This window comes from Lithobates pipiens, unplaced genomic scaffold (genome assembly GCF_037356315.1).
Source record: "Lithobates pipiens isolate NorthernLeopardFrog02 unplaced genomic scaffold, aLitPip1_a1.2 Scaffold_18, whole genome shotgun sequence".
Taxonomy (NCBI): Eukaryota; Metazoa; Chordata; class Amphibia; order Anura; family Ranidae; genus Lithobates; species Lithobates pipiens.
In genome coordinates, this window is record NW_027507758.1 from 5,321,001 (window position 1) to 5,393,089 (window position 72,089).

A 72,089-nucleotide genomic window follows, 5' to 3' on the forward strand; every position below is an offset into this window, starting at 1 on the left:
GACAGGAAGTACTGTGAGCCCAAGGTCCATGATGGCCCACCCTCAGGAGACATGTCAATGACAGCCTAGGCTCTCAGGAAGTGGGACGAATTACCCTAGTCTTTACCTTGAAAGACTGAGGACATCTAGTGGTGAAGTGGGAGTACTGTAAACCCAAGGTGCAAGATGGCCCACCCTCAGGAGGCTTGCTGATGACGGCCTAGGCTCACCGGAAGTAAGTTGATGAATCTGGTCTGTAACTTCGAAGACTGAGTATATCTAGCAACAGAGAGGAAGTACTGTGAGCCCAAGGTGTAAGATGGCCCACCCTCAGGAGACATGTCAATGACAGCCTAGGCTCTCAGGAAGTGGGTTGGATGAGCCTGGTCTTTACCTTGAAAGACTGAGAACATCTAGTGGTGAAGAAGGGAGTACTGTAAACCCAAGGTCCAAGATGGTCCACCCTCAGGAGGCTTGTTGATGACGGCCTAGGCTCACAGGAAGTAAGTTGATTGAATCTGGTCTTTAACTTCGAAGACTGAGGATATCTAGCAACAGACAGGAAGTACTGTGAGCCCAAGGTGCATGATGGCCCACCCTCAGGAGACATGTCAATGACAGCCTAGGCTCTAAGGAAGTGGGGCGAATGACCCTAGTCTTTACCTTGGAAGACTGAGGACATCTAGTGGTGAGGAGGGAGTACTGTAAACCCAAGGGGCAAGATGGCCCACCCTCAGGAGGCTTGTTGATGACAGCCTAGGCTCACAGGAAGTAAGTTGATGAATCTGGTCTGTAACTTCGAAGACTGAGGATATCTAGCAACAGAGAGGAAGTACTGTGAGCCCAAGGTGCATGATGGCAGACCCTCAGGAGGCTTGTTGATGACAGCCTAGTCTCGCAGGAAGTGGGTTGGATGACCCTGGTCTTTACCTTGAAAGACTGAGGACATCTAGTGGTGAAGAAGGGAGTACTGTAAACCCAAGGGGCAAGATGGTCCACCCTCAGGAGGCTCATTGATGACAGACTAGGCTTGTAGAAGGTGGGTTGGATGACCCTGGTCTTTACCTTGAAAGACTGAGGACATCTAGTGGTGAGGAGGGAGTACTGTAAACCCAAGGTGCAAGATGGTCCACCCTCAGGAGGCTTGTTGATGACAGCCTAGGCTCACAGGAAGTAAGTTGATTGAATCTGGTCTGTAACTTCGAAGACTGAGGATATCTAGCAACAGACAGGAAGTACTGTGAGCCCAAGGTCCATGATGGCCCACCCTCAGGAGACATGTCAATGACAGCCTAGGCTCTCAGGAAGTGGGGCGAATGACCCTAGTCTTTACCTTGAAAGACTGAGGACATCTAGTGGTGAAGTGGGAGTACTGTAAACCCAAGGTGCAAGATGGCCCACCCTCAGGAGGCTTGTTGATGACGGCCTAGGCTCACCGGAAGTAAGTTGATGAATCTGGTCTGTAACTTCGAAGACTGAGTATATCTAGCAACAGAGAGGAAGTACTGTGAGCCCAAGGTGTAAGATGGCCCACCCTCAGGAGACATGTCAATGACAGCCTAGGCTCTCAGGAAGTGGGTTGGATGAGCCTGGTCTTTACCTTGAAAGACTGAGAACATCTAGTGGTGAAGAAGGGAGTACTGTAAACCCAAGGTCCAAGATGGTCCACCCTCAGGAGGCTTGTTGATGACGGCCTAGGCTCACAGGAAGTAAGTTGATTGAATCTGGTCTTTAACTTCGAAGACTGAGGATATCTAGCAACAGACAGGAAGTACTGTGAGCCCAAGGTGCATGATGGCCCACCCTCAGGAGACATGTCAATGACAGCCTAGGCTCTAAGGAAGTGGGGCGAATGACCCTAGTCTTTACCTTGGAAGACTGAGGACATCTAGTGGTGAGGAGGGAGTACTGTAAACCCAAGGGGCAAGATGGCCCACCCTCAGGAGGCTTGTTGATGACAACCTAGGCTCACAGGAAGTAAGTTGATGAATCTGGTCTGTAACTTCGAAGACTGAGGATATCTAGCAACAGAGAGGAAGTACTGTGAGCCCAAGGTGCATGATGGCAGACCCTCAGGAGGCTTGTTGATGACAGCCTAGTCTCGCAGGAAGTGGGTTGGATGACCCTGGTCTTTACCTTGAAAGACTGAGGACATCTAGTGGTGAAGAAGGGAGTACTGTAAACCCAAGGAGCAAGATGGTCCACCCTCAGGAGGCTTGTTGATGACAGCCTAGGCTCGCCGGAAGTGGGTTGGATGACCCTGGTCTTTACCTTGAAAGACTGAGGACATCTAGTGGTGAGGAGGGAGTACTGTAAACCCAAGGTGCAAGATGGTCCACCCTCAGGAGGCTTGTTGATGACAGCCTAGGCTCACAGGAAGTAAGTTGATTGAATCTGGTCTGTAACTTCGAAGACTGAGGATATCTAGCAACAGACAGGAAGTACTGTGAGCCCAAGGTCCATGATGGCCCACCCTCAGGAGACATGTCAATGACAGCCTAGGCTCTCAGGAAGTGGGGCGAATGACCCTAGTCTTTACCTTGAAAGACTGAGGACATCTAGTGGTGAAGTGGGAGTACTGTAAACCCAAGGTGCAAGATGGCCCACCCTCAGGAGGCTTGTTGATGACGGCCTAGGCTCACCGGAAGTAAGTTGATGAATCTGGTCTGTAACTTCGAAGACTGAGTATATCTAGCAACAGAGAGGAAGTACTGTGAGCCCAAGGTGTAAGATGGCCCACCCTCAGGAGACATGTCAATGACAGCCTAGGCTCTAAGGAAGTGGGGCGAATGACCCTAGTCTTTACCTTGGAAGACTGAGGACATCTAGTGGTGAGGAGGGAGTACTGTAAACCCAAGGGGCAAGATGGCCCACCCTCAGGAGGCTTGTTGATGACAACCTAGGCTCACAGGAAGTAAGTTGATGAATCTGGTCTGTAACTTCGAAGACTGAGGATATCTAGCAACAGAGAGGAAGTACTGTGAGCCCAAGGTGCAAGATGGTCCACCCTCAGGAGGCTTGTTGATGACAGCCTAGTCTCGCAGGAAGTGGGTTGGATGACCCTGGTCTTTACCTTGAAAGACTGAGGACATCTAGTGGTGAAGAAGGGAGTACTGTAAACCCAAGGAGCAAGATGGTCCACCCTCAGGAGGCTTGTTGATGACAGCCTAGGCTCGCCGGAAGTGGGTTGGATGACCCTGGTCTTTACCTTGAAAGACTGAGGACATCTAGTGGTGAAGAAGGAGTACTGTAAACCCAAGGTGCAAGATGGTCCACCCTCAGGAGGCTTGTTGAGGACGGTCTAGGCTCGCAGGAAGTAAGTTGATTGAATCTGGTCTTTAACTTCGAAGACTGAGGATATCTAGCAACAGAGAGGAAGTACTGTGAGCCCAAGGTGCATGATGACCCACCCTCAGGAGACTTGCCAATGACAGCCTAGGCTCTCAGGAAGTGGGTTGGATGACTCTGGTCTTTAATTTTAACATGCAGCCAGTGGTGGGGGAAAGGGGGTCCCCAAACATCCGAGGCGAGGATGCCAAAGTCCCCCCCCCATCCCCCCACACACACCTCTCATACCAAGCTCTGTAATTCCACAAAATTTAACACAAATAAAAAACAGTATTAAAAAAAGGAAATAAGCTCAGTGAAGGGAATGAAGGAGTTAAAAAAAAAAAAAAAAGAAGCGCCAACTAATATTTTAGCTGCAGATTTTAGGGTAACAAAAAATAAATTAGAGTTCACTTCAAAAGTATTCTGCAATTTGCCCCTTTTATGATTTTATGAAGGTAATTTCTACTACAATATATATATATATTTTTTTTTTTAACATTTTGGTGATAAAAAAAACCAACAAATACAAACTGAAACCATTAACATTAAAAAAAAAAAACGTAAAAAATAAAGGGAAGAATGGGTTAAAATGTCATTTAAAAAAATATAAAAAATATAATTTCATAAATTTAATTTTAGTTTGACAGCTCGGTCTACTATGCTGAGGGTGAGGCCAAGGCAGGAGTATCCTCTGCAGTCCTAACAAGGTTTCATTCCTTCTCTACCATTTCTTAAATTGTATGTAAAATCTTTAAGGCACGTGCTTCAAACGCAATGCCCGCGAGCCAAATCCAGCCTGCTAGGCCATCTCATGTGACCCTCACACCTCTCCTGCACCCCCCTCATCTGCACCTCCCACCTTGTCTCAATGCTACCCCCCCCCATCTCAGTAGCAGAAAGGAGGACAGAACTCCTGTGCCAGATCCTGGGCTTCTCCTGTGCATTCTTGGTGAGGCTCAACCCTAGCCTCCCCCCCATCTCAGCAGCAGAGAGGAGGACAGAACTCCTGTGCCAGATCCTGCACTTCTCCTGTTCATTTGTGGGGAGGCTCAGCCCTACCCCCTATCTCAGCAACAGAGAGGAGGACAGAACTCCTCCTACAGATCCTGCATTTCTCTATGCAGCCACAGCACCCCCCCTAATCTCCCTCCATAAAAAATACCTGTCACATGCCTATTGCTCTCACAAAGGATGTTTACATTCCTTGTGACAGTAATAAAAAATAAAAATAAAGCAACAGTGTAAAAATAAAAATAAAATAAATAATAATAATAAAAAAAAAATTAAAGTGCCCCCATCTCCCCCATACTAGCGCGCAAAGACAAATGCGTCCATCGTTCCCCCACGCATGCAAACAGCGATCGTCCCACACATGTGAGCTATCACCGCAAACATCAGATTACGGGCAGTAATTCTAGCACTAGACCTCCTCTGTACATCTAAAGTGGTAACCTGTAAAGGCTTTTAAAGCGTCGCCTATGGACAGTAAAATTTACGTAGTTTGGCGCCGTTACGCAATTTTAAAGCGTGACAAGTTTGGTATCTATTTACTAGGCGTGATATCATCTTTGCTATTTTATAATTGTGTTTTTTATTTTTTTTTTGCCATAAAATTTTAAAAACTTAATTTTTTCCCAAAAAGAACGTTTGGAAAAATCACTGCGAAAATACTGTGTGACATAAAAATTTGCAAAACCCACCAATTTATTCACTAGGGCCTCTGCTTTAAAAAAACAAAACAAAAAAAAACAAATTATATATATATATATATATATATATATATATATATATATATATATATATATATATATATATATATAATGTTTTGGGGGTTCTAGGTCATTTTCTAGCAAAAAAAAAGATATATAAAGAATATTTTCGCATGGAAACAAAAAGTGGCAGAAAAATGTCGGGTTTTCGTCATTGCTCCTACTTATTCCCTTTCAATATCAGCTTCAGCTACTGAGATCCATAAAAACTGGCTTTTTTTTTTTTTCAAAGGAGCTAAGGCCTTATCCACACACATGTGCTCTGCAATTACATTCATTTTTCCACCCTCAGCATGATATCACCTTTGATATTTTACAAAAAAAAAAATTGGGTCATGTATTGTGTTTTTTTTGGGGTTTTTTTTTTGCAATAAAGTTTTGAAAATAATTTTTTTCCCAAAAATTACATTTGGAAAAACCACTGGAAAAAATACAGTGTGACATACAAAAATTGCAAAACCCACCAATTTATTCTCTGCTTTAAAAAAAAAAAAAAAAAAAATATATATATATATATATATATATATATATAAATAAATATAAATATATATATAGATATATAAATATATATATATATATATTTATTTAATTTATTTATATATATATATATATATATATATATATATATATTTTTTTTTTTATGTATATATATATATATATATATATAAATAAATAAAAAAAATTATATATATATATATATATATATATATATATATATAAATAAATAAAAAAAATTATATATATATATATTTTTTTTTAATTAATTTATATATATATATATATATATATATATATATATATATATATATATATATATATATATATATATATATATATATATATAATATATATTTTTTTAATTAATTAATTTATATATATATATATATATATATATATATATATATATATATATATATATATATATATATAATGTTTGGGGGTTCTAAGTAATTTATAAAAAAAAACATAGGTAGAAGGGTCTTTTTAAAAAAAAAATAAGCGTGAAAGAAAACAAGCATGCAGGAATTGAATGTCAACCGAAAGTCAGAAAAAAATAATAACTAGGTCCTATTTTATTTAAAGCGGTAGTAAACCCGCAATTTTTTTTTTTTTTTTTTAAACCTGCAAAGCAAAAGGCATAATGAGCTAGTATGCACCGCATACTAGCTCATTATGAAATACTTACCTTAGAACGAGGCCCCGACATCTCGCCCGATCCACGCCGAGGAAGCCGACATGCTCCCTCGGCGTCTCTTCCGGGTATCGCGGCTCCGGCGCTGTGAGTGGCCGGAGCCGCGATATCGTCACTACCGCGCATGCGCGCGGGAGATTTAAATCCGGCCGGACGAGCGCTGCCGGATTTTCACGGAGAGAACCCCCTTGTGCGCATGCGCCGCTGCAGTCAGCGGCGCATACCGAGGGGAATATCTCCTAAACCGTACAGGTTTAGGAGATATTTTTTTTACCTACAGGTAAGCCTTATTATAGGCTTTCCTGTAGGTAAAAGTTAAAAAAGTGGGTATACAACCACTTTAAAAATAAAAAAATAATAAAAAAAATAACACAAACAGCAGAAAGGTATTTTTTTTTTTTTGCAAGCACAGTAGGAAAAAAAATAGCTGTGAGAGAAAACAAGCATGCAGGAATTAAATGTCAACGAAAAGTCAGAATTTTCTATTTGTTTCAGGTCAGTGACTCAAAAAGTCATGTCACACAACAACATGGCTTCCTAATGCTCGTTTCATCCTTAACACCTTCATAATCTACTTGACAACCTCACCTTCCTCTTCCGATCTTCTCTTGATCTTCCAACAACCCATTCCCAAACTCTTCTTTTCAGCTTCCTCACACCGATATTCACTTGAATCTACCGACATGATATCTGGCTATATTGATTTCACTTCAAATTTACCAATTACCGATCACCAAAGTGGAAACTTTGATTTCACCTCCCTGAGATGCTACAGCAGAGAGGTCTGGGATTTGAGGCCTAAGAGGCTGAGTAAGGGAACTGACCCACCATGGAAGAACCTCGGCTTAAATGAGGAGAAGCTAAGAAGAAGCTTGGTCTTCAAATGAAGCATAGTGACCTCTCCCCAAGATGTCACCAGTTGGCCCACCAAGTACTTTGCAGTGAAGAACCCGATTCGCAGGGTGCCAGGTTGGTGATCGGTAATTGGTAAATTTGCTAAGAAATCAATGCCAAATACCTTGTAGGTAGATTCAAGTGTATATCGGTGTGAAGAAGCTCAAAAGAAGAGTTTGGGAATGGGTTGTTGGAAGATCAAGAGAAGATCGGAAGAGGAAGGTGAGGTTGTCAAGTAGAAACGAGCATTGTGAAGCCATGTTGTTGTGTCACATGACTTTTTGAAGCACCTCACTCCTTCTGGAGTCTGCCAGGTTCCATGGGTGTCCTGTGCTCTCACCCTCTCTTCCAGGGGTTTGAGCAGAGCAAATAATCTCCATATAAGGTCATCATGTGTTTTGGGCTCACAGTACTTCTTCCGCTCCACTAGATGTCCTCAGTCTTCTAAGTTGAAGACCAGAGTCATCCAAGCGGCTTCCTGTGAGCCTAGCCTGTCATCGACACGCCTCCTGAGGGTGGGTCACCATGCCCCTGGAGCATGAGGAAGCCATGTTGTTGTGTGGCACTGACCTGGAACAAATAGAAAATTCTGACTTTTCGTTGACATTTAATTCCTGCATGCTTGTTTTCGCTCACAGCTATTTTTTTCCTACTGTGCTTGCAAAAAAAAATAAAAAATACCCTTCTACTGTTTGTTTTATTTATTTATTTATTTTTAAATAAAATAGGACCTAGTTAGTTTTTTTTTTTCCTGACTTTTAGTTGACATTCAATTCCTGCACGCTTGTTTTCTCTCATACCTATTTTTTTCCTACTGTGCTTGCAATTTTTTTTTTAAAAGACCCTTCTACTTTTTCATTATTTTTTTTAATTTATTTTTTTAGTTTTATATAAAATAGAACCTAGTTTGTTCCTGACTTTTGGTTGACATTTAATTCCTGCATGATTTTTTTCTGTCACAGCTATTTTTTTTCTACTGTGCTTGCAAAAAAAAAATACCCTTTTACTTTTATTTATTATTTTTTTTTTGTTTTAAATAAAATAGGACCTAGTTAGTTTTTTTTTCTGACTTTTGGTTGACATTTAATTCCTGCATGATTTTTTTTCTCACAGCTATTTTTTTCTACTTACCCTTCTACTGTTTGTTTTTTTTTTTTGTATATTTTTTTTAGTTTTAAATAAAATAGGACCTAGTTAGTTTTTTTTTCTGACTTTCGGTTTACATTTAATTCCTGCATGATTTTTTTTCTCACAGCTATTTTTTTCTACTTACCCTTCTACTGTTTGTTTTTTTTTTTGTATTTTTTTTTTAGTTTTAAATAAAATAGGACCTAGTTAGTTTTTTTTTCTGACTTTTGGTTGACATTTAATTCCTGCATGATTTTTTTTCTCACAGCTATTTTTTTCTACTTACCCTTCTACTGTTTGTTTTTTTTTTTTTTTTTTTTTAGTTTTAAATAAAATAGGACCTAGTTAGTTTTTTTTTTTCTGACTTTCGGTTGACATTTAATTCCTGCATGCTTGTTTTCTCTCACACCTATTTTTTTTCCTACTGTACTTGCAAAAAAATATAAAATATCCTTCTGCTGTTTGTTTTATTTATTTATTTTTAAATAAAGTAGGACCTAGTTCGTTTTTTTTTTCTGACTTTTGGTTGACATTCAATTCCTGCATGCTTGTTTTCTCTCACACCTATTTTTTTCCTACTGTGCTTGCAATTTATTTTATTTTTTTAAAAAGACCCTTCTACTTTTTCATAATTTTTTTTTATTTTTTTTTTAGTTTTAAATAAAATAGGACCTAGTTTTTTCCTGACATTTGGTTGACATTTAATTTCTGCATGATGGTTTTCTCTCATAGCTATTTTTCTTCTACTGTGTTTGCAAAAAAAATAAAAAATAAATACCCTTCTACTGTTATTTTATTTTATTTTTTATTTTTAAATAAAATAGGACCTAGTTCGAGTTTTTTTTATTTATTTTATTTTTTTTGATTGACATTTAATTCCTGCATGCTTGTTTTCTCTCACCGCTATTTTTTGCTATTGTGCTTGCAAAAAAAATACCCTTCTACTGGTTTTTTTTTTTTTTAGTTTTTTTTTTTTTAGTTTTATAGAAAATAGGACCTAGTTAGTTTTTTCCTGTCTACGACCCACTGGGTGATTTCTCTTAATTTTCATTTATTTTTTTTATTTTTTTTTAATTTTGTCGAATTACAGAGCTTGGTATGAGAGGTGTGTGTGGGGGTGATGAGGGCGATGGGGGTGATGGGGGGGCTTTGACATCCTCGCCTCGGATGTTTGGGGACCCCCTTTTCCTGGCACTGGTTGCATATCTGTTTCCATACCAAAGGAAAAAACACAGAACCTTGGCTTGTTAGGCATCGGAGCTCTTCCACTGATTATACAAAAGGTTCTTATGATTGAAGTGGACTTGTGTTGTGTGGAAGTGGAGTCACCTACCTGAGAGACGCGCTCCCTGGGGGGGTGGGGGGGGGGAGCTCTAGAAGTGAGCGCCCCGGTGAAGAGGGTCGTGTTGTGGAACAGAAGATGCTCGGAGGTGTCAGCACATCAAGAGTGACAATTATGAGATGCCGGGAGGGGGATGGGGCGCACTCAGGAAATAAAGATTGAAAGAGCAACTTATACTCATAAACTACAACCTGACGAGTGTACTCATTTCATTCGCCCCGCAGAGCCGCCATCGCAGCCAACCGACCGGCTTAGAGAAGAAATCCAGGCATGGCTATGTTATACATACAGAGCATCCGGAAAGTATTTACAACTCTTCACTTTTTCCACATTTTGTTATGTTACAGCCGTATTCCAAAATAGATTCAATTCATTATTTTCCTCAAAATTCTACAAACATCTCCCCCATAATGACAACGTGAGAGAAGATTGTTTGATACCTTTGTAAGTTTATTAAAAATGGAAAAAACAAAACCTCCCATATACATAAGTATCACAGGCTTCTCCCATGTACATAAGTGTCACAGGCTCCTCCCATGTACATAAGTGTCACAGGCTCCTCCCATGTACATAAGTATCACAGGCTCCTCCCACGTACATAAGTATCACAGGCTCCTCCCATGTACACAAGTATCACAGGCTCCTCCCATGTACACAAGTATCACAGGCTCCTCCCATGTACAGACTCCTCCCATGTACATAAGTATCACAGGCTCCTCCCATGTACATAAGTATCACAGGCTCCTCCCATGTACATAAGTATCACAGGCTCCTCCCATGTACATAAGTGTCACAGGCTCCTCCCATGTACACAAGTATCACAGGATCCTCCCATGTACACAAGTATCACAGGCTCCTCCCATGTACATAAGTATCACAGGCTCCTCCCATGTACATAAGTATCACAGGCTCCTCCCATGTACATAAGTGTCACAGGCTCCTCCCATGTACACAAGTATCACAGGCTCCTCCCATGTACAGACTCCTCCCATGTACATAAGTATCACAGGCTCCTGCAATGTACATAAGTGTCACAGGCTCCTCCCATGTACATAAGTGTCACAGGCTCCTCCCATGTACATAAGTATCACAGGCTCCTCCCACGTACATAAGTATCACAGGCTCCTCCCATGTACACAAGTATCACAGGCTCCTCCCATGTACACAAGTATCACAGGCTCCTCCCATGTACAGACTCCTCCCATGTACATAAGTATCACAGGCTCCTCCCATGTACATAAGTATCACAGGCTCCTCCCATGTACATAAGTATCACAGGCTCCTCCCATGTACATAAGTGTCACAGGCTCCTCCCATGTACACAAGTATCACAGGATCCTCCCATGTACACAAGTATCACAGGCTCCTCCCATGTACATAAGTATCACAGGCTCCTCCCATGTACATAAGTATCACAGGCTCCTCCCATGTACATAAGTGTCACAGGCTCCTCCCATGTACACAAGTATCACAGGCTCCTCCCATGTACAGACTCCTCCCATGTACATAAGTATCACAGGCTCCTGCAATGTACATAAGTGTCACAGGCTCCTCCCATGTACATAAGTGTCACAGGCTCCTCCCATGTACATAAGTATCACAGGCTCCTCCCACGTACATAAGTATCACAGGCTCCTCCCATGTACACAAGTATCACAGGCTCCTCCCATGTACACAAGTATCACAGGCTCCTCCCATGTACAGACTCCTCCCATGTACATAAGTATCACAGGCTCCTCCCATGTACATAAGTATCACAGGCTCCTCCCATGTACATAAGTGTCACAGGCTCCTCCCATGTACACAAGTATCACAGGCTCCTGCCATGTACACAAGTATCACAGGCTCCTCCCATGTACATAAGTATCACAGGCTCCTCCCATGTACATAAGTGTCACAGGCTCCTCCCATGTACACAAGTATCACAGGCTCCTCCCATGTACACAAGTATCACAGGCTCCTCCCATGTACAGACTCCTCCCATGTACATAAGTATCACAGGCTCCTGCAATGTACATAAGTGTCACAGGCTCCTCCCATGTACATAAGTATCACAGGCCCCTCCCATGTACATAAGTATCACTGTTTCCTCCCACAGGCTCCTCCCATGTACATAAGTATCATAGACTCCTCCCATGTACATAAGTATCACAGGCTCCTCCCATGTACATAAGTATCACAGGCCTCTCCCATGTACATAAGTATCACAGGCCCCTCCCATGTACATAAGTATCACAGGCCCCTCCCATGTACATAAGTATCATAGACTCCTCCCATGTACATAAGTATCACAGGCTCCTCCCATGTACATAAGTATCATAGACTCCTCCCATGTACATAAGTATCACAGGCTCCTCCCATGTACATAAGTATCATAGACTCCTCCCATGTACATAAGTATCACAGGCTCCTCCCATGTACATAAGTATCACAGGCTCCTCCCATGTACATAAGTATTGCAGGCTCCTCCCATGTATATAAGTATCACAGGCTCCTCCCATGTACATAAGTATCACAGGCTCCTCCCATGTACATAAGTGTTGCAGGCTCCTCCCATGTATATAAGTATCACAGATTCCTCCCATGTATATAAGTATCACAGGCTCCTCCAGTGTACATATCACAGACTCTTCCCATGTACACAGGTATCACAGTGCATTCACAACATGTTATGTTACATGTTACACCCTGAATATGAGTGTAACATGTAACATGTTATAAAAGGTGAACTTATCCTTTAAGTAGACACTTCTACTACACCAGTACTAAACCCCTACTGCACCACTACTACTCCTCCACGGCACCACTACTACTCCTCCACGGCACCACTACTACACCCCTATTGTAACTCTACTACTACTCCACTGCACCACTACTACACCATTAGTACACCTCTATTGCACCACTACTACACATCTATTACACCACTACTACTACTCCACTGCACCACTACTATATCACTACTATACCCCTATTGCACCACTACTGCAACACTGCTACTCCTCTACTGCTCCACTACTACACTGCTACTACACCACCAGGGTGAGGGTGGGGTGCGGAGAGGGTGAGGGGCAACACACTATTGGCAATAGTGATTGGGTGGCTATACAGCCACGCGGATCATTATCACGCATTTTACCAACCATTAAATTAGATTATTAAAGCGCTTCTCACCTCAACACTTCATACTCCTGATATGTGTCGGCTGTCCCACGTACTGGTATGACGAAGTCTTCTGTTCTCTTTGTATTGCTTCCTCTGTGTGAAATCCCTGGTGTTCCTACCAGTCCCATTGCTTTCTTATTAAAAACTGACCACACTAAGCAGGAGAGCAGGTCAGTTCTCTAGATATGCTGGGAACTTATTGTAATCTCCTCCAAGGATCAGACTTGTTCTGACATGCCCCCCCCCCCCCCCACACACACACACCCTGCTGCAAAGCCATTCACTGGGAAGATCAGTGTGCTGCTGCTCCTAGACGCCCCAGCTTCTATGCAGCTGAGAACGGAGGGAATGTGATCACTTCTAAAAAAAAAGGGGGAAATAAATGTATTTATAATGTTTCTTTTATCGATCTATACACAAATGTTTTGCCTTTGATTTAATTTTTGAACTGGATGGGTTCGTTTACAACAGGCATGTCCAAAGTCCGGCCCGCGGGCCAATTGCGGCCCGCGGTTCGGTTTTGAAAGGCCCGCCTGGTCTTTCTCAATTTAGTGTGTCAGGGGAGCAGGGCTGTCAGATCAGCCGATCCCCGGCACTGTGAGAAGCTCCTTGAGCTTCAAAAGTGAAAGTAAAGTGCAGAGGAGTGTGCTGTGCTCTCTGCTTCCCCCTACAGTGCAGTACCCGGCTGAATGAGGAAGCTGCAAAGGTACTGTACTACAAGCTACATTAGTGTTAAAAAGGCCTTTATTCATGTGTGTGTGTGTGTGTGTGTGTATGTATGCACACATGTGTCTGTATGTGTGTGTGTGTGTACATGTATCTGTATATGTGTGTGTGTGCACATGTGTCTGTATGTGTGTGTGTACATGTATCTGTATATGTGTGTGTACATGTATCTGTATATGTGTGTGTACATGTATCTGTATATGTGTGTGTACATGTATCTGTATATGTGTGTGTACATGTATCTGTATATGTGTGTGTGTGTGCACATGTGTCTGTATGTGTGTGTGTGTGTGCACATATGTCTGTGTGTGTGTGCACATGTGTCTGTATGTGTGTGTGTGTGCACATGTGTCTGTATGTGTGTGTGTGCACATGTGTCTGTATGTGTGTGTGTGCACATGTGTCTGTATGTGTGTGTGTGCACATGTGTCTGTATGTGTGTGTGTGCACATGTGTCTGTATGTGTGTGTGTGTGCACATGTGTCTGTATGTGTGTGTGTGTGTGTACATGTATCTGTATATGTGTGTGTGCACATGTGTCTGTATGTGTGTGTGTGTGTGCACATGTGTCTGTATGTGTATGTATGCACATGTGTCTGTATGTGTGTGTGTGCACATGTGTCTGTATGTGTGTGTGTGCACATGTGTCTGTATGTGTGTGTGTGTGTGTACATGTATCTGTATATGTGTGTGTGCACACATGTGTCTGTATGTGTGTGTATGTATGCACATGTGTCTGTATGTGTGTGTGTGTGTGCACATGTGTCTGTATGTGTATGTATGCACATGTGTCTGTATGTGTGTGTGTGCACATGTGTCTGTATGTGTGTGTGTGCACATGTGTCTGTATGTGTGTGTGTGTGTGTACATGTATCTGTATATGTGTGTGTGTGCACATGTGTCTGTATGTGTGTGTGTGTGTGCACATGTGTCTGTATGTGTGTGTGTGTGTGCACATGTGTCTGTATCTGTGTGTGTGCACACATGTGTCTGTATGTGTGCGTGTGTGTACATGTATCTGTATATGTGTGTGTGTGCACATGTGTCTGTATGTGTGTGTGTGTGCACATGTGTCTGTATATGTGTGTGTGTGTGCACATGTGTCTGTATGTGTGTGTGTGTGTGCACATGTGTCTGTATATGTGTGTGTGTGCACATGTGTCTGTATGTGTGTGTGTGTGTACATGTATCTGTATATGTGTGTGTGTGCACATGTGTCTGTATGTGTGTGTGTGTGCACATGTGTCTGTATATGTGTGTGTGTGCACATGTGTCTGTATGTGTGTGTGTGTGTGCACATGTGTCTGTATGTGTGTGTGTGTGTACATGTGTCTGTATATGTGTGTGTGTGCACATGTGTCTGTATGTGTGTGTGTGCACATGTGTCTGTATGTGTGTGTGTGTGTACATGTGTCTGTATATGTGTGTGTGTGCACATGTGTCTGTATGTGTGTGTGTGCACATGTGTCTGTATGTGTGTGTGTGTGCACATGTGTCTGTATGTGTGTGTGTGTGCACATGTGTCTGTATGTGTGTGTGTGTGCACATGTGTCTGTATGTGTGTGTGTGTGCACATGTGTCTGTATGTGTGTGTGCACATGTGTCTGTATTATTATTATTATTATTCAGGATTTATATAGCGCCAACAGTTTGCGCAGTGCTTTACAATATGAGGGCAGACAGTGCAGTTACAATACAAATCAATACAGGAGGGATCAGAGGGCCCGGCTCCTAAGAGCTTACAATCTAGAAGGGAGGGTCAAGTTGAAACAAAAGGTAATAACTGTGGGGGATGAGCTGATGGAGAAAATGAAAATACAGTTGTTAGGTGGGGGAGGGGTCGGCTTCTCTGAAGAGAAGTGTTTTCAGGGATCGTCTAAAATCTAATAAAGTAGGAGATAAGCGGACAGATTGGGGTAGGGAGTTCCATAGGATTGGGGAGGCTTTGGAAAAGTCCTGGAGGCGAGTATGGGAGGAGGTGATGAGGGAGCTAGAGAGCAGGAGGTCTTGAGAGGAACGAAGAGGACGAGTAGGTTGGTATTTAGAGACTAAGCCAGTGATGTAGCTGGGGGCAGAGTTGTGGATGGCTTTGTATGTAATTGTTAGTATGTGTGTGTGTGCACATGTGTATGTATGTGTGTGTGTGCACATGTGTCTGGATGTATGTGTGTGTGTGTGCACATGTGTCTGTATGTGTGTGTGTGCACATGTGTCTGTATGTATGTCTGTACGTGTGTGCATTTATGTCTGTATGTATGTCTGTACGTGTGTGCATTTATGTCTGTATGTATGTGTGTGTGCACATGTGTCTGTATGTATGTCTGTACGTGTGTGCATTTATGTCTGTATGTATGTGTGTGTGCACATGTGTCTGTATGTATGTCTGTGTGTGTGCATGTATGTGTATGCGTGTGTCTGTATGTATGTGTGTGTGCACATGTGTCTGTATATCTGTATGTGTGTGCATGTATGTCTGTATCTGTGTGTGCACATGTGTCTGTATGTATGTCTGTATGTGTGCATGTATGTGTATGTCTGTATGTATGTGTGTGTGCACATGTGTCTGTATATCTGTATGTGTGTGCATGTATGTCTGTATATCTGTAGGTTTGTGCATGTATGTCTGTATCTGTGTGTGCACATGTGTCTGTATGTATGTTTGTGTGTGTGCATGTATGTGTATGTGTGTGTCTGTATGTATGTGTATGTGTATGCATGTGTCTGTATGTATGTCTGTATGTGTGTGTGTGTACGTATGTGTGTGTGCACATGTGCATGTATGTCTGTATGTATGTGTATGTGTATGCATGTGTCTGTATGTATGTCTGTATGTGTGTGTATGTACGTATGTGTGTGTGCACATGTGTATGTATGTCTGTGTGTGTGTACGTATGTGTGTGTGCACATGTGTATGTATGTCTGTATGTGTGTGTGTGTACGTATGTGTGTGTGCACATGTGTATGTATGTCTGTATGTGTGTGCGGCGTGCATTTGTCTGCAAGTGTGTGCATGTGTCTGTGTGTATGTTACTTTTAATCCGGACCCCCCTCCCCCCATTCTTGTACCATCAAAACTGCTTTTGTAGGGCTTGTGTGTGATATTAGCCAGGACTGCTGCTCCTCTGAAAAGCAATCCATGCACAGATCTCTTTTCAGAGGCATTTGAATGGCGGTAAAGATGCATTATGTTGCCTCCTCACCACCTGTTTTAAGCCCGTAAATGCAACATCTGTGTGGCTGCGTACTGTGTGTAGGGCAGCCCGTTCATTTCAATGGACTTCCCTACTCACAAATGCAGGGAAAGAAGTTCCCGAGCTTTTTTTTTTTTAAATTGCACTGCACCAAAAGCACCCTACATTTTCCAATGTGTGGGGTACCATTAAGAATTAACGGTGCCCCCTAAAGTGCAGAGCATTCGTCTGTGTGTTGGGAACAAGCGTGACAAAGGCGAGAGAATTCTTGTTGGGCCGTGTATTGGCGCTCGGATGGACACACTTACACGGAATTTTCAATGGTTCAAAGAATGTCAGGCAAAATGGTCGGCCCTCGCGCATGTTCACTTCATCAAATCTGGCCCTCTTTGAAAAAAAGTTTGGACACCCCTGGTTTACAAGGTGATCGTTTACAATCACTTCAAGTTCCTCTATGATAATGTCCGGATCTTCGCTTTGCTAGAATGACTTTGCAGAAAATCTGCAATGCCCCCATACACACGGGTCGGACCTTCCGACCACAAAGTCCGTCGGATTTTTTCCTAACGGATTTTGTCCCGAAACTGGTGTTGCATACACACGATCGGACAAAGTTGTCAGAAAATCGGATCGTTCGGGAAAGAGGTGACGTTCGTTGCGTACGACGGGACTACGTAGAGGTCAGTAGCCAATAGCTTTCATCTCGTCATTTGTTCTGAGCGTGCGCGGCACTTTGTCTGTCGGAAATTCTCTACAAATGATGGAAAAAAACTCAGATCGGATTTTGTTTTTTTTTCGGAAAATTTCTCGATCCTGCTCTCAAACTTTTTCCATCGGGATTTCCGACGGAAAAAAGTCCGATAGAGCTCACGCGCGATCGGATTTTCCGACAACATAATATGATCGTAAGTTTTTCCGTCGGAAAGTCCGACCCCGTGTGTGTACATTATCTTTGTCCTCTGTATTCCTGGAAGGACTTGTTGAGGAAAAGAACGGCAGTCGGTCTCTCCGTGTTCTCCAGTCGGGGATTTTTGGGAAGTCAAGCGGATAAGGAGTTCCATGACAACAGAAATGAATGTCTCTTGTTACGAAGGATCTAGGTTTTTGATGAAGGGGGCGCAGAGGCGTCTCTCTAATTAGGCAAATAAGGCGGTCGCCTAAGGCCTCGCACTCACAGGGGCCTCCTGACAGCCTAATTGAAGAGCCGCCTCTGCTGACAACAATGCCGCTGCGGCATTAAGCTCAGACCGGCAACGGTTTAACATTGCCTGTGAGATAGAGAGCACTGACACCAGCACCGAGATAGAGAGCACTGACACCAGCACCAAGAGCACTGACACCAGCATCAAGAGCACTGACACCAGCACTTTAAAGCTCTTAATATATGTAATTTGTACAGTTCATTTTTTTATCGCTTGAATTATTTTTCCCATTATGGGCATGAGTGGGGCCTCATGTCTAGGTTTTGCCTAAGGCCTCAAAAAGCCTAGAGCCGCCTCTGAGGGGGCGGATCCTTGGAGACTGCGGCCATTTTGTTTTAGGGATCTCTTCCGATCGCTCTTCTTTCTAATCTTTAACTTTGTAACTCTTCAAATTTCTAAATAAACTATCAAATCTTTCACAGTCAGCAGAGGTAGGTAGTACTTACCTTTTCCAAGTCTTCTGGCCGGTCATGTGATCCTCCTCTTCTCTCTGTGGCGGGTCCTCTGCAGAGGGCATCACCCAGGACCGCTCTGGACCATCTGCCTGCCTCATTGCACTGTGTATGGTGCCCTAAGCTTACAGTATCTCCTCAGCCCTGCGGGTGGAATGATGCTCGGCAGTGGGGATGCGTCCATTCAGGGCGCACGGGCGCCGCCCCCTCTCTCCAGCCACAAACCTCTGTGTACTATGGATAGATTCATGACACTGTAGACTGCAGTGCCCATCAGTGCAGCATATCAATGCAGCCCCATCAATGCAGCATATCAGTGCCCATCAGTGCAGCATAACAATGCCCATCAGTGCAGCATATCAGTGCCCATCAGTGCAGCATATAAGTGCCCATCGGTGCAGCTCCATCAGTGCAGCATATCATTTCCCATTGGTGCAGCCCCATCAAGGCAGCATATTAGTGCTCATTGGTGCAGCTAAATCAGTGCAGCATATCAGTGCCCATCAGTGCAACCTCATCAGTGCAGCATATCCGTGCCCATCGGTGCAGCCCCATCAGTGCAGCATATCAGTGCCCATCAGTGCAACCCCATCAGTGCAGAATATCAGTGCCCATCAGTGCAACCCCATCATTTCCCATCAGTGCATCCTCATCAGTGCAGCATACCAGTGCCCATCGGTGCAGCCCCATCAAGGCAGCATATTAGTGCTCATTGGTGCAGCTAAGTCAGTGCAGCATATTAGTGCCCATCAGTGCAGCCTCATCAGTGCAGCATATCAGTGCCCATCAGTGCAACCCCATCAGTGCAGAATATCAGTGCCCATCAGTGCAACCTCATCAGTGCAGCATATCATTTCCCATTGGTGTAACCCCATCAGGGCAGCATATTAGTGCCCATTAGTGCAGCTAAATCAGTGCAGCATATCAGTGCCCATCAGTGCAACCTCACCAGTGCCCATCGGTGCAGCCTCATCAGTGCAGCATATCAGTGCCCATCAGTGCAACCCCAACAGTGCACAATATCAGTGCCCATCAGTGCAACTCCATCAGTGCCCATCAGTGCAACCTCATCAGTGCCCATCAATGCAACCCCATCAGTGCAGCATACCAGTGCCCATCAGTGCAGCCCCATCAGTGCAGCATATAAGTGCCCATCAGTGCAACCCCATCAGTGCAGCATACCAGTGCCCATCAGTGCAGCATATCAGTGCCCATCAGTGCAACCTCATCAGTGCAGCATACCAGTGCCCATCAGTGCAACCTCATCAGTGCAGCATACCAGTGCCCATCAGTGCAGCATATCAGTGCAACCTCATCAGTGCAGCATACCAGTGCCCATCAGTGCAGCATACCAGTGCCCATCAGTGCAGCATATCAGTGCCCATCAGTGCAACTTCATCAGTGCAGCATACCAATGCCCATCAGTGCAGCATACCAGTGCCCATCAGTGCAGCATACCAGTGCCCATCAGTGCAGCATATCAGTGCCCATCAGTGCAACCTCATCAGTGCAGCATACCAGTGCCCATCAGTGCAGTATAACAGTGTCTATCGGTGCAGCATATCAGTGTCCATTGGTGCAGCTCCATCAGTGCAGCATATCAGTGTCCATCTGCAGAATACCAGTGCCCATCAGTGCAACCTCATTTGTGCAGCATATCATCGCCCATAAGTGCCGCCTATCAATGCCCATCAGTGTCACCTATCAATGCCCATCAGTGTCACCTATCAATGCCCATCAGTGTCACCTATCAATGCCTATCAGTGTCACCTATTATTGCCCATCAGCAAAGAAGAAAATTTCTTATTTGCAAAATAGGTTGTTTGTTTTTTTTTAAAAAAAATTCAGTCTATTTTTGTTTGTTTACCAAAAAAATAAAACCCCATTAAATGGCACCAAAATAAATCTCTATTTGTGGGAAGAAAATGATAAGAATGTCCTGTGTGCACAGAGTTACACGACCGAGTAATTGTCATTCAAAGTGTGACAGCGCTGACAGCTGAAATCTTCCCTGGGCAGGAAGGGGGAGGGGAGTGCCCGGCGTTGAAGGGGTTAAAGGTGCTTTCTTTCTGTGTTTGTAGAATGATTCTGTCGTGCGAAAATCGTGGCAAAATCGCAAAGGCCCTTTGAGGTGCCAGTTAGACGATTTGGAATTTGGCGCTAATTCTGCGAGCAATCCCGCACTTGCCAAGCGTGAACGGGGCCCCCCAGATCTCCCGAGGAACACGGATCCTCCTTATATGTCTGCAACCTGAGGGGCAGGCTGAGGCACTGTGAAAGGCCTGCTGACTGTGCCGGCCATGGAGTATACAGATCTATGGAGCAGACTTTACCACGCTCACACAGCTGCAGTGTTTGCTGGATGACCTTATTCATTTGTGAATCTTTTCTTTTTGCTTTTTATTGTCCTTTTGTGTTTATTATTCTTGTTTATTATTGATTTGCGCTGATTTTCTCATTACGTCGGGATATAACATTTCATCTTCCTTTACAAACGTTTACTGTTCCTCGCCAGACGGGCGCCGGCGGCGAGGGGGAGATTCATATTCTTCGCCGTCTCTCCAGCTGTGTTGGTTCAGGGCAAACAAGGGCCAATCACACCATGCAGGATCAGCACCTGCCGCTCACGCCGCGTGCAAACTTCCCAAACGCCGTCAATTTTACCGCCCCCCCCAGCCGCGGGATACCAGCAAAATATATTTAGAGCAGGTAATAGAGACGCGGGAGATCGCGCGGCGCGCGGGCTGCAGATGGTGAGGCTTAATTACCGAAGTCTTCCCGCCGCATTAATAGATAATTACAGACCCGGAAAAACAATGGCGCACGTGATAAACCGCCGTTGGATGGGGGGGGGGGCGCCTCCACGTGCGGATATTTGTTCCTATCCAGCAGTGAGTGAGGCTGCACTGACACGCGAGCGGAGCGTCTTTGAGCGCTTTTCAGGCGTTTTTGACGTGTTTTTAGCACGTTTGTATGCAGCGTTTTTGGGCTTTGGCTTTTTATTTTTATTTTTTTATTAGCCAATAGAGAAAACTATTATCTGTTGCATCATTTGTTGCTAGGTATTTAAATTTTTTTTAGCTTTTCCATTTCTTCTTTTATTATTATTCATTCCTTTGTTTTTTTTTTCGTTAGGGTAAGGGATTCGAGTTCAGTTTAGGTTAGCTTTAGGAGTTGGGATTACAGTTATATATTATTTTATTTTTTATTTATTATTATTATTATTATTATTATTATTATTATTAATAATATATCAATAATAATATGAATAATAATGAATAATAATAAATGTATAAATAAATGTCAAATAAATACACAAATAAATAAAAATCATAAATAAAAAAAATATATTACTAAGTAACAATAAATAAATAATTAACCCTTACCCCTTAAGAAATAAATTATTAATAAATAACTAAACACCCCAACCTTAACACAAAAAATATTATTATTATTATTACTAATGTATTTTTTTGTTCGAGTTTGGGTGTTATTTTATTATTATTATTAATATTATTATTATTATTATTATTAATAATATATCAATAATAATAATAATAATATGAATAATAATAAATGTATAAATAAATGTCAAATAAATACACAAATAAATAAAAATCATAAATAAAAAAACATAAAAAAAAAAAATATATTACTAAGTAACAATAAATAAATAATTAACCCTTACCCCTTAAGAAATAAATTATTAATAAATAACTAAACACCCCAACCTTAACACAAAAAATATTATTATTATTATTACTAATGTATTTTTTTGTTCAAGTTTGGGTGTTATTTTATTATTATTATTAATATTATTATTATTATTAATAATATATCAATAATAATAATAATAATAATATGAATAATAATAAATGTATAAATAAATGTCAAATAAATACACAAATAAATAAAAATCATAAATAAAAAAACATAAAAAAAAAAATATATTACTAAGTAACAATAAATAAATAATTAACCCTTACCCCTTAAGAAATAAATTATTAATAAATAACTAAACACCCCAACCTTAACACAAAAAATATTATTATTATTATTACTAATGTATTTTTTTGTTCGAGTTTGGGTGTTATTTTATTATTATTATTAATATTATTATTATTATTATTATTATTATTAATAATATATCAATAATAATAATAATAATAATATGAATAATAATAAATGTATAAATAAATGTCAAATAAATACACAAATAAATAAAAATCATAAATAAAAAAACATAAAAAAATATATATATTACTAAGTAACAATAAATAAATAATTAACCCTTACCCCTTAAGAAATAAATTATTAATAAATAACTAAACACCCCAACCTTAACACAAAAAATATTATTATTATTATTACTAATGTATTTTTTTGTTCGAGTTTGGGTGTTATTTTATTATTATTATTAATATTATTATTATTATTATTAATAATATATCAATAATAATAATAATAATAATATGAATAATAATAAATGTATAAATAAATGTCAAATAAATACACAAATAAATAAAAATCATAAATAAAAAAACATAAAAAAAATAAATATATTACTAAGTAACAATAAATAAATAATTAACCCTTACCCCTTAAGAAATAAATGATTAATAAATAACTAAACACCCCAACCTTAACACAAAAAATATTATTATTAATATTACTAATGTATTTTTTTGTTCGAGTTTGGGTGTTATTTTATTATTATTATTATTATTATTATTAATATTAATAACCATAATATTAATGACAGATTTAATATTTTTTATGGTTAATTATTATTTATTAACCACTTGCCACCTGCCATATAGCAGAATGACGGCAGCAAAGTGGTTTCAATAACCAGAGTGGGCGTCATATGACGTCCTCAGGATATTAAGCCGCTGCGCTCCCCCCGGGGGCCACGCATCGCGGCGATCGGTGGTGCGGACTACGATCTCGGTAAAGAGTCTCCGACTGATTTTGAGCCACTGTGCTCCCCCGGGGCGCGCATCGCAGCGATCGTTGTTGCGGGGTGTCAGTCTGACACCCCACAACTATGATCTCGGTAAAGAGTCTCCGACGGAGACCCTTTACCACGTGATCAGCCATGTCCAATCACGGCTGATCAGAGTGTAAATAGGAAGAGTCGGTGATCGGCTTTTCCTCACTCGCGTCTGTCAGACGCAAATAGAGGAGAGTCGATCGGCTGCTCCTCTGACAGGGGTGGTCTGTCCTGATCGATTATCAGCACAGCCCCCCCTGAGGATGCCCATACTGGACCACCAGGGACGCCACCAGACCACCAGGGATGTCCAGCACCAGGTATGCCACCCTAGACCACCAGGGATGCCAGTCAATGCCCACAATGGTTGCCAATTAGTGCCCACAATGGGCATCACTGTTTGGCACTGATTGGCATCCATCAGTACAATACTTTACACTACAATGCCGCCTATCAGTGCCCATCCATGCTGCCTATCAGTGTCCATCCATGCCCATCCTTGCCGCCTATCCATGCTCATCCATGCTGCCTATCCATACCCATCCGCGCCGCCTATCCATGCCCATCCATGCCCATCCATGCCACCTATCCATGCCCATCCGTGCTGCCTATGAGTGCCTATTTGTGACACTTATCACTGCCCACCCGTGTTACATATCAGTGCCACCTGTCAGTGCCCATCGGTGCCGCCTATCAGTGCCCATCAATGCCACCTCATCAGTGCCACCTCATCGGTGCCCATCAGTGCTGCCTTATCAGTGCCCGTCAGTGTAGCCTCATCAGTGCCCATCAGTGAAGGAGAAATCTTACTTATTTACAAACTGAAACCAAAAAAAAACATATTTTTTTCAAAATTTTCTGTCTTTTTTTATTTGTTTAGCAGAAAATAAAAAATCCCAGAGATGATCAAATACCACCAAAAGAAAGCTCTGCTTGTGGGAACAAAAATATAAAAAATTAGTTTGGGTGCAGTGTAGCACGACCGCGCAATTGTCATTCAAAGTGTGAGAGCGCTGAAAGCTGAAAATTGGTCTGGGCAGGAAGGTGTATCAGTGCCCCCCCCCCCCCCCCCCTCGGTATTGAAGTGGTTAATGTATTATTACATATTATTCATTTATTTCACTTAATTATGATGATGATTTGTATTCCCACAGAAATGAATGGAAACAATTTGGCATCTTTTTTTATTAGCCAATAGAGAAAACTAATATCTGTTACTTCATTTGTTGCTAAGTATTTCAGCTTTTTTAGCTTTTCCATTTCTTCTTTTATTATTATTAATTTCTTATAATGTTTTCTCCTTAGGGGGAGGGGTTCGAGTTCAGTTTAGGTTAGGGTTAGGTTTAGGAGTTGGGGTTAGGGTTATTTATTTATTATTTTATTTATTTTTAAATTGAATTTATTATTATTATTATTATTATTAACCACTTCCCGACCAGCGCACGACGATGTACGTCGACAGAATGGCACGGGCAGGCATATTGGCATACAGGTACGTCCAATATTCGATGCCGCCCTGCCATCGGTAGCGCACCGCCGGCGGCGCGCTCCCGCGCTGGTCGGGACCCCCGTGAGTCCGGTCGCGGGACCCGCGGACTTGATCGCCGCGGGCATCCCCGCGATCGTCTCACGGAGCGGCCGAATGGAGGAAATGCTGTGTAAACAACATTTTTCCATTCTGCCTAGCAACTAGTGACGCTAATCTCTGCTCCATGTGATTGGAGCAGAGATCAGTGTACACTAAATGAAAGCCCAACCCCCCCACAGTTAGTAACACACCCCTAGGAACACTTAACCCCTACACTGCCACCCACTGGTTAACCCTTTCACTGCCAGTGTCATTTACACAGGAATCACGGCATTTATATAGCAGTGATTACTGTATAAGTGACAATGGTCCCAAAAATGTGTCAAAAATGTCCGATGGGTCCCCCACAATGTCGCAGTCACAATAAAAATCGCAGATCGCCGTCATTACTAGTAAAAAAAAAAAAAAATTATTAATAAAAATGCTATAAAACTATCCCTATTTTGTAAACGCTATAACTTTTGCGCAAACCAATCAATAATCGCTTATTGCGATTTTTTTTTACCAAAAATATGTAGAAGAATATGTATCGGCCTAAACTGAGGGAAAAAAATGTTTTTTTATATATTTTTGGGGGTTATTTATTATAACAAAAAGTAAAAAATAATGCGTTTTTTTCAAAATTGTCGCTCTATTTTTGTTTATAGCGCAAAAAATAAAAACCGCAGGGGTGATCAAATTCCACCAAAAGAAAGCTCTATTTGTGGGAAAAAAAGGACGTCAATTTTGTTTGGGAGCCACGTCGCACAACCGCGCAATTGTCAGTTAAAGCGACACAGTGCCGAATCGCAAAAAGTGGTCTGGTCTTTGACCAGCAAATTGGTCCGGTCTGAAAGTGGTTAATATATGAATAATAATAATAATAATATGAATAATAATACATGTATAAATAAATGTAAAATAAATACACAAATAAATAAAAATCATAAATAAAAAATAAATGAATAATAAAAAAAAAAGAATACTAAGTAACAATAAATAAACAATTAACCCTTAACTTCAACCCTTACCCCTTAAGAAATTAAATATTAATTATTAACTAAACACCCTAACCCTAAGACAAAAAAAAATTATATTACTAATAATGTATTTCTTTGTTCAAGTTTGGGTGTTATTTTTTTATTATTATTAATATTATTATTATTATTATTATTATTATTATTATTATTAATAATTATAATGATGTAGTTGATCATTTTCAAGGTTAATTATTATTTATTAATGTATTATTACATGCTATTCATTTATTTCACTTAATTATGATGATGATTTGTATTCCCACAGAAATGAATTGAAACAATTTGGCGTCTTTTTTTATTAGCCAATAGAGAAAACTAATATCTGTTACTTCATTTGTTGCTAAGTATTTCAGCTTTTTTAGCTTTTCCATTTCTTCTTTTATTATTATTCATTTCTTATAATGTTTTTTCATTAGGGTGAGGGGTTTAAGTTCAGTTTAGGTTAGGGTTAGGTTTAGGAGTTGGGGTTAGGGTTATTTATTTATTATTTTATTTATTTTTAAATTTAATTTATTATTATTATTATTAGTATTAATATATGACTAATAATAATAATATGAATAATAATACATGTATAAATAAATGTAAAATAAATACACAAATAAATAAAAATCATAAATAAAAAATAAATGAATTAAAAAAAAAAAGAATACTAAGTAACAATAAATAAACAATTAACCCTTAACTTCAACCCTTACCCCTTAAGAAATAAAATATTAATTATTAACTAAACACCCTAACCCTAAGACAAAAAAATTAATATTATTACTAATGTATTTCTTTGTTCAAGTTTGGGTGTTATTTTTTTTATTATTATTATTAATATTAATAATAATTATAATGACGTAGTTGATCATTTTCAAGGTTAATTATTATTTATTAATGTATTATTACATGCTATTCATTTATTTTACTTATTTATGATGATGATTTGTATTCCCATAGAAATGAATGGAAACGCACCATTCGCATGTTTTTGATTGTTTCTGCATGCGTTTTTATACAATTCTCCTCCAGTGTGTGTTTTATTAATATTAAATAGTATTAATTTATTATTTTATTATTATTTTACTTATTAATGGTGATTTTAAGTTGTGTATTTATTTTACATGTATTCAATCATATATTATTACTATTTTATTTTTTGCTTTATTTTAATTCTTTTCATTTGACTAGAAAATGGCGCAAAAAATGCGTGAAGAAATGCGTGAATGGAACATTTCCATTTTCTATGGGAATACAAACGCGCCAAAATCTGCCCGATACAGGCGACATTTGAGCTTCCAGCAGATAATCGCTCGGGGGCAGATGTCGCTTCACAATACATAAAAGACACAATTCTGCTCATGATTTACCCTGTGCGTTTTTTTTTTTTTGTGCATTTTGCAGTCCATATCACATCCTCCAGTTTTTTGTGCCCCACGTTTGTGTGGGTACGGCAGCCAAGTCAATCGAATGGTCTGCTGTGCCTGTGTCTTCCGCAGGAAAAAAGTTCCTGCACCCACAAACGCGCAGCCTTTTTTTTTTTTACATGCTTTGGGAGGCCATTCAAAATGAATGGCCGCTCCGTGCGTTTTCTCACAGCAGCGTATTTTGCGGGGTACAGGAAACGCTGTGATTCCTGCAGCCAAACGCACAGGTGTGAACCAGGCCTCAGATTGCGTTTTACGTGTAAAATAGACTTCAATGGACCCACAAGTGTTGTGCGTTTTGATACTTTTTTTGGGCTAATAGGAAACTATGATAGTTTATGGAGTGCGACTTTACACTCTCTGGCACTCAAAGTAGTGCAGGAACTTTTTGTGCCCAAAGGCATATGTTAGGCAAATGTTAGAGTTAGCGTTAGAGTTAGGGTTAGAGTTAGGGTTAGATTCAGGGTTAGGGTAAGAGTTAGAGTTAAGGTTAGAGTTAGAGTTAGGGTTAGCATTAGGGTTAGCGTTAGAGTTAGTGTTAAGGATGATGTTAGAGTTAGGGTTAAGGTTCGGGTTAGAGTTATGGTTAGGGTTAGAATTAAGGTTAGAGTTAGAGTTAGGGTTAGCTTTAGAGTTAGGGTTAGAGTTAGGGTTAGGGATAGAGTTAGGGTTAGGGATAGGCTAAGGGTTAGGGTTAAAATTAGAATTAGAGTTAGGGTTAGAGTTAGGGTTAGGGATAGGGTTAGAGTTAGAGTTAGGGTTAGAGTTAGGGTTAAGTTTAGGGTTAGAACTATAGTCAGGGTTAGAATTAGGGTAAGAGTTAGGGTTAAGGTTTGGGTTAGAGTTATGGTTAGGGTTAGAATTAGGGTTAGAGTTAGGGTTAGCTTTAGAGTTACTGTAGGGTTAGGGTTAGAGTTAGGCTTAGAGTTAGGGTCAGAGGAAGGGTTAGGGTTAGAGTCAGGGTTAGAGTTAGGGTTATGGTTAGAGTTAGAATTAGGGTTAGGGTAAGAGTTAGGGTTAGAATTAGAGTTAGGGTTAGAGTTAAGGTTAGAGTAAGAGTTAGGGTTAATGTTAGAGTAAGAATTAGGGTTTGAGTTAGAGTTAGAGTTAAGGTTAGAGTTAGGGTTAAGATTAGGGTTAGATTTATGGTTAGAGTTAGGGTTAGAGTTAGGGTTAGCATTAGGGTTAGAGTTAGTGTAAGGGTTAGGGTTAGGGATAGGGTTAAGGTTGGTGTTAGAGTTAGGCTTAGCATTATGGATAGAGTTAGGGTTAGGGTTAGAATTAAAGTTAGGGTTAGAGTTAGGGTTAGCACTATTGTTAGAGTTAGGGTTAGGGTTAAACTGGAGCGGTGCGCTGGCAGTACGTCAGGAAAAGTCATGCCAGCAGCTTCTTTGGATCGGTGAAGGAGCGGTGTATTTACCGCTCCTCCACCGCTGCTCCCCATTGAAATCAATGGGGCAGCGCTGCATTACTGCTAGCAAAACGGCGCTATTGTGGCATATTGCGGACGGTTTTAAACCTTTCTTGACCTCTATCGGGGTTAAAAGCACCTCGCTAGCGGCCGAGATGCGCTGCAAATCCGACGGTAAAACTCCAGGGGAATACAGCTGAGACTGTGGGGGCTCCTGGGGAGAGTGCGGGGGCTTCTGAGGAGAGTGCGGGGGAGACTGCAGGGCTCCTGGGGAGAGTAGGGGGGGCTCCTGAGGAAAGTGTGAAGGCTCCTGGGGAGAATGCGGGGGATCTTGATGAGAGTGCGGAGGCTCCTGGGGAGAGTGCGGGGGCTCCTGAGGAGAGTGTGGGGGCTCCTGAAGAGAGTGCGAGGGCTCCTAGGGAGAGTGCGGGGGCTCCTGAGGAGAGTGCGGAGGGCTCATGAGGAGAGTGCGGAGGGCTCATGAGGAGAGTGTGCGGGGGCTCCTGGGGAGAGTGCGAGGGCTTCTGAGGCGAGTGCGGCTCTCCTGGGGAGAGTGCGGGGGCTGCTGAGGATAGTGCGGGGGCTCCTGGGGAGAGTGTGAGGGCTCCCGGGGAGAGTGTGGGGGCTCCCGGGGAGAGTGTGGGGGCTCCCGAGGAGAGAGCGGGGGCTCCCGAGGAGAGAGCGGGGGCTCCTGAGGAGAGAGTTGGGGCTCCTGAGGAGAGTGCAGGAGCTCCTGAGGATAGTGCGGGGGCTCCTGAGGAAAGTGCGAAGGCTCCTGGGGAGAGTGTAGGGGCTCTTGAGGAGAGTGCGGGGGGCTTCTGAGAAAAGTGTGAAGGCTCCTGGGGAGAATGCGGGGGATCTTGATGAGAGTGCGGAGGCTCCTGAGGAGAGTGTGCGGGGGCTCCTGAGGAGAGTGCGGGGGCTCCTGAGGAGAGTGTGCGGGGGCTCCTGAGGAGAGTGCGGCTCTCCTGGGGAGAGTGCGGGGGCTGCTGAGGATAGTGCGGGGGCTGCTGAGGATAGTGCGAGGGTTCCTGGGGAGAGTGCGGGGGCTCCTGAGGAGAGTGTGGGGGCTCCTGAAGAGAGTGCGGGGGCTCCTGAGGAGAGATTGTGCGGGGGCTCCTGGGGAGAGTGCGGCTCTCCTGGGGAGAGTGTGGGGGCTGCTGAGGATAGTGCGGGGGCTCCTGGGGAGAGTGCGAGGGCTCCTGGGGAGAGTGCGGGGGCTCCTGAGGAGAGTGTGGGGGCTCCTGAAGAGAGTGCGGGGGCTCCGGGGGAGAGTGCGTGGGCTCCTGAGGAGAGAGCGGGGGCTCCTGAGGAGAGTGCAGGGGCTCCTGAGGAGAGTGCGGGGCTCCCGGGAGAGTGCGGGGCTTCCGGGAGAGTGTGGGGCTCCTGGGGAGAGTGTAGGGGCTCCTGAGGAGAGTGTAGGGGCTCCTGAGGAGAGTGCGGGGGCTCCTGAGGAGAGTGCGGGGGCTCCCGCGGAGAGTGTGGGGGCTCCTGAGGAGAGTGCGGGGCTCCTGGGGAGCTCCCGGGGAGAGTGTGGGAGCTCCTGAGGAGAGAGTGGGAGCTCCTGAGGAGAGAATGTGGCTCCTTTGGAGAGTGCGGGGGCTCCTTTGGATAGAGCGGGGGCTCCTGAGGAGAGAGTGGGGGCTCCTGAGGGGAGTGCAGGAGCTCCTGAGGAGAGTGCGGGGGGCTCCTGAGGAAAGTGTGAAGGCTCCTGGGGAGAGTGTAGGGGCTCTTGAGGAGAGTGCGGGGGCTCCTGGGGAGAGGGCGGGGGCTACTGAGGAGAGAGCGGGGGCTCCTGAGGAGAGTGCGGGGGCTCCTGGGGAGAGTGCGGGGGCTCCTGGGGAGAGTGCAGGGGCTCCTGGGGAGAGTGCGGGGGCTCCTGGGGAGAGTGCGGGGGCTCCTGGGGAGAGTGCGGGGGCTCCCGGGGAGAGTGCGGGGGCTCCTGGGGAGAGTGCGGGGGCTCCTGGGGAGAGTGCGGGGGCTCCTGGGGAGAATGCGGGGGCTTCTGAGGAGAGTGCGGGGGCTCCCGGGGAGAGTGCGGGGGCTCCTGGGGAGAGTGCGGGGGCTCCTGAGGAGAGTGTGAGGGCTCCCAAGGAGAGTGTGGGGGCTCCCTGGGAGAGTGTGGGGGCTCCCTGGGAGAGTGTGGGGGCTCCTGGGGAGAGTGTGGGGGCTCCCTGGGAGAGTGTGGGGGCTCCTGAGGAGAGTGCGGGGCTCCTGGGGAGCTCCCGGGGAGAGTGTGGGGGCTCCTGAGGAGAGAGTGGGAGCTCCTGAGGAGAGAATGTGGCTCCTTTGGAGAGTGCGGGGGCTTCTTTGAACAGAGCGGGGGCTCCTGAGGAGAGAGTGGGGGCTCCTGAGGGGAGTGCAGGAGCTCCTGATGAGAGTGCGGGGGGGGCTCCTGAGGAAAGTGTGAAGGCTCCTGGGGAGAGTGCGGGGGCTCCTGGGGAGAGTGCGGGGGCTCCTGGGGAGAGTGCGGGGGCTCCTGGGGAGAGTGCGGGGGCTACTGAGGAGAGTGCGGGGGCTCCCGGGGAGAATGCGGAGGTTCCTGGGGAGAGTGCGGGGCTTCTGCGGAGAGTGCGGGGGCTTCTGCGGAGAGTGCGGGGGCTTCTGCGGAGAGTGCGGGGGCTCGCGGGGAGAGTGCGGGGGCTCCCGGGGAGAGTGCGGGGGCTCCTGGGGAGAGTGCGGGGGCCTCCTGAGGAGAGTGTGGGGGCTCCTGGGGAGAGTGCGGGGGCATATGTGTAGGGCTGTCCCCACAGTGCATGCTAGGCCCCAATCAGGCTTCGGGGCCCAGCAGTATAGACGGTTCTGCAGCAACATCCCAGGCCTCAGCCTCAGGCAAGAGAGTTAGCACATGGCCTTCCCAAATATGTATACCCTCCCCCATCATGCACCAGTGGCCTGAACCTCCCACTGGGATGGCTGGGGGAAATATGAATATTCATAAGGCGGTCTGGCAGGGAACCCTCATACTATAGCCAGTGGCACCTACTGACAACTCAACTGAGCTTAGGGAGAAACAAAGTGCCAAACTCTATGTAGCACTCCCCCCGAAGGAGATGCTGTAATTTAGCCAATTCTTTCCCAAAACTAGTGCAGAGGTAGCCAGGCACACCGCAACAGTTCATTCACTCTTGGCTCAGTAATAAGCTTAGGACAGGGGTATCCAAAACTTCTAAGCACCGGGCCAGTTTATTGTCCTTCGGGTTTTGGGTGGGCTGAAGTGTGGTCAGTGGAAGCAAGCAATGCGCCATCATTGGTTGTAATGGGAGGAATTGTGCCCCTTGTTGATATCAGTGGGAGAAATAGTGCCCCATTGGTGCTGTCAGAGAGAGGAATGGTGTCCCATCATTGGTGTCAGTTGGAGGAGTTGTGCCCCAAGGGCCATATAAAGGCAAGCAAAGGGCTACGTCCAGCCCAGAGGCCGCAGTTTGGAGACCACTGGTCTAGGGGAGGTCATTTTAGGATTTTTCTTGCTTGGATGGGGTGTAGAGCAATATGGGATACTCTAGATTTACTGAATATTCACAGGAGGACACTCCATTTGACTAAGTCTTGCAGGAACAAATACAAATACCCAGAACTGAGTTTTTGTAAAAGCTATCCCAGTCAGGTTTACCACTGGCTCTTCTGCCCCAAAGGAATCAGCACAAAGTCACTAGGGCCCTGAGCTCAGGCCAGTACTTACAATGTCACAGGGTCACCGGATGTCTCCTTCCAGTATCCACCGGACACAATGCCTCCGGACAGTCAGACTCCTGCTAACTTCCACCAGGCACTATTCTGTGAACTCTACAGACCAGGTCCTGAGATGAAGGTTCCATGGCTGAGCTTCAGAAAAAGGTGTCTTAGAAGCAGACCCTCCAGCTATGCCACAGCTGGAACCTTGATGCACATGCAGCAAACTTCAGCTTTTTGTCCAGAGAGGCAGAACCCATTAGGCTGGGGAATCCTACAGGATAACACCCAGGACTAGAACAGGCGTCAGACTATTTATGTGCTTTTTAGCCAAAGATAGAGAGTGAAGAACAAAGGGAGCGCAACCATCTAAATGTAGGCTGTGTGATAAAGGATATGCCATAAAAGTAATAAGCTTACTGCATCTGGTGCTGAAAAGTCATATCAATGGTTGTCTCCCTCCAGGGACGATGTCACATGTGACGAAACACGTAGGGCGGAGCACGTTCGCAATCCCGAAAGTGCGAGTATTTGGTATAGTGCCAGAGAGGCGATTACTGTAAAGCACTATAAACTTCTATTTGGATGTAATTGTGATGTAAATATTTTAATAAACAAGCCAAAGGATTTTATGCTATTGGAAGCATTCTGTCTTCTATTTTTCTATACACTATCAATAAGAGGATATTTGGCAGAGAATCATTGTGAGATTACTGGTCCCCTGAAACTGAGGGTTTGAAGCCACCTTCAGATAATCAGTTATTGGATGTTTGTCCTGAGCTTTTTTGAGCTGTCTAGAGATAGAGGGTCATATTGGGTGGGTAAGCGTGCAATCTCTCCATTTTTGGTGACGGTTTACACAAGGAGGTTCTTCATTTGGTGGTGGAACTTCACGTGTTCTATGTACACTGAAGGGGATAATCTTTCTTCTTTTCTTGAAGATTCTTTATGGACTCACAATTCATAATTATTTTTTATTATTTTTTTCTTTATATGTTTCCCATTCAAGGTTCTTACTTTAACGCAGCTCTGTATTTGATGAAACACCAATGGTGTGGCAGTGTCTTCATGATGTTGTTTGACCCTGCAGAGTTTGACAGGCAAGCAGCTAGGCTGTGTGAAGAGATCGGCAGGCAAGCGGCTGGTTCTTCAGAGATCGCCAGGGAAGCAGCTGGGAAGCGATGCTGGAACGGTCAGGCTGTACAACGTGGAGTGCCAGCTGTCTTGTGCAGTGGTTTTCGGTAGTCATTCTTTGACCCTTATGTAGTGACGTCACTATAACAACCCTCAAAGTACCTACTACTGTACAGTCTGACAGTTCTGGCATCGCTTCCCAGCTGCTTCCCTGATAAACTCTGCAGAACCAGCCACCTAACTGCCGATCTCTGCACACAGCCTAGCTGCTTGCCTGCTGAACCCTGCATGGTCAAACAACATCCTGAAGACACTGGCACACCATTGATACGCCTTTTCAACACCAGATGCATCAAGTTTATTTCTTTTATGGTAGACACTTTATCATAAGGCCTACATTTCAGTGGCGGCTGGTAAAGCTTTAGGATGGGGGAGGCGCCAGATCCTGCCCTTCCTGTTTGACCCATCCCACTTCTAATAAGCCCCACCCCTTATATAATCCACCTCCTTCATTCCCTGTATTCCACTTGCTTAGTGTTAGGAGTATACAGCTCAGCATCACTGGACATAGTATACAGCCCCAGAATCGCAGGACAGAGTATACAGCTCAGTATTACAGATAGAGTATATAGGTCAGCATTACAGATTTACAGATAGGGTATATAGGTCAGCATTACACATTGGGTATATAGGTCAGCATTACAGATTTACAGATAGGGTATATAGCTCAGCATTACAGGTAGGTTATATAGCTCAGCATTACAGATAGGTTATATAGCTCAGCATTAAAGCTGGGGTATATAGGTCAGCATTACAGTTAGGGTATATAGGTCAGCATTACAGTTAGGGTATATAGGTCAGCATTACAGATTTACAGATAGGGTATATAGGTCAGCATTACACATTGGGTATATAGGTCATCATTACAGATAGGGTATGTAGCTCAGCATTGCAGGTAGGTTATATAGCTCAGCATTACAGATAGGGTATATAGCTCAGCATTACAGATAGGTTATATAGCTCAGCATTAAAGCTAGGGTATATAGGTCAGCATTACAGTTAGGGTATATAAGTCAGCATTACAGATTTACAGATAGGGTATATAGGACTTACAGCACTGCTCATTATTCCCCCCCCTGGAGCAGGGATCCCAGCACAGACAGCGCCCCCACGGGCTGTGGTGTCCTCTCCTCCTGTGTCTCCTCCAGTGTGGGCAGCAGGCAGCAGCCACAGCGGAGGTGTCCTCTCCTCCTGCTTCCTCCTCTCTGTGTCTCCTCTTCCGCCAAAGCCCTGGGTACCCAATAGGATCGCCTGTGCTTTGGCCAATCAGGAAACAGGTCTCAGGACTCCTAATTGGCGGAGAGGCACTGTAGTGTGAAAATAGTGAAAATACATTTGCTATGGACACACAATTGGGTGGGATCAGGGCGCACTCTCTGCGCCCCGAGCCCACCCTTTTTTTTTAAGCCAATTAGAGCCTCTGGCTCTAATCACATGCTTCAAAAAAAAACACCCGCGCCCACTCCTGCCAAAGAAATCCATGCACCCAGCATCCTGGATGGGGCCGGGCGCATGGATAGGGGGCGGCAGCAGGGATATGGAGGAGCGGCGCCCTTGCACCCACAATGCACCCACAATGCACACCCACAGGCCGCCACTGCTACATTTAGATGGTTGCTCCCTTTGTTCTCCACTCTCTATCTGTGCATTAGGTTACTCAGGTCTTAAAGGAGCAGCACCATCTTTACCCCTCTCTGACACTTATCCATCCCCCCGCATCCAGGAGCCACAGGCAACGCCGTATTCCATTTGTTTTCCTTTGCTTTTCAGCCACCAGCTTGGTTACACCTCCCCAGGGATTGGCTGCAGCACAATAAATATTCAGGCTGCTTATTTGCCTTACTCAACCTTCTATGTTCCAGAAATCTCGAGAAGGCAGGGGAGAGCAATCAAATCTGCAGCCTGTGAAACCTAGAACAGCCAAAAGAAATCAACAACTTCTCCACTGCTTGCAGAGGAGCCACAGAGACTTAAATTTGCTTTGCAGGCTAGCAACCTATATAGGAGGGCGCTACACCTACACCTAATAGAGGGCATCGTGTTTTTGCTTGCGGCAAGGAGGGGGCAAAGGTGAGGTGTACGGTACATAAACTGTTTTGCCTTTCCCGCATTCCATCTAGAAGCCCTAAACAAAGGCTCTTAGCCTTGGCCCGGAGTTCTACTTTACACTAAATCCAGGTAGCGATCGTCAAAGCTCCGGTATTCATCTGCAATTCTAATGAAGAATTCTCAGCCATATCTGCCAAGGATTCTTCCATTCTACCATTGTTGCTATTTTTTTTTTTCAAACAAAGGTGATCCCTTATCGACCCGGCTCCTCTTTGTGCTCGGCGCGCTCCTTGGAGACTCTCGCCAACCGGCGGGAACTCTTTTGTTCCAGTTTCCACTCGGAGTGCTTAAGCAGGTATGCTAAGAACAGATTAAGCCGGAGAAATATATTTTAGGAGTTCAGCTCAGCTCAGCGCTCCTTTATAACAAAGTTCAGGGAGATAAAACAACGGAGGAATTTAGCCGCGTGCCAGAATCCCGTCCCTTGTCCTCTGCCTGGAAGCCGGAGAGAAAAGAGAAGATTGTGTGTGATAATAACAATACGTAATTCGTGACCCCCCCCTGGGGGTGGGGATGGGGGGGCGCCACGAGGAAAGAAAAAATTTCATAGAAAATATAATACTCAGTACTTCTGTGCGACCTGCGACCCGGGTGATACGTCCAACAAAAACCCCTCCAGAAGAGAAGTCCAGAGTCATGCTTAATCCCTTAATATACGGGTTTTCACATTTCTGATGTGGCCAGCTAAATCCTTTGGGGAAATGAAGAATGTATTTGTTACCTTGTATTTTTTTTTGTATATATATATACAGTGCCTTGCGAAAGTATTCGGCCCCCTTGAACTTTTCAACCTTTTGCCACATTTCAGGCTTCAAACATAAAGATATAAAATTTTATTTTTTTGCAAAGAATCACCAACAAGTGGGACACAATTGTGAAGTGGAACGAAATCTATTGGATTTTTTAAACTTTTTTAGCAAATAAAAAACTGAAAAGTGGTGCGTGCAAAATTATTCAGCCCCTTTACTTTCAGTGCAGCAAACTCACTCCAGAAGTTCAGCGAGGATCTCTGAATGATCCAATGTTGTCCTAAATGACTGATGGTGATAAATAGAATCCACCTGTGTGTAATCAAGTCTCTGTATAAATGCACCTGCTCTGTGATAGTCTCAGGGTTCTGTTGAAAGCGCAGAGAGCATCATGAAGACCAAGGAACACACCAGGCAGGTCCGTAATACTGTTGTGGAGAAGTTTAAAGCCGGATTTGGATACAAAAAGATTTCCCAAGCTTTAAACATCCCAAGGAGCACTGTGCAAGTGATCATTTTGAAATGGAAGGAGTATCAGACCACTGCAAATCTACCAAGACCTGGCCGTCCCTCTAAACTTTCAGCTCAGACAAGGAGAAGACTGATCAGAGATGCAGCCAAGAGGCCCATGATCACTCTGGATGAACTGCAGAGAACTACAGCTGAGGTGGGAGAGTCTGTCCATAGGACAACAATCAGTCGTACACTGCACAAATCTGGCCTATCTGGCAAGAAGAAAGCTATAAAAGATATCCATAAAAAGTCTTGTCTAAAGTTTGCCACAAGCCACCTGGGAGACACAGCAAACATGTGGAAGAAGGTGCTCTGGTCACATGAAACCAAAATCCAACTTTTTGCCCACAATGCAAAACAATATGTTTGGCGTAAAAGCAACACAGCTCATCACCCTCAACACACCATCCCCACTGTCACACATGGTGGTGGCAGCATCATGGTTTGGGCCTGCTTTTCTTCAGCAGGGACAGGGAAGATGGTTAAAATTGAGGGGAAGATGGATGCAGCCAAATACAGGACCATTCTGGATGAAAACCTGTAGTCTGCAAAAGACCTGAAACTGGGACGGAGATTTATCTTCCAACAAGACAATGATCACAAACATACAGCAAAATCTACAAAGGAATGGTTCACAAATAAACGTATCCAGGTGTTAGAATGGCCAAGTCAAAGTCCAGACCTGAATCCAATCGAGAATCTGTGGAAAGAGCTGAAAACTGCTGTTCACAAACGCTCTACATCCTACCTCACTGAGCTCCAGCTGTTTTGCAAGGAAGAATGGGCAAGAGTTTCAGTCTCTCGATGTGCAAAACTGATAGAGACACCCCAAGCGACTTGCAGCTGTAATCGCAGCAAAAGGTGGCTCTACAAAGTATTAACGCAAGGGGGCCGAATCATTTTGCACGCCCCACTTTTCATTTTTTTATTAGTTAAAAAAGTTTCAAAAATCCAATAGATTTCGTTCCACTTCACAATTGTGTCCCACTTGTTGGTGATTCTTCACAAAAAATAAAAATGTTATATCTTTATGTTTGAAGCCTGAAATGTGGCAAAAGGTTGAAAAGTTCAAGGGGGCCGAATACTTTCGCAAGGCACTGTATATATATATATATATATGTATATATATATATATATATATATATATATATATATATATATATATATATACACATATATACATATATACATACATCATTTCAGATGGAGATAAAATAAACCTTTTTTTTTGGCACTGAAATAAAAAAGAGAAGAAACCCTTGCGTGACAGACATAGACACCCAGACTAGGTTTAGCTAAACTCTCTCAATCAACATTGGCGATTTTTAATCCTTACGCTGCTACCATTAGTAAATAGTAGGGGTGCAACGGATCAAAAAACGTATGGATCGGATCGTTCGTCGGATCAGAGTCACGGATCGCATCATTTTTGGATCAGCAAATAATAATTGAATTTGCAAAAACCTGTGAAAATTCCACCACCATATAGTCCCCACTGTAATATCCACAATCTCCCCCACTGTAATATTGACTGAGCATGGCTGGGTACGGCTGGGTATCGCTGAGTATGGCTGGGTATTACAGAGTATTGCAGAGTATGGCTGGGTATGGCAGAGTATTGGCAGGGTATGGCAGAGTATTGGCATGTTATTGCAGAGTATTGGCAGGGTATTGCAGAGTATTGGTAGAGTATTGCAGAGTATTGGCATGTTATTGCAGAGTATTGGCAGGGTATGGCAGAGTATTGGCAGGGTATGGCAGAGTATTGGCAGTGTATTGCAGAGTATTGGCAGTGTATTGCAGAGTATTGGCAGGGTATTTCAGAGTATTGGCAGGGTATTTCAGAGTATTGGCAGGGTATGGCAGAGTATTGGCAGGGTATGGCAGAGTATTGCCAGAGTATTGCAAAGTATTGGCAGGGTATGGCAGAGTATTGGCAGGTTATGGCAGAGTATTGGCAGAGTATTGGCAGGGTATGGAAGAGTATTGGTAGAGTATTGGCAGGGTATGGCAGAGTATTGCAGAGTATTGGCAGGGTATGGCAGAGTATTGGCAGGGTATGGCAGAATATTGGCAGAGTATTGGCAGGGTATGGAAGAGTATTGGCAGAGTATTGGCAGGGTATGGCAGAGTATTGCCAGAGTATTTCAGAGTATTGGCAGGGTATTGCAGAGTATTGGCAGAGTATTGCAGAGTATTTTAGAGTATTGCAGAGAATATTAAAGTGGTTCACCATGTCTGCCCATTTTTATTTTTATTTATTTATTTGTTTTGATTATTTGTTTGTTTATTTGTTTATTTTTTTGTTATTTTTTAAAGTTCTTTGCGTGCTTCCTGGTTTCTTTTAATAATACAAATATTAAAGTGGTTCACCATGTCTGCCCATTTTGTTTTTATTTGTTTTGATTACTTATTTGTTTGTTTATTTATTTTGTTTATTTATCTATTTGTTTTTTGTTCCTTCTTTTTTTATTTTTATTTTTTTAAGTTCTTCACGTGCTCCCTGGTTTCCTTCAATAAAAAATATATATAGTGTGGCACCGTGTCTGCCCATTTTTTTTTATTATTTATTTATTTAGTTTGATTATTTGTTTGTTTATTTATTTGTTTTGTTTGTTTATTTTTTGTTTTTTTTATTTTATTTTTTTAAAGTTCTTCGCGTGCTTCCTGGTTTCTTTCAATAATACAAATATTAAAGTGGTTCACCATGTCTACCCATTTTTAAATTTTTTCATTTTTTTATTTATTTGTTTTGATTATTTATTTGTGATATAGGCTTGATGGACTAAATCACAGATTCCTTCGAAATGCTCACATTTTCTGTTGGAGATGATATACTGGAAGTAGGGATACATGATACCGTTTTTTAAATACTCACTGATACCAACTACTGATACCTACCCAGGGGCGGATCCAAGGGGGGGCAATGGGGCAATTGCCCCCTCCCCCCCTAAAATACTACACTGATATGTCACTTACTCTGCCTCTGCTTGAGTCTCTCACATCAGCGGCGCCAAGAGACTTGTCTATTGTTATTGTGGCTATGCTGGCTGACCAGGAACCCGGAGGAGGTGGGTGGAGCCACTTCCCTACACTCGTTGCTAACGCCTGGGCCGCCTGGCATTAGAGCCACGTGGGACTCGAGTCTCAGAGCCCATGTGACAGGAGCCTCAAACAGGGGAACAGTTGTTGCTGCAGTTTAGAGTTTAGACTAGTTAAAATGTCCAGCGTCCACTGTCAGTGACAGAGCGCCAGCATTCTTCCTTCTCCGCCCCAACTTTTGGCAATCAGACAATCCGCAATGTGTGGCAGGTGATGTGGCAAGTGACAATCCGCAACGTGTGGAAGGTGATGTGGCAAGTGACAATCCGCAACATGTGGCAGGTGATGTGGCAAGTGGACAATCTGCAACGTGTGGCAGGTGATGTGGCGAGTGGACAATCCACAACGTGTGGTGAGTGTTGTGGCAAGTGGACAATCCACAACCTGTGGCAAGTGACAATCTGCAACATGTGGCAAGTGGACAATCCGCAATGTGTGGCAGGTGACATGTCGAGTGGAAAATCCACAACACGTGGCAGGTGACTTGGCAAGTGGACAATCCGCAACATGTGGCAGGTGGACAATCTGCAACTTGTGGCAGGTGACATGGCAAGTGACAATCCACAACATGTGATAAGTGGACAATCCGCAACGTGTGGCAGGTAATAAATGGATGTGCCTAAATTATCCTCATAAATTTGGTATAGAAAACAAGAATAGGGAAGGGGGCCTATTCATGGAACACTCCAACCATGGACTAGCCAAACATCCCAATGGAGTAAAGGACTGTCTTGATACCCAGAAAATATAACAGATATAGTTAAAATGGTTTGTATTTACACAAGAAAAAATATATATAAAATTAAAAACATTTGTTGACACACAACATAGTTACAACACACAATCGTGTATTTTGGATGGTATGATTAGTATCCAAGTTGATCGTTTTTTCAACGTTGATCGTTTTGGGACGAACAGCTAGGGATTTCCCCATGCGGTCTATGGACATTAGGAGGAAGCTCCTAGGGGCGGGCACGCGCCTCTCCAACAGACCTGGACTCCTCCCCCGTTCAGGGGAGGGTCCGGTCTGTTAGCGTCCGATCACGTGGGAATCCCCATGGTGATCGGAGGCTTGCGTGCGCTGCCACACAGTGGCGCATGCGCACATGGAGCGGCGGACCCGGCGGCGTCATAGCTCAGCGCCCGGCGCCGTTCGTTTGAACCCGCCGGGTTGGAGGTTAAAAGGGGAGCCATTATGGCCCCCTGTTAGAGCGGCTCCTCCACCTGGACGTTTGGCGCAGCAGACGGCAGCACAATCAATTCCCCGGGAACTATCTCCTATAGACCTGGCCTCCACTGTGTCTGGCCTATAACTTCTTCTCCATTGGGGGGTCCTAATGTATTATATTTGCCTTACTAGGACCAACATCTTTGGCCAGAACGAAATAAAGTCACTCTTTGCCTCTGGGACTGGGGACTGATGACAGGGGATTAATCCTATGCAATGACTATATCTAGCCGCACCTTTAGGGACCGTCTGTGACTAATGCAGCCACCTCCAACGTGGACCCTACTACGATAATTGCCGATAAGCACATTGGTATGTAAAAAAATGCAATTAAATCTAAAAATATTAACGTTTAAACGGTATAAGAATACACCAAGACTGATGATATTGGTGCTATTTTTCCTTTCCTTTTCTAGCCGGCTCTATTTACATAAACCTCCCGTGTCCGCCCCGAGGGTGGCCAAGCCCAGTAGGTAGGGGCCACCCGTGTTCCAATTTTGGTCCGCAACTTGGTATCCTATAGCGGTGAGCCACTTGCTCTGTAATACTAATACAATGTTTATGATTTAAAATACACTGTATATTATGAACCTTGATATGTGCTCTGTACATTCTATTATCAGTGTTGACGCTATATGTTTAATCGCAAATAGTACCAAGACTTTCCTAGTTGAAAAAACGATCAACTTGGATACTAATCATACCATCCAAAATACACGATTTTGTGTTGTAACTATGTTGTGTGTCAACAAATGTTTTTCATTTTATATATATTTTTTCTTGTTGAAATAAAAAACATTTTAACTATATCTGTTATATTTTCTGGGTATCAAGACAGTCCTTTACTCCATTGGGATATTTGGCTAGTCCATGGTTGGAGTGTTCCATGTATAGGCCCCCTTCCCTATTCTTGTTTTCTATAACGTGTGGCAGGTGACGTGGCGAGTGGAAAATCCGCAACATGTGGCAGGTGACGTGGCAAGTGGACAATCCGCAACATGTGGCAAGTGGACAATCCGCAACGTGTGGCAAGTGGACAATCCGCAACGTGTGGCAGGTGACGTGGCGAGTGGAAAATCCACAACACGTGGCAGGTGACTTGGCAAGTGGACAATCCGCAACGGCAGGTGGACAATCTGCAACTTGTGGCAGGTGACGTGGCAAGTGGACAATCTGCAACATGTGGCAAGTGGACAATCCCCAACGTGTGGCAGATGACATGCTCAGGGCTCCCATTGATTCTGCATTATGGTGAGTTGAACCATTTCATTTTATATTACAATGTAATAATATAAATAATGCTCTTCAATCACCCTGACACCATAACAACCATGGTGCCATGATGATTGAAGCGCCAACACCAGCCATTGCCCTGATAAATTGGCCGAAAAAAAACCCTGTATTTTCTGGCAGTGCCCCTCCCGAGACCAGACTCTGGATCCGCCCCTGTACCTACCGCAACTGTTTTATTTACACTTCATCTGCCAGCAATGGTAAAAAGCATTGGAAAGTTATTTACAAACTAAATCCATTTTTTTTTTTGTGCTTTTTTTTTTTCAATGTAAAACATGTAAATATTATGTTAAAGGTGTAAAAATACTAAAGAGCAAAGCAAAAAAACGTAGTCCCTTGTGGATATCCACGCCCGGGATACAGGAGGCCATCCCGTCGGGCATGGTGGATTATTGGTCCACTAATCTTGACACAACAGCACCAGGCCCCACATGGGACGCCTTTAAGGCGTTTCTGCGTGGGGTCGTATATATATCCCGTATTAAGCATCATAGACTAGCCGGGAGGGCCCAACAAACGACCTGTTTGTTCGGCTGTCCGCTGAACGTCCGAAGAACGAAAGTTCAGCCCAAATTATGCTCAGGGCAGAACGGCTCGCCCATCCCTACTACTGACCAGCTGAGAAGCTCTTGTGTCAAGTTGTTAAACCTGTGTGGCCAGTCCTTTATTTGTGGAGGTGGGCCATAGCCAGCGCAGGACTTACCATTGGGCTTGACTGGGCTCAAGCGATACATAGTCGAGTGTACTCGGCTCAGCTCCGCTCAAAGTCACGCCCAGTCCCGACCTATGATGGACATAACACAGGGACTGGGCATGACTGTGAGACGAGCCGAGTACACTACTCTCGGCTCCGCTCGGGACTGTGAGAGGACCCGAGAGCCACCGAGAGGACCTTAGAGCCGCTGAGAGGACCCGAGAGCCGCCGAGATACATAGTCGAGTGTACTCGGCTCAGCTCCGCTCAAAGTCACACCCAGTCCCGACCTATGATGGACATAACACAGGGACTGGGCATGACTGTGGGACAAGCCGAGTACACTACTCTCGGCTCCGCTCGGGACTGTGAGAGGACCCGAGAGCCACCGAGAGGACCTGAGAGCGGCTAAGAGGACCCGAGAGCCACCGAGATACACAGGAATCTGTATCTCGGCGGCGCCATTTTTAAACTTCAAGACTGCAATGACAAGGCTGCAAATGACACCGACAAGGCTGCAGATGGATGCTGACAAGGCTGTATTGATGGGCATTTAAACTTTTTCTCCTTAAACTTCCCTCCTAAAAGTTTTTTTCTTAAAATTCCTGCCTAGACTTTTGCTGTGCGTGTTATACACCGATAACTACGATAATGTATAGAATTTAGAAATATAAAGCGTAGGGAGAGGTAACCAACCTCAAGGGACTTTTAACGGTATCAGGCATTACATGTAATGAAGAGAATCACATAGTAATCACTCAAAAAGAGTTTTGAATAGAAAAAGATTCTTAGAAATTTATTATACAAAAAAATAACAGATTTTGCTAAAACAACACTGACAATACAGATACAAATCCATACAGTACATAGAGATCTTGAAGAATCATTTGCGAACTCAGTCAATGTAATATGGTGCTCAACATGTTTCACTCATAGGTGAGTTTCTTCAGGAGCTTTGAATATCATTGACAAGTATAATACTGCATGGATAAACACATAAAGAAAATTAGTTGAATATAAAGTGCATGTTCCAGTAATCACAATAAAGTTTTCAAAAAGAAACCAACAGGTAAATATGATTACTACAAAATAAAAAAATATCAAAAATCATACGATAATGTATAGAAGGTAGGTGCCCGAAAGTGACTCAAGCCCAGGTGCCCCCACCACCCTAAGTCCTGCCCTGGCCATAGCTCAGAGAATGTGAGTAGCCCCAGGTAGGTCATGTCTTGGTGAATTTCCCAGGACAACCCCTAGACTCATAAGTGAGCTTTACACAACGGTATTGCCGAGTTGACCAATGCTTGACCAAAAATCAAGTGTAGATGCCGCCGAAGACTTCCATTTAAGCAGTATGGCCTTGCGGGGCGTAAAATACTAATCACCCTATCTCATATAGCGTTCTTCCTATTGCTCTGGACATGGCTAATAGGTGGACCAGGCCAAGTACACGAACATCCACCGTCAATGGTACGAAGCTCGGGGTACACTTTCTAATACACTACATAGCATCCTTCCAAAAGAAATCCACTTTCTTAAAGGTCATTCCCTCCCATTCACATAACGTTGCCCGACCTTACTTACTAACTTACACAATAGAATAGACATTTTAGTTATTCATTTTTTTTCCTCTCCGGAGGACAGCGGATTATATGACTTTGAGAATGGTTGCCTCTCATGCGTATTAATATCTTTTATAAAAAAAAAAAAAAAAATGAACGTGGAGCTTAAAATGAAAATCCGAGGAATTAATAATTGATTTATGAGGACCTTAAAGTGAATTCTGAAGTTCCCAGTGTGATTAAGTATATTAAATTTTCACAGGTATTTGAAACCAATATTAAATACTGGCGGGATGCTGTTACAGGCTGTTATTGTCAAGAATAATAAGGTCAGTCAATTCAAGCGGCTTCGAAACTTTGCTGCAAAGATAAAGATTCAAGGCGGAACTCCAAAGCGGATTATTTGGATGGCGCGGGAAAGGGTTAGAACTGCAGTCGGATTTGCATTGCTGTGTTTGTGATAGAAGCCCGCTATGTATTGGAACTAGAAGACTATTGCATGCAGTGGCGGCCCGTCCATTCCGGGGCAGGGGGGGGGCACAGGGGCGCCACCCCCCCTAATCCATACGTCCAACCCCTAATCTACATGCAGGGGGGCGGCTCCCCTGTGCCGCCCCTAATCCATACGTCCAACCCCTAATCTACATGCAGGGCGCCGGACACATGGATTCCAATGGGTTTGTTTTTTTCTGAAAGCACGTGATTGGAGCCTGCGGCTCTAATTGGCTTCAAAAAAAGGGTGGGCTTGTGACAATATTGAATTAATATTCGCTCTTGTCTTCCTGATTCTTCTCCTGGCGAATCAGGAAGCTGGTCCCGATTGGCCTGAGAGGAGAAGCGACCGCATTGGCTGCAGAGGAGGAGGAGACGCAGGGAAAGCCGCCATGAAGGCGCCAAGGAAGAGGAGACGCAGGAAGGATCTGAAGCTGGCCGCGACGTGGTGGGGGGACGGGCGAGCGAGTGACGGGGGGGATGGGGGGACCAACCAACTAAATGACCGACCGAGGAGAGGGTGGTAGTGGGGGGTTTGTTTGCCCCCCCCCCGTCCCCAAAATGGGGCACCAGCCGCCACTGACTGTATGCTCATAATTTAGAGCAAAGAATCACTAACGACATGGGCATTGGCTCGCACACGCAGAATGGAACATGCATACAACAGCAGCGAAAACCAGACAAATTTGGATGTTGTAAAATTCTATCCCGATTTCACAAATTCGAATTTGGACTTTCCGTCTTATTTTTGATGATTTAACACCACAAGACTTTTGGGTTAAAGGGACCAAAAGTTCTTTCTGCCATATATCAGATTTTTGTATTTCCTGAGCACCCTCAGCTTCACCGCCAGTCCCACCAAGTCCCAATTAGACATGTGCAATTTGTTTAGTTCCGAATTCGTTTTTTTTTTTTTTTTTTAACGAATTTCGACAAATTTGTTAATTCGGTAATATTCGTGAAATTCGAAAGTCTGAAAATTTGTAAATTCGTACATTTGCACATTCGTAAATTCGTACATTCATAAATTCGTACATTTGTACATTCATAATTTAGTAAATTATTAAATTACTAAATTTGGAAATTCGGAAATCTGAAATAATAATTAACTAATAATAACTTAACTGTTACTAACTATTAAATTATAGGTATTGGAATTTCCTTTCAAATTTGGCTGTTAGTGAAGGTAACAAATACAAACTTATCCGAAGTTACGAATTATCCGAAATAATAAATACCGTATCCAAGCGAATGGAACGTAATGAATTAATAATAATGAATAACAATAATAACAATAAAAACTTTTTATTATTATTATTTATTATTCATTTGTTCCGTTCCGTTTGTTTAGATGCGGCATTCATTATTTCGGATCATTCGTAACTTCGGATAAATTCGTATTCATTACGTTCACTAACAGCCAAATCCGAAAGGAAATTACAATACATATAATTTAATAGTTACTATTTCAGAGGTTCTAATTTTTGGGTTTTCGGATTTTCGAATTTCCAAATTTCAGAATTTTCTAATTTTACGAATGTATGAATGTACGAATTTACGATTATACAAATTTTCTAATTTACGACTGTAGAAATTGACAAATTTCCAAATTTTCTCATTTACGAAGGTATGAATGTACAAATTTACCATATATACAAATTTTCTAATTTACGAATTTAAGCATTCACTAGACTTGTGCAATTCGTTTCGTAACAAATCGAAATTCGGACAAATTTTGCATCTTTCGGACATTCGGATGTATCCGAATGTCCGAATAAAAAAAATAACGAATAACAACGAATACGAAAGAAATATAACGAATGAATTTGAATTAATTCGAATGAATTCGGTAATTCTTTAAAGATCTAATGAAACAAAGGGTCAGCTCAAAGTAAATCTTATAGTCCAATAGATATGGGCAATATGTCAAGTACTTTTCTGCAGCAGAGAATGACATTTTGCGACCCGACTTTGGGGCCACATATCTCGGGGTCACTTATAGCTAAAAACCCCAAATTTGGTATACAAACACAATAGTACAATCACTACAACATATCCAAATTTGGAGTCTCTAGCACCAAGTGACCCCGAGATACATGGCCCTAAATTCGGGTCACAAAATATTTTCGAATGTGGTTGAAATAATGTCGAATCATGTTGAAATCATTTCGAATCCGGTAGAAATATTTTCGAATTTGGTTGAAATATTTTCGAATGTGGACGATTTTTCGAATTCGGTAGAAAACGAAACGAAATCCCAAAACGAATTGAAGGAAGTTAACGAATATAACTAAACGAAATTAATGAATTAACGAAGTAAAACGAAACTAAACAAATTTTTTCCTTTTGCACATGTCTAGAATTCACTAATGTACGAATGTGCGAATGTACTAATTGCGATCATAAGGAATGACCCGAAAATAAAGAAAATAAAAACGAAGGAAACTAAAACGAACAAATTTTTGGGCAGTGCACATGTCTAGTACCAATCATCTTCGTATCACTTGTAATCAGGTGTTAGTGACTTACGCCATGTACGTTTGTAGCCAAGAGAGCAGTAGGCCATCCGAGTCTAGGCCAAGAGAAAGACTCCACTTGAGGACCCGCTGTGGGGAGACTCATGCAAAGGAATATGGGACATTCAGAGTTCGGGTTTGTGGCACTAATGTGTTCTGTACTACTAACAGGGAAATGTGAAGCTGAGAAGCTCTTGTGCAGGGAAGGGGATGATAAATATATCATTTACTGGCCCCTTCCTTTTTTGAATGAACACAGTGAGCGATTTTGTACCAATCCCTCACTGTGTTCATACCCAACGAAAGCATAGTAAGCTGTGTTTACTAGGCTTCCGTTTATGAATGAACAGGAAGGCTGTGCAGAGCACACAAACACGCATGAGCATCTGAGCTTTGAATACTTCATATTCCCATTGCACACGTTCTTGGTATAAGCTCTCAAGGTTTGGGTGCTGCAGCAACAACCAGCTGGATATTGATATAAGTCACAACGTAGATATTTGCCAGCACACCAAGGATGGGCACAAAGTGGCGTCCGAACGGGTAGTTTATTGCATGATCACAACACAAGAAAGGTGCAACGTTTCAGGGTCACGCAGGACCCCTTTGTCAGGCATGTGATCACCGGCGTAAGTACAAAAACGTCGCATCTTTCTTGTGTTGTGATCGTGCAATAAACTACCCGTTTGGACGCCACTTTGTGCCGATCCTTGGTGTGCTGGCAAATATCTACGTTGAGCTTTTAGGTGCACACCTTAATGCAATAGGCTGCAGACGCCTATGGATTCAACCAGTGGCACCCTGTCCATAGGGGGCAAATGGGGCGCCCCCCCCCCCCCAAGGCTTTTACAAAAGAAAGAAATGTAAAACTGCCCCTTTAAAAAAAAAAAATGCAAAAAAGGTCCAAAACCACCTCAATACCGGGCACTTTCGCCCCCCTTCCTTCCCAGACCAATTTGCAGGTTTCAGCGCTCTCTCGCACTTTCAATGAAAATTGCGCGGTCGTGCTACGCTGTACCCAAAATAAAAGTTTCACATTTTGATCACACAAATAGAGCTTTCTTTTGGTGGTATTTATTCACGACAAATTTCTGAATTTTCTCATTTACGAAGGTATGAATATACAAATTTACCAATATACAAATTTTCTAATTTACGAATTTAGGAATTCACTAGGCTTGTGCAATTCGTTAAGTAACGAATCGAAATTCGGCCGAATTTTGCATCTTTCGGACATTCGGATGCATCCAAATGTCCGAATAAAAAAATAACGAATAACAACGAATACGAAAGAAATATATCGAATGAATTTGAATTAATTCGAATGAATTCGTTAATTCTTTAAAGATCTAATGAAACAAAAGGTCAGCTCAAAGTAAATCTAAGGCCACGTACACACGAGCGGACTGTATGGCCTACTTAGTCCGTCATACAATCCGACGGACAGTCCGTCAGACTTTCGAATGAACGGACTTGACCACACACGGATGCACAAACAGTCCGTCGAAAGCTTGCGCGATGACGTGTACAGCACGTACGACGGGACTAGAAATAGGAAGTCCAATACACAGCAATGCAACCTTCCGCCGTGTAAATCCTTTCTGAGCATGCGCCATACTTAGTCCGTCGAACTAGCCTACTCACGAGCGGACTGTCCGCTGAAACCAAAGTACGACGGACAGAATTACGGAAATTCCGAAATACTTAGTACGCCAGACTGCACGCTGAAAAAGTCCGCTGAAGCCCACACACGAGCGGACTGTCCGCTGAAATGTGTTTCGACGGACTAAGTAGGCCATACAGTCCGCCTGTGTGTACGCGGCATTATAGTCCAATAGATATGGGCAATATGTCAAGTACTTTTCTGCAGCAGAGAATGACATTTTGTAACCCGACTTTGGGGCCACATATCTCGGGGTCACTTATAGCTAGAAACCCCAAATTTGGTATACAAACACAATAGTACTAGCACTACAACATATCCAAATTTGGAGTTTCTAGCACCAAGTGACCCCGAGATATATGGCCCTAAATTCGGGTCACAAAATATTTTCGAATGCGGTTGAAATAATTTCGAATCCGGTAGAAATATTTTCGAATTTGGTTGAAATATTTTGGAATGTGGCCGATTTTTCGAATTCGGTAGAAAACTAAACGAAATCCGAAAATAAATTGAAGGAAGTTAACGAATATAACTAAACGAAATTAATGAATTTATGGATTCAACCAGTGGCACCCTGTCCATAGGGGCAAATGGGGCGCCCCCCCCCCCCCCCAAGGCTTTTACAAAAGAAAGAAATGTAAAACTGCCCCTTTAAAAAAAAAAATACAAAAAAGGTCCAAAACCACCTCAATACCGGGCACTTTCGCCCCCCTTCCTTCCCAGACCAATTTGCAGGTTTCAGCGCTCTCGCACTTTCAATGAAAATTGCGCGGTCGTGCTACGCTGTACCCAAAATAAAAGTTTCACATTTTGATCACACAAATAGAGCTTTCTTTTGGTGGTATTTATTCACGACTCCGTTTTTTATTTTTTGGCGATATAAGCGAAAAAAGAGCGGAAATTTGAAAAAAAGAGAAAATTGAGTACTGTCCGTGATACTTTTTTTATTTGCACTAACATACAATTTTTCAGGACAAGCTTTCGGGGGAATGTCCCCTTCTTCAAGGTCCAAGCAGTACTGCTTGGACCTTGAAGAAGGGGACATTCCCCCGAAAGCTTGTCCTGAAAAATTGTATGTTAGTGCAAATAAAAAAAGTATCACGGACAATACTCAATTTTCTCTGTGACAATTGCACTAATACAGCTACAATCACATTAAGAAAAAAAATATATATATATTTTCTTCTTTCTAATTTAAACGAAATCCAATAAAATCAAATTTTGTCATAAATTTAGCCCAAAATGTATTCTGCTACATGTTTTTGGTAAAAAAAATGTCTGTTAAGTGTATAATAATTGGTTCGCGTGATCACAGACAAATGTACGCAAATGATCATGTACAGATGTGTGCAGGTGATCACTGACAGATGTGTGCAGATAATCATTGGGATATGTGATTTTAGTGGGACATATGTGGGGGACATGTGTTTTTATTATTTGGGGACATTGTGTTTTGGGGAGATGTGTTTACACTGTGTGGTGTGTTGTGTGTTTACACTAGGTTGGTGATCAGTGAGTAAAAAGCTGTAAAAAAAACAGCTCATACTCACTAATTGGACACGGCCGTCATGTGATCAGGAGGGCCAATCGCAGAGGCCTTCCTGCCAATCGGAGATGCGCCGTATCCGGGTGACACGAGCGCAACGGGATCACTCCGCTGAGCAGGCACGTGCGCGTTCGATCCCCCTCCTTCTGCGCCACGCTTATGAAATCACGAGACTGCAGGCGCGGCGCTTCATTTGCAGGCCGAGTAGCTTCCGCCTGGCACTCGTAGCATCTATTACTATGGCCGGGCGGTATTAATGACATCTGAGTTAGATGTCACTTCCTGTTTTCTCTTTCCCATTTCACCCGGGAGAGAGGAAACAGGAAGTATGAGTAGACTCCTCCATTGCCGCTGCCAGTGGAAGGAGACACTGCAGGAGAGGACAGCAAGGTAAGTACTGGGGGGAGGGGGGTTTGAAGGGACCCAAGCTGCATTTGATGGGACACAGGCTGCATTTTATGTGACGCAGGCTGCCTTTGGTGTGACACAGGCTGCATTTTATGGGACACAGGCTGCATTTTATGTGATGCAGGCTGCATTTGATGTGACACAGGCACATGTAAGGAGTGACTCCGCTGGGGGCACCTGATGTAAGGACGGACTCCACTGGGGGCACCAGATGTAAGGAAGGACTCCACTGGGGGCACCTGATGTAAGGAGGGACTCCACTGGGGGCACCTGATGTAAAGATGGACTTCACTGGGGGCACCTGATGTAAGGAGGGACTCAACTGGGGGCAGGCGACATGGCTAGTGACACGCTCAGGGCTCCCACTGATTCTGCATTATGGTGAGTTGAATGATTTCATTTTATATTACAATGTAATAATAGATATAATAATAATAATCCTGACACCATAACAACCATGGTGCCGGGATGATTGAAGTGCCAACACCAGGTGTTTGGAGTATATTTATCTACTGATTGTTAAACTTTCTAGAATACACATATTACTATTGTTGTGTAGGATCTGGGCCTGCTGGCCCTCCATCCCTCCATCCCTCTCCCTCCATCCCTCGTTCATCTCAGACTCTAACCACACCACCTTAGAGCTACGCTCACTATTTTGCTGAAACCACGCCCATTTTCACCATCTGACACCAAATAAGTTTATCTTGGTCTCATCAGACCACAGGACGTGGTTCCAGTAATCCATGTCCTTAGTCTGCTTGTCTTCAGCAATCTGTTTGTGGACTTTCTTGTGCATCATCTTTAGAAGAGGCTTCCTTCTGGGATGACAGCCATGCAGACCAATTTGATGCAGTGTGCGGCGTATGGTCTGAGCACTGACAGGCTGACCCCCCCACCCCTACAACCTCTGCAGCAATGCTGGCAGCACTCATACGTCTATTTCCCAAAGACAACCTCTGGATATGACGCTGAGCACGTGACCTCAACTTCTTTGGTGGACCATGGCGAGGCCTGTTCTGAGTGGAACCTGTCCTGTTATAGCGCTGTATGGACTTGGCCACCATGCTGCAGCTCAGTTTCAGGGTCTTGGCAATCTTCTTATAGCCTAGGCCATCTTTATGTAGAGCAACAATTCTTTTTTTCAGATCCTCAGAGAGTTCTTTGCCATGAGGTACCATGTTGTACTTCCAGTAACCAGTATGAGAGAGTGAGAGCGATAACACCAAATTTAACACACCTTCTCCCCATTCACACCTGAGACCCTGTAACACTAAGGAGTCACATGACACCGGGGAGGGAAAATGGCTAATTGGGCCCAATTTGGACATTTTCACTTAGGGGTGTACTGACATTTGTTGCCAGCGATTTAGGCATTAATGGCTGTGTGTTGAGTTATTTTGAGGGGACAGGAAATTTACACTGTTATACAAGCTGTACACTCACTACTTTACATTGTAGACAAGTCTCATTTCTTCAGTGTTGTCACATGTAAAGATAGAAGAAAAGATTTCCAAAAAAAATGTGACTGAGGGGTGTACTCACTTTTGTGAGATACTGTACATGCTTCACAGTAGGGATGGGAGTCTTCTCTTCATTGGCCTTGCTCAATCTTGCTCTCACGACTGTAAATCAGGAGTCTCCAAACTTTCTAAACCAAGGTACTTCAGACTTTAGGGGGGCTGGACTGTGGCCAGTAGGGATGAGCTTCATGTTCGAGTCGAACATACGTTCGACTCGAACATCGGCTGTTCGCCCGTTCGGCGAAGTCCGAACGTTTTGGTCCGTTCGCGCCAAATTCGTGTGTCGCTCACGGCCCACAATGCACTGCGATGGCGCAGTGCATTGCTGGCTCATGATTGGCCAAGCATGCACTGTGACCCCGCTTGCTTGGCCAATCGCAGCGCCAGCAGCGAGGAGAGCCATGATTGGCCACAGGCAGGATGCCTGTGGCCAATCATAGCTCAGGCTGTGTAGTGCACGCCCCACACTATATAAGGCCGCCAGCACGGCGGCCTTGTGTAGTGTGTTAGCGTCTGAAGCAGTGGGTGTTCTGTGTACCTTCAACACAGTACACACCAATCGTTATCGGCCGATTTTCGATCTTGCTGTTGTGTAGTGGTTATTGTCTGCGTGCCCTGACCGCAGTATACACCACTACACTATATTCACCTCACCTATATAGCTAGTGATCTATCTTTTATAATAGAGCTTGCAGTCAGTAGTGTTAGGAGCTTGTGCGTGCTGTCTGCGTGCTCTGTACCCAGTACATACCGCTATATCCACCTACATAGCTCTTCTCTATTTGAGCCCACTTGCCATCTGCAGGAGTTATTGGAAATTGTGTGTGCCTCCAGCACAGCACAGTATACATCTGTATATACCCCTTTATCTCTGGTGTTCTATAATAAAGGCATCTGCAGGAGTTAGTGGGTGTTGTGTGCCTCCAGCACAATATACACTACCCAACTGCTGTTTTACCCAACTCCCTTCAGGCCATTACCATGTCTGGAAGGCCAGCAAGGAGAGGCAGACAGGCGCGAGCCGATAAAAGAGGGCAAGCAGGCTCTGTGTCTAGAGACAACAGTGCTGGTCGTGGACACGGTGCATTGTCATCAGCACGTGGCCATGGGACACGCTTGTCCTTCTTTTCGGCAGCTGGACATGTTGAGCCGCAACATGCCAACGACTTGGTCGAGTGGATGACCAAGCCCTCTTCATCCTCCTCATCCTCTCTCACCCAGGCTCAGGGTACTAGCAAAGCAGCTGCCAACGCATCGTCTTCCCTCCTCTCAATGTCATCATCAGTGACTCCTTCCCTAGACCCACCACGTCCTCCTGAGGAGTCTCCTGAACTCTTTGAGCACAGTGTTGGGTACATGCTCCAGGAGGATGCCCAGTGTTTTGTAGCCTCTGATGATGACACTCAGCTAGAGGAAGGCAGTAGCGTGAATGCAGAGAGAGGGGATGCTCAAGAAGGACAGCAATCTGGCAGTCATGTTCCACAAGCTGCAGCATACTGCCAGGTTTGCTACAGCGATGAAGAGGGAGGGGATGATGAGGGCACTGACTCCACGTGGGTGCCTGGAAGGAGGGAGGAGGAGGAGGAGGAGGCACATGTCCAACGAGGCAGGATGCCCTCCGGGGGCCAGCTTAGGGGCAGCACACCGACTGAATCACACCGCAGAGCTCCGCCTGTGCAGGGCGCTGCCTCTGTACATTATTCTAAAAGTTCTTTGGTGTGGGCCTTTTTTGAGATGAGTGCATCAGATCGCACCGCTGCTATTTGCAACATATGTCTCAAGCGTATCTCACGTGGCCAAAACATCAGCCGCTTGGGCACCACATGCTTGACCAGACATATGTTGACCTGCCATGCAGCTCGTTGGCAAGCATACCTCAAAGACCCACACCAAAGAACAAAGCGGCCCTCTCCTTTCTCCTCATCAGCTGGGATCTCCAACCCCACTAGACCTTCAGTCCTCTCTGAAACCTGCTCTGAGAGGAATGAAGGTGTAGAATTAGGTGTGTCACAGCCAAGTGCTTCCGGGCACTCTGCTAGCAGTACACCCACGTCCGATTATAGCAGGCAAATGTCCCTGCCCCAGCTGCTGGACCGGCGGAAGAAGTTCACTCCCAGCCATCCACATGCCCAGCGGTTGAATGCTAGCTTGGCTAAATTGCTAGCACTTCAACTGCTGCCTTTTCAGTTGGTAGACTCGGCCCCCTTCCGTGAGTTTGTTCAATGTGCGGTTCCTCAGTGGCAGGTCCCCAAACGCCACTTTTTCTCACGGAAGGCGATTCCGGCTCTCTACCGGCATGTGGAAGGCAATGTCCTTGCCTCGCTGGACAGGGCGGTCAGCGGTAAGGTGCATATTACCGCTGACTCATGGTCCAGCAGGCATGGACAGGGACGTTTCCTGTCTTTCACGGCCCATTGGGTCACTCTTCTGGCAGCTGGGAAGGATGCAGGACAAGGTGCAGTAGTGTTGGAGGTTGTTCCGCCACCACGCCTCCAAAATGCTACTATTGGTTGTGACACACCTCTCTCCTCCACCCCCTCCTCTTCTTCTTCCTCCATGGCCTCTTCCAGTGCTCTGTCCTCAGAACCAGCGGTGCTCCGTAGGCGTTCCAGGGGCTACGCAAGTACGCAGGCAAAACGATGCCATGCCGTGCTTGCGCTGGTTTGTTTGGGGGACAGGAGCCACACTGGGGCGGATGTTTTGTCAGCTCTGCAGGGGCAGGCCGGGAGGTGGTTGACGCCACGCCAGCTTAAGCCAGGAATGGTGGTTTGCGACAATGGCACCAACCTCCTCTCCGCCCTCCGACAGGGACAACTGACCCATGTGCCCTGTGTAGCTCACGTCCTTAACCTGGTGGTGCAGCGGTTCTTGGGCAGGTACCCTGGCTTACAGGATGTCCTGAAGCAGGCCAGGAAAGTCTGTGTGCATTTCCGTCGATCATTTAATGCCTGTGCTCGGCTGGCTGAGCTCAAAAAGGAGTTGAACCTGCCCAAGAACCGCCTTATATGTGACATGCCCACCAGGTGGAACTCAACGTTGGCCATGCTGCAGCGGCTGCATACGCAGCAGATGGCCATCAATGAGTATCTGTGCGACTACGGCACCAGGACAGGGTCAGGGGAGCTTGGTTTTTTCTCTCCACGCCAGTGGGGCATGATCAGGGATGCATGCACTGTCCTGTCACCATTTGAGGAGGCCACAAGGATGGTGAGCAGTGACAGTGCATGCATCAGTGACACTGTACCTCTTGTCCACCTCTTGGAGCATACGCTGCGTGGAATAATGGACAGGGCACTTGAGGCAGAACAGAGGCAGGAAGAGGAGGACTTCCTTGCCTCTCAAGGCCCCCTTTATCCAGACAGTGTTCCTGCTGTGCCACCCATCACACAGGAAGAGGATGAGGAGGAGGAAGAGGAGGAGGAGGATCATTGTGTCAGCATGGAGGTGGAGGCTGGCACTCAGCATCAGCAGCAGCAGCAGCAGCAGTCTTGTAGGGATGATTTACAGTCCCAAGAAACACGTGGACTTGTACGTGGCTGGGAGGAGGTAGCTGCAGATCATGTTGTCCTTAGTGATCCAGAGGTCTCCGGACCGAATGCCTCAGCTAACCTACGCTGCATGGCCTCCCTGATCCTGCAAAGCCTGCGGAAGGATCCTCGTATTCTTCGGATCAAGGAGAGGGACCATTACTGGCTGGCCACTCTCCTTGATCCACGGTACAAGGGTAAGGTTGCCGACCTTATCTTGCCATCGCAGAGGGAGCAGAGGATGAGACATCTCCGAGAGGCCTTGCAGAAAGGTCTGTGCAACGCGTTCCCAGAGACTGGGAGGTCACAAACTCCTGGTCCTGGACAACGTGTTGCTGAGGCATCGGTCAGAAGGAGCTGTGGAGAAGGTGGCCGTCTGACTGATGCTTTCAGACAATTTTTTAGTCCGCAACCCCAAGGTATGATCGGTTCCAGCAACCATCGCCAGCGTCTGATTTACATGGTGCAGGAATACCTAGGGGCAAGGTCAGACTTGGACACCTTTCCCACCGAAAATCCTCTGGCTTACTGGGTCTTGAGGATGGATCACTGGCCAGAGCTTGCACAGTATGCAATTGAGCTACTGGCCTGTCCTGCATCCAGCGTTCTTTCGGAACGCACCTTCAGTGCTGCTGGTGGCTTTGTTACCAATCACAGGGTGCGGCTGTCTACCGAATCAGTTGATCGACTGACCTTCATCAAGATGAATCAGTCTTGGATCACCCACAACTACCAAGCACCTGAAGCTGATGTAACCGAATAATTTTTTTGAAATATCACATCCCTTCAAGACTGCCTATGCTGATGCTGAGTGACTGTCCTGTTATGTTGATTGTCTATCCTCTTCCTCCTCCGATGATATGTTGGAAGAACATTTCTGTTTCTGGGTGATGCCATCAGCCCAATTTTTCTGCCCCTGTTTAACAGGGGCGTTTAAGTACAATTTTTGATGCAATGCTTTGCAGCAGGGCTAATTCCTGCAATAAAACTAGAGTATATGGCAGAGGTTGCAGTGTCGTGGCACCAGCACCAGTGCCTAAGGCCCAATTTTTCTGCCCCTGTTTAACAGGGACATGTAATTACAATTCTTGATATAATATTTCACAGGAGGGCCCGTTCCTGTGCCCACCCAGAGTAACTGTGAGGACTTATAGTGTTGTGGCACCAGCACCACAACCACCAAAGGTCAATTTTTCTACCACTGTTCAACAATGGCATGTAATTACAATTCTTGATATAATCGTTCACAGCAGGGCGCTCCAGCGCCCACCAAGAGTCACTTTGAGGGCTTACAATGTTGTGGCAAAACCAACACCTTGTTCCGCCATTTCTGCAGAGCATATAGGGCAGGCCCCTACTTTCAAACATCCAACTTACAAACATCTCCTACTTGCAAACGGAAGGAGACAGCAGCAAGTGAGATGAAAAAAGATGGACGACAAAACAAATTATACAGGGGTGATAACCCTTCCCTATGTTTTCCAAAAAGCTTAAAAATAGTTTTTTTGACTGGAGCTACACTTTAAAAATGTACCAGTTGAAAATTACAAACAGATTCAACTTAACACAACAAACCTACACAGTCCCTGTCTTGTTTGCACCGCCTGTATACTGCTGTTCTGAGTATAAAGGGCCTGGGGGCCACACGCATTTCCTTTTTTTAATATGGGTACGGGGTTCCCCTTAATATGCGTACAAGACCCAAAGGGGCTGGTAATGGGCAGGGAGGGCTACCCATGCCATTTTTCTCAATGATTTTCAACCATATTGCAGGAACCAGATATAACATTAAAACCGCAAGCAGCTTTAAATGACGTTATTTTCATTAAATGTAATTTTGTGCAGGGACTGTTCTAAACACGGGAAACACGTGGCACTTCACAGGCATACTACAGACACCCCCAGGCACCATATTTAAAGGAATATTTCACTTTTTTTCCCACTTTAATCGTCATTAAAATCAGTGCTCCCTCCAAAACGGAAATTTTTAAAACTTTTTTTGCAGTGACCCAAGTCCCCTGAGGCAGGAGTCAGGTCCCCAAACCCTTTTTAGGACAGTATCTTGCATATTAGCCGTTAAAATTAGCACTTTTCATTTCGAACGTTCGAGTCCCATAGACTTCAATGGGGTTCTAACGTTCGTACGAATTTGGGGTCCGTTCGAAAGTTCTGGTGCGAACCGAACCGGGGGGTGTTCGGCTCATCCCTAGTGGCCAGTGGGAATAGAAATTGTCCTGGATCCAGGGGGAGTAAATATAGTATCTTTGTCATGGGGAGAGGGGGGAATGGTGCCCCATTATTGGTTACAGTGGGAAAAATAGTGCCTCATCGTTGGTGTCAGTTTGGGAAATAGTGTCCTATTATTGGCATATGTGTGACGGACCGCTTGGCACCCAAGCTGGGTGCGTCCACCAAGTTACACCTTCCTCCAGTCTGGAACCAGGAACCAGGTATTATAGCTGAGAATTGCAATCAAGAACTAGACGACACAAACTTAGGTGCAAACTGGAACTAACTTTATTGTAAACTCACACAGAATATATACCACCCAAAATCAGGTAAGAGCTTGATCACATTATCCTAAACAATGCAAACTGTAAACAGTAATAGAAGTTCATCTAATGAACATTTAACATAAACAGTGATCTATTCAAACAGTAATCTAATTAACATAAACATATAACATCCCACAATAGTTTGGTAACGAGGTGAAGTGGACATAATACTAGCAGACAGACAGAAACAATAGGTGACTAAACTAACAATAGGAATTCACGCATTAGAGGGACACAGTGAGGAATTATACCATGAGAAAAAGATACCCTAATAAACAGATTATAGCAGGAGATCCCAGCATCAGGTTGTTTTGAGCTGATTATATGAACATCCATTCTGAGTCTAAGGGGGGGGGGGGAGGTGAAACAGTCATTGCTAGTTTGGGCACAAAGACCCCTAATCTGTTTCCAGATCCTAGGTTCTCAGAGTCTGTGTGTTTTGAGTAGACACGGACCGGGATCTGAAGCAAATCCATTCCAAGGATCCCCCAGGCACACACCTTCCAAGAATCGAGCCCCCTCAAAAGCCAGGGCCCATAGTCAGTAGGCAAGAGGTTACCCTGCAGTCCCCTCCAAAAAGCCCCATGTCCCAGTTGTGTCTGTTATAGCGTCAATGGGGGATAAAGTGCCCCATCATTGGTGTCAGTGGGAGGAATAGTGTCCCATCATTGGTGTCAGTGGGAGGAATAGTGCCCCATCATTGGTGTCAGTGGGAGGAATAGTGCCCCATCATTGGCGTCAGTGGGAGGAGTAGTGCCCCATCATTGGTATCAGTGGGAGGAATAGTGCCCCATCATTGGTGTCAGTGGGAGGAATATTGCCCCATCATTGGTGTCAGTGGGAGGAATAGTGCCCCATCATTGGTGTCACTGGGAGGAATATTGTCCCATCATTGGTGTCAGTGGGAGGAATAGTGCCCCATCATTGGTGTCAGTGGGAGGAATATTGTCCCATCATTGGTGTCAGTGGGAGGAATAGTGCCCCATCACTGGTATCAGTGGGAGGAAAAGAGCCCCATTATTGGGGTCAGTGGGAGCAAAAGAGCCCCGAGGGCCGGATAAAGACAAGCTATGGGCCGCAGTCTGGAGACCACTGGCTCTAAATGATTGTGTTGCAGAAGTTTCGGGCAGTTTTTTGCCCCCATCGCTCCCCTTTTTTGGGGGTCTTCTATAGTTGCTCTTTGGCGGTTGTGGGGGGTGCACCTGTGAGCCCGGCTCTGTGCCATTCTGCTCTTCATTTAGGATTTGGTTTTGCTTTGAAGGCTTCTCCAGACCTTATGTAATCAGCGCTTTCTCTACAACAACAACGGCTGCCATTATGTTCAATTGCAGCATAAAAAGCCCTCACCCAATATTATTACCATTCTGAGAGCTGTAATTTGTGTATTTCAGAGCAGAATGCCGGGCGTGTTTGGAAATGACGGGCTCTCGATGTATAAATATTGATGCCGAGAGCAAATTGCCTTGTGATCTGTACATTATTGTATGTGATTTAAATACGCATTGTGCAAGATGTTCATCGAGAACTGTGCAATTACGGGAAAATATGGAGAGGCTGAAACACAAGATCACTTAAGCAAAAAAAAAAAATTACAAAAAAAGAGATGCAGAGGCAAAATGATTATTATGCTTTCTGTTGGAGAAAAAAACATTTTTTTTTACACTTATTAGAACCAATTTATTTCTAATGCCACTAGGTGGCAGTGCAGATCCAAACCATTTTTTGCCGTATTAGACCGGAGGGGCTGCCGAATCAAAACACAACAATCCATGAATTATTTCTTTATATTTGGTGGTTCTAAAAAAAACAAAAAAAACAAAAAATAAAAAACATTTGCACAAACCGCTGTGGACCACACTTCGATTTATGTCTTACTCTTATTATTATTATTATTTTTTTTTATTTAACCACTTGCAGACCGGACCATTTTGCTGGTCAAAGACCAGACCACTTTTTGTGATTCGGCACTCTGTCGATTTAACTGACAATTGCGCGGTCGTGCGACGTGGCTCCCAAACAAAATTGACGTCCTTTTTTTCCCACAAATAGAGCTTTCTTTTGGTGGTATTTGATCACCCCTGCGGTTTTTATTTTTTGCGCTATAAACAAAAATAGAGCGACAATTTTGAAAAAAAACACATTATTTTTTACTTTTTGTTATAATAAATATCCCCCAAAAATATATAAAAAAACATTTTTTTCCCTCAGTTTAGGCCGATACGTATTCTTCTACATATTTTTGGTAAAAAAAATCGCAATAAGCGATTGGTTTGCGCAAAAGTTATAGCGTTTACAAAATAGGGGATAGTTTTATAGCATTTTTATTAATAATTTTTTATTATTTTTTTTTTACTAGTAATGCCGGCGATCTGCGATTTTTATTGTGACTGCGACATTGTGGGGGACCCATCGGACATTTTTGACACATTTTTGGGACCATTGTCATTTATACAGTAATCACTGCTATATAAATGCAGTGATTCCTGTGTAAATGACACTGGCAGTGAAGGGGTTAACCAGTGGGTGGCAGTGTAGGGGTTAAGTGTTCCTAGGGGTGTGTTACTAACTGTGGGGGGGTTGGGCTTTCATTTAGTGAACACTGATCTCTGCTCCAATCACATGGAGCAGAGATCAGCGTCACTAGTTGCTAGGCAGAATGGAAAAATGCTGTTTACACGGCATTTCCTCCATTCAGCCGCTCCGTGAGACGATCGCGGGGATGCCCGTGGCGATCGAGTCCGCGGGTCCCGCAACCGGACTCACGGGGGTCCCGACCAGCGTGGGAGCATGCCGCCGGCGGCGCGCTCCGATGGCAGGGCGGCATTGAATATTGGACGTACCTGTACGCCAATATGCCTGCCCGTGCCATTCTGTCGACGTACATCGGCGTGCGCTGGTCGGGAAGTGGTTAATATGAGTTATACTGTATGTAAAACATGTTAAAGTAAGATTCCAATATGCCATTATTACATGCTGCATCTGTCTATAGGATAATATCAAGCCCTCCAAAGCTGGTCAAAACCCTGCATCCACATGTTTCGGATAGCCACGCCTGTTTTTTTGCTAAGCTCCACCTCTGAGGATCTTTTGGAAAGGCCGGATGCTATTTTTTTTTTTTTTTTTTTTGCATCGATGTTAACCACTTAAGCCCCGGACCAATTTGCAGTCAAAGAACCAGGCCCCTTTTTGCGATTCGGCACTGCGTCGCTTTAACTGACAATTGTGCGGTCGTGCGACGTGGCTCCCAAACAAAACAAGACGTTCTTTTTTTCCCCACAAATAGAGTTTTCTCTTTTGGTGGTATTTGATCACCTCTGCGGTTTTTATTTTTTGTGCTATAAACAAAAATAGAGCGACAATTTTGAAAAAAAATGCAATATTTTTTACTTTTTGCTATAATAAATATCCCCAAAAAATATATAAAAAAAAAACATTTTTTTTCCTCAGTTTAGGCCGATACGTATTCTTCTACATAATTTTGGTTAAAAAAAATCGCAATTAGCGATTATTGATTGGTTTGCGCAAAAGTTATAGAGTTTACAAAATAGGGGATAGTTTTTTATTAATATTTTTTTCCTAGTAATGGCGGCAATCAACGATTTTTATTGTGACTGCGACATTATGGCGGAAACATGTGTAGAAGCAAAACTCTGGATAGCCGCACTCCGGGTTGAGTAAAAATTAGGTGCCTTTATTTCTTCAAATGCAAGTGCAAAACTCCATTGAACAACACATCACAGCAAAGGGGAACAAAAATTTTTTTTGAACAAGGTTACTGACGCGTTTCACGCTACAAACAGCGCTTACTCATAGCTCATACTCATTATGGCGGACACATAAGAAATTTTTGGCCATTGTCATTTATACAGCAATCAGTGCTATTTAAATGCACTGATTCCTGTGTAAATGACACTGGCAGTGAAGGAGTTAACCACTAGGGGGCAGTGTAGGGGTTATGTGTGTAGTTATGTGTTTTTTTTATTGTAGGGGGGGCGTGGCCTGGCATGTGACGTCACTGATCGTCCTTCCCTATAAAAGGGAAGAGAGGATCGGTGACAGCCACACTAGGAAGCACAGGGAGAGGTTTGTTTACACAGACCTCTCCTCGTTCTTCAGGTCTGTGATCCGATCGCGGGACACCAGCGGCGATCGGGTCCGCTGGTCCGGCGGCCACGGTCACGGAGCTCAGGACCGGGTCAGGAGCACGCCGCTGCCGGCGCGCTCCCGACCCACGGCTGGGCACTTAAAGAGCCACGTACAGGTACGTGATTGTGCCCAGCCGTGCCATTCGGCCGACGTATATCGGCGTGAGGCGATCCTTAAGTGGTTAACAAATCCTCGAGAAGTAAATAATTATACACTCCCCGGCCACTTTATTAGGTCCACCTTTTCAATTGCTTGGTAACACAAATTGCTAATTGGTCAATCACAGCAGCAAATGAGTGCATTTAGGCATCTAGACGGGGTGAAGGCGACTTGCTGAAGTCCAAACTGAGCATCAGAATGGGGGAAGAAAGGGGATTGAAGTGACTTTGAACGTGGCATGGTTGTTGGTGGCAGACGGGTCTGCTGTATAATGATGGCGGTCGGTAAGTGGTTAAAGAAAACAAATTATTTTTATTTATTTTATAGTATTCATTTTTTTTTTACACTTAATTTTTTTGTTGCTATTAATTTCTATTACGAGGCTAACAAGACCACTTTGTGATAGCATGGGCAGGTGACAGGACCTCTTTATTGAGACATTGGGAGTCTATTAGACCTCCAATGTCCCCTCTGCCCTCCAATTGTCAGGGTTGGGCTCAGCCCTTCCTTCTCTAAGCTGGCCACTCAGCTGTTGGCTAATTGCCAGCTCCTATCTCTCTCCACAGTTACTCAGCTGCTGATGATATCCTGCTCGTCAGTCCTGCCTATTTAAGACGTCCAACCCAGTGGATCTCTGCCTTTGCCTTGGTCAACATCACAGAGATGATCTCCTGCGTTCCTGTTTTAAGACTTGCTTTACTGACATCCCTTCTGGCTCCAGATCCTGCTTGCTGTCCCACTACATTGATCCCTGACTTCTGGCTTGGCTAACTATCCGTTCCGGTTACTGAACTTTGGCTATGTTTTGACTATGTTTGTTCTTTTTACTTTCATTATTAAACAAGTGTGATTTAACTGTACTTCTGTCTCGGCCTGATTTCATGGTTTCTGACACTAGTGCAGCCAATCAAGCACAGATTGTCCTCAGCTACACTAACCAAGGAATGACAGCTATTTCCCTGGACATTATGTAATTCATGCCCCTTCTGGGGTCATTAGTTGCAGGAGGAATTGGGGAACGGATGTTCCCTGAGTTCTTCCTGCTCTCACTGGGCAAGCTTTTTCCTGTGGTCCTTTAATTCCCAGAGGAGTGTAAGAGCCCCGGAACCACCTCAGGTGTCGCCGACAAGTGTGTCCCAGGCAGGGGTCAGGCTTGGAGACCAGTAGCTATAGCAGTAGAGAGGCTCCCATTCACCAGCTGGATAAGTACACAAGCAGGACACCCTGGCAGATGATGTGGGCTCCCCTGAAGTGGGGGGGTCTAGGCAATTAACCGGTATTCACCAGGAGCTCCTGATGGGTGAAATATAGTTTTTCTGCATGTTAGTACAAGGATGTGGCCTTCAGGAGCACCCCTGTCACGCACTTGGTATAGGAGCCCAGAATGCAGGAAGCGGCCTCTCGTAAGCCTCTTGCTCGAGAATCCCTGGAGGTGGGAACAGGAGTTCTAGAGTTCAGAGGGCACAAGTGCCGAGCTGGTGAAGGACAGATCCGGACCTTGAGTAGTAGGGGAACCACAGAAGGGCTGGAAATGTAGACACCCGGTAGACTGGTCAAACAGCAGCAGGCACAGGCGGTCAGGCTGGAATGGCAGGTAGCAGACAGCAGACAACAGCAGGCACAGGTGGTCAGGCTGGAACAGCTGGTAGCAGACAGCAGACAACAGCAGGCACAGGCGGTCAGGCTGGAACAGCTGGTAGCAGACAGCAGACAACAGCAGGCACAGGCGGTCAGGCTGGAACAGCTGGTAGCAGACAGCAGACGACAGCAGGCACAGGCGGTCAGGCTGGAACAGCTGGTAGCAGACAGCAGACGACAGCAGGCACAGGCAGTCTGGCTGGAACAGCAGGTGGCAGAAGCAAGGTTAAAGTACAAGCCGGGTCGGTAACAGGCGGGCAGCAACGTTACACAGGAAGAGACAGAAGCGTGGTCAGACAGGCCGGAGGTCAGAGGCTGGCAGCAAGCAGACGTCGTCAGGAACAAGCCGGGTAACAAGAATCAGGGACAATCAGGTAGCAGAAGACAGAATAACCGGACACACTGTAGACTGGACAGCACAGAGGCACAGTAACAGGTTCCTTAAGTAGCCCTTTGGGCTCCAAAAACGGTCGCACGGCGTGTCTGCGCGCGCCCGCGTGAAACCGTGCACCCGTTCGTGACCCTGTGCACCCGCGTGCCCCCGTTCGTACCATCGCGCACCTGCCTACGCCCGTTCGTTCCATCGCGCTCCCGCGTGCGCTCGTTCGCAACATCGTGCACCCGCGTGCGCCCGTTCGTACCAACACGCACCCGCGTGCGTCCGTTCGCGCCAACGCGCGCCCATGGGTTCTGGTTAGTTCTCAACGTGGGGATTCCGTGAGCAGGCCTTCCATATGCCACTGGATTCCAGGGACGACCATGACAACCCCACAGGGAGGTGAGCAAGTCGGGGTCGATAAAGCAGATACAGCAGGTAGGAATCAAGCAGAAGTGTAGTCAGTAACAAGCCAAAGGTCGGTAAAAAGTGGATGCAAAAATATGAAGAGCAGCTAGAATGACAAGAGCGAGAAATTGGCTGGAGAGATCACAATAATCTGGCAAACAGGAAGTGCAGAGACATGGCTCAAATAAGGAAGTTCATGGGAGGAGCAAAAGGTTCAAGGCGAGATTGTTAAAGAAATTGCTCTGGCTTCTGTCCAGCGTCCCAGGCATCCCAGGGGGCTCAGAAAGAACCTCCAGACACAGCGGAGGTTGCAGGTTCTGGGTCCTGACAGTGGGAGAGCCCCATAAAATTGATTAGAGGGGTCACTTTTATCAGAACACCCTTTCCTGGCTCTTAAAGCCATTACCAAGCAGCGGTCATGAGCTTGATTTAACCACTTGTCTACCAACGCCGTTTATAAATCTACATTGGTAGGCAAGTGGTTAACCCATTGGGTCAAACATGGTCAACGGTTGGTCCTGGGGCAGGACCGGGTCTTTTTTTTCAGCAGGAACAAGGGGGAATCCAGCACTAAATGTATGTAATGGCAAGGGGTCCTGAGGTGGGCTGGAGGGTCCATTGATGCTGAGTGGTCTTTTGTTTCTGGGGAGGGTCTGTGGTTGAGGGAGGGTTCTATTGTTTTTGGGGCAGTCTTCTGTTGCTGGGTGTTGGAGGGTCTATTATCGCTGGCTGTATGTTGATCTGTTGTTGCTGGTGGAGGTCGAATGTTTCTGGGGTGGATCTGTTTTTGCTGGATGGGATTTTGTTGCCGGGTGGTCAATTGTTTCTCGCTGCAAAAAAGGAAAAATGGCCCATGGGACTTTAAATGAGTAGATCACTGAGGTCAAAACGATTGAGTAGAGTAAATTAATTGGAATTTATTACAGTTCCAAAGACGTAATCATAAAAGAGCGTACAATCATAATCAGTCGTAATACATCTTGATACAGTTTAAGAAATACATTAATATACATAGACATCTTTTGCACTCGACGCGTTTCGCTAGCTCTGCTCGCTTCCTCAGGAGCAGATGTATGCATGATTATATTGTGGTTGGTTAATCCAAAGAAGCTGATCCCAAATGGAGACCATGGAAACCGATCTGTCCGGGAGCTGAAGAGGCGTAACCCACACATCCCAATCAGGGACCAAGCAGGGGGCCGACCATGGCAAAAGGAAAGTTGAACAATGCATGTGTTTGTGTTCTGAATTGTCCCAGCAGCCTTACATGACAACCCTATGTAGTGCCTCTCGTACGGTCCTGAGGGTGGGTAGGGAGTGGAACCCAGGGATGGTGCTCCGAGGTGGTTCAGGGGTAGAGACAAGGGGTGACTTGGAAGAGGGATATTCCTGCACGTATTCTCTGCGAAAAAAAGCCCTGGACAGGACCATGTCCTGCAGGTTGCTGGCTGAAGAAAGATTTGCCTGTAAAGACATCATTGGTGTGCAGCTTTTCTTTTGGATGATAATGAACTGCTACACTATATTACCAAAAGTATTGGGACGTCTGCCTTTACACGCACATGAACTTTAGTGGCATACCAGTCTTAGTCCGTAGGGTTCAATATTGAGTTGGCCCTTTACAGCTATAACAGCTTCAACTCTTCTGAGAAGGCCGTCCACAAGGTTTAGGAGATGTGTCTATGGGAATGTTTGACCATTCTTCCAGAAGCGCATTTGTCAGGTCAGGTACTGAGGTTGGACGAGAAGGCCTGGCTCGCAGTCTCCGCTCTAATTCATCCCAAAGGTGTTCTATCAGGTTGAGGTGAGAACTCTGTGCAGGCCAGTCAAGTTCCTACACCCCAAACTCGCTCATCCGTGTCAACCTTGCTTTGTGGTCCAAATCATTTGGTGGAGGGGGGGATTATGGTGTGGGGGGTTGTTTTTCAGGGGTTGGGTTTGGCCCCTTAGTTCCAGTGAAGGGAACTCTTAAGGCGTCAGCATACCAAGACGTTTTGGACAATTTCATGCTCCCAACTTTGTGGCAACAGTTTGGGGATGGCCCCTTCCTGTTCCAACATGACTGCCCAGAAGTGCACAAAGCACGGTCCATAAAGACATGGATGAGCCAGTTCGGGGTGGAGGACTGGCCCGCACAGAGTCCTGACCTCAACCCAAACACCTTTGGGATGAATTAGAGCGGAGACTGCAAGCCAGGCCTTCTCGTCAAACATCAGTGCCTGACCTCACAAATGCTCTTCTGGAAGAATGGGGCACAAGGTCCAATAGGCATCACCCATGACTGTACCTGCTAGTCACTTCTCAAGCCTCAAGTCGCTAAAGCCACCGACTCAGAGACAACTAGCAGGTACCCATATACCAACTGGGAGCCGCCCTCAGACGGGTCCCTAAACCGAGCCTTTTAGGTGCCCATATGACCTTAAAAAGGACCTTGCACCCCGCCAACTAACCACCAACTTGTATTCGTGCAACCCTCACCATACCAGCACACCAAGGTCCTCCAATCGTAGGGCGGGTGGGTGGGAAGTTCCTTATCCTCACGGCTCCTCGTGCAGACTGGCCCCTCCTCTTCCTCTTTTTGCAAACTAAGCCGCGCCTCCCCATCCCCGCAAATCAGCCAGCCTCCCCCCGCTGTCTCTCTATCTATGGCTCCGCCCCGTTAACCACTGTCATGCCGGCCCTCCGCCGAATCCCTTCGGCATTACTCCGGGCCTTTCTGTAATGAGCCTTCAGTGAACACAACCTTCACCATACATTTGCTCAGAGTTCTGCTTCAAATGGTCACAAAAAGCTATTTCTCATTAAAACAAAACCTCCTGCTTTTTAATTAGACCCTTGTAAGTCCAGAGCGATGTGCGGAACACAGAGGGTTTTGCTGGAGTCATTATCGCCATGAAGAATACCTGCAGTGAAACCTCTTCATTACAGAAGCACAGCTGCCCGAGACGCAGTTTGTTCCAGTAAGTATGGCGGTGTGCCGGTTGCCATCGCGGTCCCCTATGATATATGCGTGGCTTCTTTAAGGCAGTCATACATAGAAAGAAGAAGCTACGTTGTAATTAGAAGTCGGGTTTTTACAGCCATCGCGGGGAAATTAGACACCTCTTAAATTCTGCTAATGATTCGACAGCGGAGGTAAGGAAAAATAAAGGCGACAAGCTGAACATTTTTACTGCCGCGGTGGCAGCTGAAGAAGTGTAAGGGCGCTCGGGATAATGAGACAGCTGCCGCGTAGGATATACGCACTGCAAAGGACTTTATATCACAGCGCAACACGACTGCCATTCTCTGTAATGTATAAACACACCTGCTTCTCCGTCCCTGGAGGTCATTATGCTGTGTGCTGGATTCACTGGTGTATTGCAACAAAATGCATGCCGTGAGAAATGGAAAGAGTCCGCTTAAAGGAAAAATTTATTTTTTTCTTTTATTTTTTACTCATGGATGTAAAAGAGATCAGTGTTAAGTATTTGTGAAATGCATTAGGGTTAGGGTAGTGCTAACGATAGGGTAACGTCAGGTGCTGGGGATAGTGTTGGGGTTTGGGTTAGGCTAGGGTTAAGAGTAGGTAGGGTAGAGGTAGGGGTAGGGTCAGGGCTGGGGCTAGGGTTGGGGTTTGGGTTAGGCTAGGGTTAAGAGTAGGGTAGGGTAGGGTAGAACTAGGGGTAGGGTTAGGGGTAGGGTCAGAGCTGGGGCTAGGGTTGGGGTTTGGGTTAGGCTAGGGTTAAAGGTAGGTAGGGTAGAGCTAGGCGTAGGGTTAGGGGTAGGATCAGGGCTGGGGCTAGGGTTGGGGTGTGGGTTGTGCTAGGTTAGGGGTAGGGTAGTGTAGGGTAGGCTCAGTGTTAAGTATTTGTGAAATGCATTAGGGTTAGGGTAAGATTAGTGCTAAGGATAGGGTAACGTCAGGGCTGGGTCTAGGGTTGGGGTTTGAGTTAGGCTAGGGTTAAGGGTAGGTAGGGAGGAGCTAGGGGTAGGGTCAGGGCTGAGGCTAGGGTTGGGGTTTGGGTTAGGCTAGGGTTAAGAGTAGGGTAGGGTAGGGTAGGGTAGGGTAGGGTAGAGCTAGGGGTAGGGTTAGGGGTAGGTTCAGGGCTGGGGCTAGGGTTGGGGTTTATGTTAAGCTAGGGTAAAGGGTAGAGCTAGGGGTAGGGTTAGGGGTAGGGTCAGGGCTGGGGCTAGGGTTGGGGTGTGGGTTGTGCTAGGTTAGGGGTAGGGTAGGGCTAGGGCTAGAATTAGAGGTATTGTAGGGTAGAGCTAGGGTTAGCAGTAGGGTAGGGTTAGGCTAGGACTAGGGTTAGGGGTAGGGTTAGTACTGGAGTTAGGGAAGGGGTTTGGGCTAGGATTCGGTTAATCCATGGGGTTAGGATTCAACAAATTGCATGCTGTGAGAAAGGAGGAGTCTGCTTAAAGGAAAAATGCCTTTTTATATATTTTCACATATGGATGGAAAATAGATCCGCTTTAAATATATGTGAAGCACAGGGTAGTGGCCTAGGGTAAGAGCTGGGGCTAGGGTTTAGGTTAGGGTTAGAGCTAGTGCTAGGTGTAGGGTCAGGGCTGAGGTTAGGGGTAGAGTCAGGGCTGGGGTTAGACTAGGGTTAGGGGTAGGGTCAGGGCTGGGGCTAGGGCTGGGGTTTGGGCTGGGCTATGGTTAGAGGTAGAGTAGGTTTAGGGTTAATGATAGGGTTAGGCTGGGTCTAGGGCTGGGGTTTGGGCTGGGCTAGGGTTAGGGTTAGAGTAGGGTTAGGGGGAATGTAGGGCTAGGGTTAGGAGTAGGGTTAGTACTGGAGTTAGGGAAGGGTTAGAGATAGGGATAGGATATATATATTTTTATTTTTTACACATGAAAGGAAAAGAGATCAGCTTTAAGTATATGTGAAGCACGGTGTAAGGGCCTAGGGGAAGGGCTATGGGTTTGGGTTTGGGTTAGGGATAGGCTTAGGGCTAAGGCTAGGTTACGGTTAGACAAGTGCAGAACAAAAATAAAATAGTTTTGCTTAATTTCGGATGAATTTGTTAAATTAACAATTTTGTTTTATTGCATTAGTTACATTTGGATGATTTGTTTTTCTAATTCGTTTTGTTTAATTTATTCCTTTTTATTCATTTTCAAATAGATAGGTAACTTTTTTTTCTATAAATGGGTGGATGTACTAGGTACCCCTGCAATGCCCTGCAAGCTTTGCTCAATCAGCTGGTTGTTAAGGATTGGGCCGGGAAGCCGGCCGTGGTGTCCTTAACAACTGATGAGTCATCAGCTGTCAATGGACTTCTGGAAAGTAAAAGCAGGCCAGTAAAAGCAGGGATGAGCGAGCGCCCCCCCCCCCCCCGAACCATACCAGGCCACATGCCCTCAACATGAGCGGGTGGGTATTAATGGGGACAAGGGCCTTTTCCCCACAACCCTGAAATATGGGTGGGGGGGGGGGGGGCAGGTGGCTTATTGGAGTTTAAAAAAGAAAAAGAAATGCTGCACCATCCAGGAAGGTAAACTGTCGGATGTCTGGCTTGCCGTTTGACAGTTCTTATATAGGTAAGGGGCGGAACCACCTGGCTGGCAACATCACCTGGTGGCACCTCCCCCCTTGTGCTGTCAGTTGTTTGTTTGTTTTTTAAACATTTTTTCTATTTAAATATCTATTTAAATATAAATTTAAATAGATATTTTCTTTAGAAATGTAATTTTTTGCTGCAGCTGTGGCTGTGGTTGGGCAGGGCTGCAGAACTGGAGGCGTGTCTCTGTGTGTCTGTGTAAATCCAGGAAGTGGAACAGGCAGCAGCTTCAGCTGCCCACAGTTAAAATGGCTGCAGCCAGACTCAGTGGAGGGAGATTTCTGCAGCAATATTTACCTTTCCTTTTTTTTTTTAAAACCTCTTTTTCCGTTCTGCCGCTCTTCCTGTTTTTTCTTTCTATAAATAAAATATTCCATTTAATTTAGATGTGTATTGCTCTGAATGAGCAATACACATCTAAATTAAATGGAATATGTGGAATATGTGGTCCTATCTGTTTCCTTGGCATCTGCTCTGCAATATACACGTTTATTGGCCTATGCAAAACATGTTCGTATTGCTACTTTGACCTTGTTTTTGTTTCTTTTTTTATGCTTTGTCAATAAATATGTATTTAAAAAAAAAAAAAAAAAACGGAAATTTTGATTTATTTATTTAAATTTTACTTTTACAAAACTGTAGTTTGGCTTTAATTTTTGTATTTATTTTATTTT